At 44.4% G+C, this 72089-nt stretch overlaps 1 protein-coding gene, 1 long non-coding RNA gene and 2 pseudogenes across 8 annotated transcripts; 2 read left to right on the forward strand and 2 right to left on the reverse strand.

The window, feature by feature from the left end:
• Nucleotides 1–11305: 11305 nt before the first annotated feature.
• On the forward strand, nucleotides 11306–11873 carry LOC134479818 (serine/arginine-rich splicing factor 3-like; annotated as a pseudogene).
• A 541-nt stretch (nucleotides 11874–12414) lies between these two features.
• On the forward strand, nucleotides 12415–14050 carry Gapdh-ps101 (Glyceraldehyde-3-phosphate dehydrogenase, pseudogene 101; annotated as a pseudogene).
• Nucleotides 14051–15933: 1883 nt separating this feature from the next.
• LOC148004462 (uncharacterized) lies at nucleotides 15934–54019 on the reverse strand. 7 transcript variants are annotated; one of them, XR_015624440.1, is made up of 5 exons: nucleotides 53923–54019; nucleotides 30290–30461; nucleotides 25760–25796; nucleotides 18491–18557; nucleotides 15934–17814 (listed from the first exon to the last, which is right to left on the reverse strand). It is a non-coding gene; the product is annotated as an uncharacterized LOC148004462 (long non-coding RNA). The 7 variants fall into 7 exon arrangements; XR_015624439.1 differs by having other exon boundaries at nucleotides 18365–18557; XR_015624436.1 differs by having other exon boundaries at nucleotides 17348–17814; nucleotides 18216–18557.
• A 4899-nt stretch (nucleotides 54020–58918) lies between these two features.
• On the reverse strand, nucleotides 58919–62589 carry Olr1088 (olfactory receptor 1088). Its single transcript, NM_001432627.1, is given in 2 exon segments — nucleotides 58919–60349; nucleotides 62542–62589. Coding segments are annotated over 2 exon segments (957 nt in total). The 5' UTR covers nucleotides 62545–62589; the 3' UTR covers nucleotides 58919–59395.
• Nucleotides 62590–72089: the final 9500 nt, after the last annotated feature.

The following is a 72089-nucleotide window of genomic DNA, read 5'->3' on the forward strand; positions in this document are numbered from 1 at the left end:
TGCCCCCCAGAGCTCCCAGAGACTAAACCACCATCCCAAGAGAACAGAAGACTGGACCTACGGCTCCATCCACATATGTAGCAGAGGATGGCCCTGTCAGATATCAATGGGAGGAGAGGCCCTGTCAAGGCCCGATGCCCCAGTGTAGGGGAATGTCAGGGTGGGGAGGTGGGAGGGAGTGGGAGGGTAGGTGAGGGAGCACCCTCATAGAAGCAGGGGGTGGGATAGCAGGTTTCTGGAGGGGAAACTGGGAAATGGAATAACATTTAAAATATAAATTAAAAATGCAATTAAAAAAAGGAATAGCAACAAGAAGAGAATGTTCTGTTTGTTAAAAACCCAGGTAAGAAAAGGTTTCCAGTCTGTCTCCTTTTTCCCTTTCCTTTTTCACACGTGTGTGTGTGTGTGTGTGTGTGTGTGTGTGTGTGTGTGTGTGTGTGTGTGCACATGCATTCTGTACACAGTTGAGGTGCAGAACCATGGTCCACTGTTTTTACTCAGTGGGGTAGGTTCTCTCCGTCACACTCACCAATACAGCTGGTCTCCTCAGTGAACCTGCTCTGCTCTCCCGGTTCGGTCCTCTGAGGCTGGAATTACACGAAGTCCACCTCACCCATTTTCCTCTAGAAATTGACTTCTTTTATATGTTAAGCATTTAATTTTTTATTGCAATTTATTTATTTTGTGTAAGGTACACAGGTGGAGGTCAGAGGACAACTTGGTTCTCAGTTCCCAACATATAAGACCTGGGGATTAAACTCAGTTCTTCAAGGCTTGACAGCAGGCCCTTTTACCACCCAGCCTGCCATCTCATAGCCCCGGGCCCCTCTTACGTTAATCTTGTTGTTTTAGTTCCCACATGGCTCTGCTAAGCCTTTCTGATTTCTCAAATTGCTCGGAAAAAAGATAGCTTTTCCTTTATCTTTTTTCTTTCTTTTTTTTTTATGTCTTTTCCTTTCTTTCAGATACTGGCCAGTACTTGAACACACTTCCTCTGACACTGTGGGCCTCTTTGGTCTTTCTCTGAAGTTCTACATCTGGTGCCATGTAACTGCTTATCTACCTTATGACTGGTTGCTGACCTCTATTTCCAAACATCCCAGACTAATTCAAAAGTCAAGGCTGCCTCTCTTCCTCTTCTCCCCCCTTCCTGGCAGCCTGCCTGCCCTGTTGTTTTTCTTTTGAATTCTAATAAATCATCTTTGAGCTTCCCTCTTAAATTATTTTACTCATGAGGCCAAGAACACAAAGCAGGGACCTAAATCTCTCTGGTAGCCTGTGGCACACAGGCGAGGCTCCCCAAAATCTGGGACAAGAACTTCAAACAAGCTCCTTTCTCAGTCAACATCTGGGCGACGCCATCTAAGAAACGGTGCCCGGTACAAAGGCACATTCATAGAGGTCTATGAATAGATGGAGTAACCGCCCTCCCACACAAACAGCAGCAAGGAGCAGCCAGCATGTGGCAAAGACGACATGGATAGAAACTCCTGACCCTTCCTGCTCTCTCTACACAGAAGCGTCCCCTGTTAACCAAAGAACTGAATCTTAAATGTCTGGTATTTCTCCAGAAAAATTCTTTGATCCAAGACAAGGGTGTTGCCCTTCTAGCCATAAGCCTCCAATTCACACTTACTTGAAACTTATTCCATTTCAGAAGCTATTTCTGCTTCACTGGAGCAAAGTCACAGACCAATCCAGTTAGCCTTAACACAAGCACAACCCCTCCTCTTACACACACACACAGAGAGAGAGGGGGGGGAGAGGAGGGAGAGAGAGAGAGGCAGGGGGAGGGGGCAGATGTCAAAGAGCAAATTTTGAGAGTCAGTTCTCTCCTTCTACCTCATGAGTTCCAAGGATCAAATTCAAATCCCATCTTTCTGTGCCTGTAAAATCACGAATGAAAAGCCCTCCACAGTCCTGATCTCAGAAGCTGCAGGTGTGCACGCTTCCATTGTTCCCACAGTTTCAGAGCCTTGGGCTAATCTGGCAGTGGTCCAGTAGCAGATTCTGTCAGCATCATCTCACACTTTGCAAAGGGCTTTCCCCGTTCACTACTTTTACAGCCCTGGGTGTAGACACTGTTCCTCTGGGAGTGATACCCACGTCTTTCCTGAACAGTAGAACACATTTCTCCTCCTCTCATTTTTAATCGAATGTGCATGGCTCTTTTCTCTCCTATATTTCCGTGCGGCATACACTGTGTGCCTGGTGCACTGCGAGGTCAGGAGAGGGTGTCAGATGCCCTGAAACTAGTGACAGACAGTTTCGAGCTGCCATTCGGATGCTGGAAATTGATCGTCGGTCCTCCGGAAGAGTTCTTACTCATTCTTAACCACTGAGCTCTTAACCACTGACCCACCTCTCCAGCCCCTCTCCTACCTTAATGACCATCAAACTCACAGTTTTTAAATACATCCATCCCCAGTGCACCCTGATCCCCCTTGGCAGGTGAGTTGATCTCAGTCTGAATTGGTTTGGGGTGCATTCACAGTACGGCAAAATTGTGTCCTTAAGTGAAGTTTTAGGGAGAATCCACCATTTACCATTTTTGCCTGTGCATACGGTTAAGATCAAATGACTTGTGGGAAGGGACATGCATAGTAGCAAATAGTTGTTATATATCAATCGAAACAGACAGCCTTGGGGTAGGTGAGATGGCTCAATGGCTAAGAGCACTTTCTGCTCTTTCCAAGGACTAGGGTTTCACTCTCCACCCACATGGTGGCTTGGAACCCTGTGTGATTCCAGTTCCAGGAAATCTGACACCCTTTTCTTGTCTCTACAGACACCAGGAATTCATGAATTGCACATACAAACATGCTGGTAAAACACTCATCCACATACAATAAATAAACCTTTAAAAACAAAAACAAAAAACTACTCTCACTATTCCCCCTTAGTGACGAAGTTGTTCTCTTGAGTCTCAAACAATAATTGGGACCCATTAACGCCTTCACTTATATAACACACTTCACTTATATAACTGCTATTAAAGCTTTTTTTTTTTTTAATGACAAGGTCTCTGTCCTGGAATCCACTATATAGACCAGCTGGCCACGAACTCACAAAGATCATGTGTCCTCTGCCTTTGAGTGAAGAGGATTAAAGAATTTGAAACATATTCCAACCTGTTTTGTGGTTTGGCTTAACAAAGTTTTCTCACTACTTTTCCATGAGTTTTTATTTCGGTGCCTTGACTAAGAGGCCAAGAACCTGGAAACAAGAGGCCATAACCACTGGAAACACAGCTTGGAAAAGACCCAGAAATGAACATGACTTTCTGCCTGTGTAGTTCTGACACTTCCTTGATGTCACATACCGGACATATTGCTGTTAAGGATTTTATTGGTGTGTCCACTAGACCCTGACGCCTTGACGATCATCATGTTCACGAGCTTCAGAGAGAGAGAGACAGAGAGAGAGAGAGAGAGAGAGAGAGAGAGAGAGAGAGAGAGAGAGAACAGGATTCAAAAACGGTTCTAGAGGAAGGAAGTGGTCAACACTAATTCTGCCCTTCTGTAGCTAGTGAGATAGCCAGGCATGTAGTGCTGTTTGCTTGCATTTCTGATACTTGGAAGATTGAGACCAGAGGTTAACAAGTTCAAGGACAGCCTAGGCTGCAGAGTGAAATCAACTTAGTGTCTCAAAGAGAAAAAATAAGCACCTGTCTAGCATGTGTGAGGCCTTGTGTTCACTCCCTGTACCACCGATTGATGATGGTGGGAGTGATGATGATGATGATGATGATGATGAAGACGACAATGATTGATGAAATCAAATAAACAATGAAACAGGCAGAAAGGAATGAAGCTTCCATGTCTCCTTCAGTGGTTCAGCAATAACATGGTACCCAGATCTCCTGACTCAGGCCCTGAGGCAAGAGGTGCCTGTGGGCTTGTAGGATTGGTTGATTGGTTTGGGTATAAGAGGGTGTTGAGTTGACTTTGTTACACTGTAAAAGTGACTCTAACAAAGCACTTTACAACTAACGATGGCGTCTTTGTGTTTGTCTAAATTTCCACCTTTGAAACAGTTCCTAGGCTGGCTGGCCTCAGGTTTTCCTAGCAGGCTGAAGGACATTGTTCGGGTTTTAGAGATTTACACAATGTTGTCAGCCATGGTTACAAAGTAACAGTCTCGTCCCTAAGGGGTCACCACACAGAAGATCCTGGAAGTCAAAAGGAAACCTAGGTGAGTAGCTGCTGTGAACAGCCTGCAAGGGAACAATTGACTTTATTTATTTTCTACCCATCATGAGTAAAGGTAGTACTTTTAACACCTGGCAGCACCTTCCAGCTTGTTCGGTTTTGACTCAGTCTTTCTGTTTCTCAGGCTGGGTAACTCATAAGCACCAATTATCTCAGTGGTTCTCGGCTCTCCTAATGCTGGAAACTTTTAATACAGTTCCTCATGTTGCGGTGACCCCCAACATTAAAATTATTCTCGTGGCTACTTCACAACTGTAATTTTGCTACTTTATAAATTGTAATGCAAATATCCTATTTTCTGATGGTCTTAGGCCATTCCTGTGATACAGTAACCTGACCCCCAAAAGGGTTGCAACTCACAACACAGGTTGAGTCCCACTGAATTAATCTATCTTGTGTCAGCCTCCCTGGGACCAAAGGCACTTAACACTACCCCCAGAGACACTTTTTGCTTCTGAATATCCACTCTGCAAGTGCTCTCCCATAAAGCTGCACTCCAGCCCAGGATTCTATTGCTAAAGGAAGAGAAGAGAGGGTTCCGGTAAACAGCTGCCAGCTCCTGCCTTTTTTTCCCCCACCTTTGAAACAAGATCCCTATTTCCTTTTTATTGATGAGAAACCTTAAGGCTCAGAAAGTTTGAAAAATATATCTAATGGGACACGCCTCCTGCAAGGTTAAGCTATCGTCCAGTCCCAAGTCATCTGAGCTCTTAAATAATTTCTTTTTTTATTGTCTTATTTTTAGACAATGTCTCATTATATAACTCTGGCTGGTCTGGAACTTGCCATGTAGATCACCCTGGCCTCAGACTCACAAAGAGTCCTCTGCTCTCTGCTGCTGGAATTCAAGGCCCGAGTATCCGTACCTGATTTGTACTCTTAATGAGCATGACAAATTCATGGAGAGACAACTGTGGGTTGAACCAAAAGATTAAGAAAGAATACTGGGGGCTGGAGAGATGGCTCAGTGGTTAAGAACACTGACTGCTCTTCCAGAGGTCCTGAGCTCAATTCCCAGCAACCTCATGGTGGCTCACAACCATCTGTAATGGGATCGGATGCCCTCTTCTGTATCTGAAGACAGCAACTGTAGATATAGATATAGATATAGATGATATAGATATAGATATAGATATAGATATAGATATAGATATAGATAGAGATATAGATAGAGATAGAGATAGAGATAGAGATAGAGATAGAGATAGAGATAGAGATAGAGATAGATATAGATATAGATATAATCTTGAGAGAGAGAGATGCTGGGCTGTAGTTTATTTTAATGTATATTTTTTGTGTTTTATGAAATGAGTGCTTAACCTACATGTGTGCTGTGCACTCTATGTCTGGTGTCTGCATGTGGAGCCTCTGCAAAATCTAATTCTCTCAAGCACTGAGTCATTGCTCCATCCCAGTTCCCTTCTCAAAATCAATAAAAACAATGTCACATGTAAGTCATAATAATGCATACATAATCAATTCCTGCATGTTGCTGGGTGATAGCCCATAGACTCGATATAACGGGGAATACTTGAGGATTCATCACCAGGGACATTTTTCCCTCCGTGTTTTAGCTTCAGTGGGTTGCCTGGCTCTGGCGAGTATTAGCTCAGTTGCAACATCAGATGTCACAGTAGGTTCGTTAATGCTGTGTAGGGGGCTTCTGTTTTTCTTGAAAACTGGGTGAATCTATCCATTCACAAATTGCTCCTTTAGCAATGTTTCTGTGGATTTTCAGTTTCCCAGTTGTGTGGTCTTGGGGGTGGGTCATTGCTCTACCTTGATGCATGGAATACAAGTTCTATCAGCCTCTGTTAGGTTTATGCCTCATGCAAGAGTGGGCCAGGGCTAGATTCATGCCTTGGAAGGGTGCATTTGGTGCTGCTGCTTTAGCCTCAAGAAGATGGAAACAAAGAGGAGTGGGCGAGGAAGGTGCTTTGGTTCTGTGGTCTCCTCTGTCACTAAGCTACTATAACCACAGCCCAGGATTTTTGGAAATATTTATACGTATGTGTGAGAAAGAGAGACAGAGACAGAGACAGACAGAGACAAAGACAGAGAAAGGTCAGATGACAACTTTTAGGAACCAGTTCTTTTTTTTCTATCATATAGGCCATGGGGATCAAACTCCAGTCATCAGGATAGACTGGCTTGACCCTTACCTGCTGAGTTATTTCGTAGGCTTTTCACTCCTCGTTTTCTATCCTGGAGTTTCCTGTACAATCCAGGCTGTCCTCCAACTCACAGTAACTCTTTTTCCTCCCAGGGGCTGAGATTACAGGAGTGAGCCACCATGCCTAACACCGTAAATATTGCTTTTAGACCAGATGGAGGAGTATACAGAGTTTGTATGTCACGAGAATCTGAGAAAGCATTCCAGGCCTGGATGGACAATCTGAAGCCGGATGCAGGAAGTGGATGACTTGTTAGATGAGATCCCTTGGAAAAGTATGTCCCAGTTATGATTGTCCTAGTTAGGAAGCGGCACCTGATTATTGTTTGACACTGGGTGCAGTCATCCCAGCCATCTCACTTTGCCTGTTTGGAAAGGTGCCTTGGACCAGTTAAAGCCAAAACACCCACCCACAAGATGAAGAAATCTTCTTCATAATATTGGCTTTCAACCACAGTATAAAATTTTTAGTTTATTTTTATTATTATTATATCGATGCACAGAGCTTACACATTTATCTTGATCACTTTTTTAAAAAAATATTGTACTTACTATAGGATGTGGAGTTTACATGCCAGGGCACAGGTGTGGAGCTCAAAGTACAACTTAGGAATGTCCACTCTCCACTTCCACTCTATGGATCTTGGAGACTGAGCTCACATCATCAACCTTAGCCACAAGCACCTTTACCTGCTGATCCATCTCCCAGCCCTACGTTAACCACTTTTTATGCTTTTTTTTTTTTCTGGAGCTGAGGACCGAACCCAGGGCCTTACGCTTGCTAGGCAAGTGCTCTAGCACTGAGCTAAATCCCCAACCCCATTAACCACTTTTTAAAATATTTATTTTATTTTTAATTATATGGGGAAGGAAGGTCATGCACGTGATTTTGGGATTGGATTCACCTGGAGTGGGAGTTACAGATTATGAGCCATGAGTTCTCAGAATGGAGTCCAGATCCTCTCTGCAAGAACAGAAGTGCTCTGATGGGCTAAGCCATCTCCAGCCCCAACCTTAACTGTTTTTAAGGGATTTAAGTGCCATCTCAGTGGCATTAAGTACACTGACTCTGTTGTGCAGCCCCAAACACCATCTGTTTCTGGAACTTTCTCAGCCTGCAAAACTAAAACTGTATGCCAATTAACCATCTGACCAAAGGAAATTACAGTCTGTGAGACCCTAACAGAACCTTCATGACATTCTTCACATAAGTAGAAAAAAAATCCAATGGTTCATATAGAAACAGAAAAACCACCAGAGGAGAAGGGCCCTGATTAAAAAGATTAAAGGGATTACAATTCCAGAATTCAAGTTATACTCAGAGCTACAGTCATAAAAACAGCATGATGCTGGCCCCAAAACAGACATGATGGAACAAACAAAAGACCCGAGTTTAAGAACATGAATCTGATATCCAACAAAGACACCAAAAATGCACACCAGGGGAGAGACAGGGCCTTCAACAAACAGTACTGGGAGAAACTGGATTCCCACATGTAGAAAAGTGAAATTAGACCCAAATCTATTGAGTTCAACTCCAAATGGGTCAAGATAAAACCAGGAACACTGAAACTGCTAACACATAGACAGTCCCTTGCATGATATGGTGTGGGAAAGGAGTTTCTGACTAGGACTCCATCTGCTCACTGTTGGTCTTTATCAACTTGATGTAAACTGGTGTCATCTGGGTAGAGACAACCTCAACTGAGAAAATGTCTCTATCAGGTTGGCTATAGACAAATGTGTGGGAAATCTTCTTGATTAATAGTTGATGAGGGAAGGTCCATCCCATGGTAGGCAGGGCCATTTATAGGTATGTGGTCCTGTGTTATATAAAAGCAGATTGAGCAAGCCAGGAAGCAGTATCACTTCATGGTCTGTTCTCTAGGTCCTGCCTTGAGTTTCTTCCATGGCCTCTTTCAGTGATAGATCATAAACTGTAAAACAAAGTAGGCCTTTTCCTCTACAAGTTGAGTTTTGATCAGTGTTCTATCACAACAACAGAGAACAAGAACACTCAAGAATTCAGGCCAACAGTTGGCAAATGGGTTTACATAAAACTGAAAAGTCTGTACGGCAAAGAGAACAGTCAATCAAGTGAAAAGACAGCCTACAGAGTGTGAGAGACTTCTTGCCCGCTACACGTCTGACAGAAGATTAATGTTCCAAATACAGAAAGAACTCACAAAGCAAGTGACTCAATCAAAAGAAAAAAGGGTTCTATGAATCTAGGCAGTGTCCTCAAAAGAACAGCAGCAGCAAAAGACTAAGAAAGACCTTTAAAGGTACTGAACATCTTTAGCAATTAGGAAAATGTGTTGGGGTCCAGGAATCACCTCACAGATCACAGTAACACTGATCTCAGCCAGACAAGTAGAGTTTATTGATCATACAACCCAGGACTGATGGACCAGGGCCATGGTCTTGGTTTAGGAACTGAACGGTGACACCCAAGGTAAGGTCCTACAGGTCTTTTTAAGCATGAGATCTACAAACATCTGTGCCAAGTTACTCCACCAATCAGGATTTAGGGATAGGGGGATTTCCTTAGGAACATGTCTTTGTTGTACACTTATCCTGTTTCCATTGGTTGGGGTACTTAACTGCAACAGGGGACTTGCCTTGTCTAACATTCATGTCTTAACTTGTCTATCAGGATGAGACTTGTCTGACATTCATGTCTTAACTTGCCAACCAAGATGTCAGTAGCCCACACACATGTTTCTTTCTGACAAGTAGGATGTCAGTTCTCAGGGAAGCCTTGAAAACTTAAACTTCACTCAACCACTACTCAAAATGGAAGTCTTATTCTAAATTATTTCTTATATTGGTACAGGTTTCTCTCTTATGTTGGGGACCATCCCAGGGGCAGGTTATGCCGTAAAAGTTTATACATGGGTGCACTGGGTGGTCGGTTCAGGTCCAAGCTTACTGTGGGTGACTATACAAAACAGTTTTACTGACTTCTATCATGATGATTGGTTCCCAAGGGCACAGAACGTAACGGAATGTGTAATTAACTTGGCATCAGGTTTCCTAGTAACAGCAGAAACATATGAGAAAGTTATAATGGCAGGTTAGCCAGGTAACAGTTACCAAGGCCTCAACATTTTACCTAGGCCTCAACATTCCATCTAGGCCTTAATGTTTTATCTAGACCTCAACAAAATGCAAAGCGGGCTACTTTGAGACCTCATTTTTACCCCAGTGAGAATGTGTAAGATCAAGAAGACCACTGACAACAAATGGTGCGACACAGAAGAACAGGGACAAGTCCACCATTGGTAGAATTGCAAGTTGGAAGAACTACTGTGGAAATCAGTATGGAGAATTAAAAAAAAAAAAAAACTAAAACTAGACCACTCTGAGGCCCAAAGAACTAGATCTCCAATTGTAGAGGCATTTGCTTGGCCACGTACATTGCTTCTCTATTACAATAGGTAGAAAGTGGAAACAGCCTAGGTCACAAGGTGGTGGCACACACCTTTAATCCCATCACTTGAGAGATGGAGGCAGGCTGATTAATCTCTGAGTTCAAGTCCAGCCTGGTCTTCACAGTCAGTTCCAGGATAGCCAGGGCGATACAGAGAAACCCTATTTAGAAAGACCAAAAGGAAAATAGAAAAGAAAATATTTTCAACAAAATCATAGACCAACCTAAAAAAAATGATAACCTAAAGAAAGAGATGCCTATCAATGTAGAAGCATACAGAATAGCAAATATTCTAGTCTCCTCAGCACATAATAATCAAAATACTAAACATACAGATCAACCGTGAATGTTAAAAAGCTGCATTGGAAAAAGACCAGGTAACAAAAAGGCATACTTATTAGAATAACATCGTACTCTTCAGTGGAGATCTAAAAGCCAGAGGGCTTAGATATTCTACAGACTCTAAGAGACCCCAGTACCAGCCCTGAGTACTGTATGCAGGAAAACGTTCTATCACAATAGATGGGAAAAGTAGGATCTTCCGCAATGAAACCAAATATGAGCAGTATCTGTCCACAAATTCAGCCTTCCTATAGATGGAATTAGAAGGAAAAGTCCAGCCTAAAGACGTTCACTACACCTAAGAAAATATGGGAAATAAATAATCCCAGATTAGCAAATCAAAAAGGGGGACTCACAATAACAACAACACAACAATAAGAATCAATAATCATTGGTCATCGATAGCTCTCAACAGCAGTGGCCTCGATTCCCCCAGTAAAAGCTGGTGTAGCCACTTTAATATCTCCCAAGATAAAATTCAAATCAAAACCAATCAGAAGAGATCGGGAAGAGCACACCATACTCATCAAAGGAAAAATCCAGCAAGAGGACATTGCGATTCTTAACATCTGTTCAGTGAGAACACAGATATCCGAGTTTGTAAAAGAAGCATTTGAACAGCATAAAGCACATAGTGACCTCCCACACTCATAGCGGGAGATTTCACTACCCCACTGTCTCGATTAGACAAACAGGGTATCTGAAAGCTAAACAGAAATGCTGGAAATGATAGATGAGGTAAGAGGCTTTATGAACCAAACGAATCTAATACAGAATCTACAGAAAATTTCACCCAAACACGGAAGAATATGCCTTCTTCTCAGCACCTCACAAAACTTTCTCCCAAATTGATCACATGCTCAGACACAAAGCAAGACTCAACAGATACAAGAAACACAAGTGAAATAACTGCCTGCATCCTATCTGACCGCCATTGATTAAAGCTGGATAGCAACAATAACAGAACACTTAGAAACTCTACTGAATGAAAAATGGGTCAAGACAGAAATTAAGAAAGAAATTAAAGGCCATTTCGTGGACGCCGCAGGAGTGAGAGCATCTGTGCGAGCAGTGCCAGAGGGAAGCGGGTGGGCCTGTCGGAGCGTTAAAATTTGAGCTTGGGCCTTTTGAATCCAGGATCTCGAAATGCATTGTGATTCCTGTCCCCTTGGACTGTAAGGTTTATGTAGGTAATCTTGGAAACAATGGGAACAAGACTGAATTAGAACGGGCTTTTGGCTATTATGGACCACTCCGAAGTGTGTGGGTTGCTCAAAACCCTCCTGGCTTTGCTTTCGTCGAACTTGAGGATCCCCGAGATACTGCTGATGCTGTCCGAGCGCTAGATGGAAGAACGCTATGTGGCTGCCGTGAAAGAGTGGAACTGTCGAATGGTGAAAAGAGAAGTCGGAAGCGTGGCCCGCCACCCTCTTGGGGTCGCCGTCCTCGAGATGATTACCGCAGTAGTCCTCCGCCTCGGCGCAGATCTCCAAGAAGGAGAAGCTTTTCCCAAAGCCGAAGCAGGTCACTTTCTAGAGATAGGAGAAGAGAAAGGTCTCTGTCTCGTGAGAGAAATCACAAGCGGTCTCGATCCTTCTCTAGGGCTCGTAGCCGATCTAGGTCAAATGAAAGGAAATAGAAGACCAGTTTGCAAAAGTGGTGTACAGGAAATAACTTCATTTGACAGGAGTATGTACAGGAAATTAAAGTTTTGTTTGAGACTTCATAAGCTTGGTGCATTTTTTAAGATGTTTTAGCTGTTCGAATTCGTTTTGTCTCTTGGACACAGTGACACACAAAACGATGTAATTCTCAGTGCTTTCAAACGGATCGCATAAGGCATGTGATATCAAGAATTGTTACTTTACAGTGTCCCCTTAAGCAAGACTGAATTTTCTTTGAATTTTAGTTTTTCATAGACTGAAATAAACCTAGATCCTGCCCAGTTTTAAGTGATGTACTGATGATATCAAGCACCTAGCGGAAATGGACTGAAGCTGTAGATCCCCTAGTGGCTGAGACACGGTGTGGCACTGAGGGTGAAACAGTAAACAGCCTTTAAAAGCTGCTGTGAGGGGTTGGGGATTTAGCTCAGTGGTAGAGCGCTTGCCTAGCAAGCGCAAGGCCCTGGGTTCGGTCCCCAGCTCCGAAGAAAAGAAAAAAAAAAAACTGCTGTGAACACAGCTAACAGATAAAGGTTAGGAACCACACTCTGAAGGTTTTCACAGTAGTTCCTTCCTGGTTGCTGTATGGGGATGCAGAGCTGTCTAACGTCTTTATTTGGAAATGTAAAACTAAGATACCAGTGTCCTATCAGTGTAAGGGTACACTGTAGAGCTGAACTTCTCAGTTACTGTGCAAGATTTTTTTTCATGCTGTCGTTTGTTATATGTTTGTGAGAATCCTTGGGATTAAAGTTTTGGTTACAAATTGTTGTTTAACTTGAAAAAAAAGAAAGAAAGAAATTAAAGCCTTTCTAGAATTGGATGAAAATGAATACACAACATAACCGAACTTAAAGGATAAATGAAAACTTTGCTAAGAGGCAAGTTCATAGCACTAAGTAGCTACATTTTAAAAAAAATGGAGAGATCTTATACTAATAATGTAACAGCACAGTTGAAGTCTTTAGAACAAAACAAAGAATTCACACCCCAGATCAGTAGATGGAAAGAAAATAAACACATGGCTGAAATCAATAAGATAGAAACAACAAAGAACAGTACAAAGAAACAACAGAACACAAAGTTGTTCTGTGAGTAAATCCAGATTTCCTCAGTTTAAGCAATTTAAATACACCTGTGATGGCTTGCATATGCTTGTCCCAGGGAGTGGCACTATTAGAAGGTGTGGCCTTGTTGGAGAAAGTGCATCACTGTGGGGGTGGGCTTGGAGATCTTCCTCCCAGTCTGTTCCTGGCTTCCTTCAGATGAAGAGGTAGAACATAGGATAGCCAGTATGACTCTCCCCACGGCAAGTTCAACGGCACAGTCAAGGCTGAGAACGGGAAGCTCGTCATCAACGGGAAGCCTATTACCATCTTCCAGGAACCCGATCCCGCTAACATCAAATGGGGTGACGCTGGTGCTGAGTATGTCGTGGAGTCTACTGGCATCTTCACCACCTTGGAGAAGGCTGGGGCTCACTTGAAGGGTGGGCCAAAATGATCATCATCTCCACCCCTTCAGCCAATGCCCCCATGTTTGTGATGGGTGTGAACCACGAGAAATATGACAACTCCCTCAAGATTGTCAGCAGTGCATCCTGCACCACCAACTGCTTAGCCCCCCTGGCCAAGGACATCCATGACAACTTTGGCATCGTGGAAGGGCTCATGACCATAGTCCATGCCATCACTGCCACTCAGAAGACCGTGGATGGCCCCTCTGGAAAGCTGTGGCGTGATGGCCGTGGGGCAGCCCAGAACATCATCCCTGCATCTACTGGTGCTGCCAAAGCTGTGGGCAAGATCATCCCAGAGCTGAATGGGAAGCTCACTGGCATGGCTTTCCGTGTTCCTACCCACAATGTATCCGCTGTGGATCTGACATGCCGCCTGGAGAAACATGCCACGTATGATGACGTCAAGAAGGTGGTGAAGCAGGCGTCTGAGGGCCCACTACAGGGCATCCTGGTCTACACTGAGGACCAGGTTGTCTCCTGCGACTTCAACAGCAACTCCCACTCTTCCACCTTTGACGCTGGGACAGGCATTGCTCTCAATGATAACTTTGTGAAGCTCATTTCCTGGTATGACAATGAATACAGCTACAGCAACAGGGTGGTGGACATCATGGCCTACATGGCCTCCAAGGGGTAAGAAACCCTGGACCACCCAGTCCAGCAAGGATACTGAGAGCAAGAGAGAGGCCCTCAGTTGCTGAGGAGTCCCCATCCCAACTCGGCCCCCAACACTGAACATCTCCCTCACAATTCCATCCCAGACCCCATAATAACAGGAGGGGCCTAGGGAGCCCTCCCTACTCTCTTAAATACCATCAGTAAAGTTGATGCACTCACAAAAAAAAAAACCATAGGATAGCTGAAATAATCCACAATAATGAAAGAACTGTGAGAGATATTGATATACAACAATTTAAAGTTGTAGTATAAAACTATAGTAATAAAAACAATGTGGTTTTGTCACAAAACAGTCATATTGAATTGAAGATACAGACATAACCCCATATACCTATGAACACCTGATTTTTAACTTTTAAAAAAAAAAGGCAGAGATACACACTGGAAAAGAAAGCACGTTAAACAAATGATGCTGGCCAAACTGCATGTCTGCATGTAGAAAAATCAAAAAGATCCACACTTACCACCCTCATAAAACTCCAACTAGATCAAACACCACCGTAAGATCCGATACACTGAACCTGAGAGAAGAGAAGGTGAGGACTAGCCTGGAACTCACTGATGCAGGAAAAGACTTTCTAAACAGAACACCATTAGCACAGGCACTAAGATCAACAACTAATAAATGGACCCTCATGACATGGGAAAGCTTCGCATGACAAAGGACATCGTCATTTGGACAAAGGTAGGCATTTTTAAGAGAAAGAAAGCGCATAAATTTGGGAGGATAGAGAGGATCTGGGAAGAGTTGTGGTAGAAAAAAAGATGATCAAAATATTTTACAGAGGGATTTTCAAATACAAAATTTAAAAAACACTAAATAAAATAAAAAGCAATAAAGTGCCATGACAAAACGCATATATACTCATAACAATCGTTGACATGTAAAGTTCAAAAGTGAAAATGGGGGAGCCTGCAGAGGAAGGGGAGGAAGGATCTGAGGAACCAGAGGCGTCTGGGACACCACAAGAACACAAAATCAACTGACAGGTGTGTCTAGGTTCACAGAGATCAGGGAGCCTGCAGGGGTCTGATCTAGGTCCTCTGCATATACAGATGGTGGTGTAACTCAGTGTTCTTGTGGGATCCTAACAGTGGGACAGGGGTGGGGGCTGTCCCTGACTCTTTTGCCTACTTTGGAATCCTTTTCTTCCTACGGGATTGGCTCACTCAGCCTTGGTGTAATGGTATGTGCCTGGTCTCGTGGCAGCTTGTTATGCCTTGTTTGGTTGATGTCCCTGAGAGGCAAGGGGGTGGATCTGGGGAAGAAGAGAGGTTGGGAGAGAGACTGGGGAAGGGTAGAGCGAAAACTGTGGTCGGAATGAAATAATAAATAAATAAGTAAGTAAATAAATAAAGTGAAAATGGAAATAAATTGCTAGACTCAATTTTCAATTTGTTCATGAAGTACTGTTAAACTATGGAAAAATAAATGCTAATAACTATATAGAATATTTCAACCGAAATATGATGCAAATTGAAGGAATGTGCACCAATTTAACAAAAAGTAATGCATTGTGAAGAAGCTTCTAGTCTAACATCTAAAGTCTGTTTAGATGTTAAGAGTCAAGCAGAAGAAAGAGTGGAATCGGCTGATCTGTTTACATCTGAACATTTGACCTATGTCATCATAGCGAAAGCATTGGCTGCGTGTAATTAATTATAAGCCGGTTGTTCTCGTTGACTTTGGTTTATAAAATAAAGTCCTATGTTAATGATTTACTATGGTTCTCATTCAAGAACTTGGTATGGTAAAGCTTTGATGAAAAAGTTGTTGAATCTAAAGAATTTCAGTTTCTTCAGGACAAAAACCACAACACAAATGAAAGTGTGAACGTTGAGTGAATTGTCTTCAGAACCACACCGACGTATTGGCGCATGTGACAGTATCTGGGATCTTTTGACACCAATGATTGATAAAGGAAGGAAACCTTTACTGGAATTCAGCTTCAACATCAGGGAAATATGCAGATAGTGCAAATGCAAGAAATGTATACAAGTTTAGATTGTATAAAGCAAGTTAAATCGATCTCAGAACAATAGCACTGCATACAAAAGTTAGACACATAATGCAACATGTATGTTCCAACATGAAAATCTGATGGTTGTAAAACTAAGAACCTAATATAACTGGATGAAGAAACAGTGCTCTGTGACGTCAAATGACACAACGGAATCTAACGTGTGACTGTCCAAACGATGCAGAACCATCTTTATGTCTTATTGTTAATTTAAGATCTGTGTGAGCTATGATTCATGACGGTTTTTTCCTTCTAGAAGGCGTTTCACCTCCGATGTGATGAAGTGTGTTCCGGTCTGGCCAGAACAAAATAACGTAGCACTTGGGGGGGGGGGGGGGGCAAAGATTAGGCTTAGAATGCCTGCACCGGAAGCCAAGAGAGAGAAAACTTCCACACCCACCATGACCTTCTCCTTGGTGCTGTGTTAGACAGGAAGGAAGGAGACCCGGACACTGCAGAACACCAGCATGCTGAAGGCCAGGAACTTGGCTTCACTGAATGTGTCAGGCAGGTTCCTGAACATAAAAGCCACAGTGTAGCTCCCTTGGCCAGGGCTCCCGGGTATCCTAGGACACAATGAAAGGCACTACCCAAGCACTTGTTCCGTACAACGATGGTGTGCCTGTATTCAGACTGGACATCCATGTTAATGAAGGGAGGAGAGGGTCCCAGACATAGTCCACACAGCAGTGTGAATCATGGTACAGAGGTGAATGATGAAAGCAGGAAGCTGTGACATCAGCAGCCACCTTGCTCTTTTCCCAGTGACCTTAAAGGCCATGACTACAGTGATCATTTTGGCCAGCGCTGTAGAAAGAGCCACAGTGAACAGAAGTCCAAATGCATTCTGCTGCAGGATACAGGGCGCTGTGTTGGGATAACCAACGAAGGAGCAAGGGACAGAGGAAACAGAAGGTGAGACATCTTTACATCCCCATGAGTAGGATGTGACCCTCCCGTTATTGGCTTTGACAATGGGAGTGTCTCTTTGCTTCACAAAGATCCCCAAGACAACAGCTGTGAGTGGCGAGGAGCTCAGGGACATGGAGGCAAGTGCTTTCCCAGGAGGATCATCGTAGACCAGAGAGGTCCCGGCATTCTGTAGGCAGTGACCCATCTCTGTGTTTGCCCAGTGACTTTCTGGACCCTTCACACACTGATCCATATCCGCTGGGAAGGAACCTGATCACCTGTGTACGGCTTTTCTTCCTTATCTATTTTACCCTAAGCCACCTCCAAGCATTCGCGCTGTTCGCTGAAACGCCCCTTTTTATTTCAAATATAAATAAACCAACAATCTATCGCGGATGATTTCATTCTACTTTAAGTTAGATATAAATTAAACAGAACAATCTTTCTCTATGTCACTACTGAAATTTCTTTACATTTAGTGATAGCTGTGACTGCCTTGAGTCATCCAAGTACATCAAAGTGTATGAACATAATTTATAATTCATATTGCCTCCTTATATGTTTGCATTCCTTGTTCTAATATTTTTTATCCCTATGTATTTCATGTGTCCAGTGTTTTGGCTGCATGCAGATCTGTGTACTACCTGACAGAGAAGGCTGTCAGATCCTCTGGAACTGGTGTTGCAGAAGGGCATAAGCCTCCATGAGTATTGGGATCAAACCTGTGTCCTCTGGAAGAACAGTCGTTGCTCTTAACCCCTGAGCCACCTCTCCAGCTTGTGGGACACGGCAATCAGTAGAAGAGGAAGAATGCCCTTAAAACAGCGGTGCTCTCATATCTGTGCCAGCGTACAATGACTGCTACATGGATACAGAGATGTCTTAGTCTCTAAAGGAATATGGCATACAAGTTATATAAATCATGTTTCAGAAGACAAGACATTCCCATTTCATGATGGGTTTGTTTTACTCTCTACAAGGTTTGACAAGGAGCATATTCTATCTTAAAGTGTCCAACACTTATATGTCAGACTTTTTTTTTTTTGGTTTTGCTTACATATTGTTGTTAAAGCTACCTTTTTATTCTTCTCTTATACTATATATCCCAACTACAGTTTCCCCTCCCTCCACTCCTCCCAATTGCCCCCAAAACCTCCCTTCTAACCCAGATCCACTGTCTGTTTCCCTTCAGAAAATAGCAGGCCTCCCAAGGATATCAACCGAACATGGCATAAGAAAATATAGTAAAACTAGGGACAAACCTTCCCATCAAGGGTGGACATGGCAGTCCAGTAAGAAGAAAGGGGTCCCAAGCACAGGCAAAATGGTCAGAAACACCCCTACTCCCACTGTTAGGAGTCGCACATAAACAACAAGCTACCCGACCAATAGATATACGCGTGCAGAGGACCTGGAGCAGACCCCTGTGATTGTGTTTCAGCCTCTGTGAGCCCTGCTTAGTTCCTTCTGTGGACTGTGTTCTCAAGTCCTCCTGCAATTCTTCCTCCCCTCTTCCTCAGGGGTCCCCATGCTCCACCTAATGTCTGGCTGTATCTGTTCCCATCAGCTGCCCGAGGAAGTCTCTCTGACGACGAGGTACCAATCTGTGAGTGTAACAGAATGTCATTAGAAATCATTTCAGGGGGAAACCAGAAGAGACTGCTCTCTGCACACACATCTCGGACGCCAGAGGAAAAAGCCAAAGACCATCTGGAACCCTGGTGCACTGAAGCTCCCGGAAGGGGCGGCACAGGTCTTCCTGGTTGCTGCCGCTGCAGAGAGCCCCTGGGCAGCACCCCACGAGCGAACCTGAGCCTCGGGACCACAGGTAAGACCAACTTTTCTGCTGCAAGAAAGCTGCCTGGTGAGCTTGGGACACACGGAAGCAGAATTCCTCTAGGACCGGGCACGTTCTGTGTTTACCGGAAGTCCCACACCCACGGATCCCGGCCCGCAGCAGCTCTCTGCTCCCAGACACCGTGGGAAAGAGACCTCACTGCCTGGTCAGGTGGGCACTCCTAAGGCTGCAGAGCGGAAGAGACCACCAACACTGCTCACCCCTGCCCACATCCCTGGCCCAAGAGGAAACTGTATAAGGCCTCTGGGCTCCCGTGGGGGAGGGCCCAGGAGCGGCAGGACCCCTGCCTGAGACACCGCCGGAACCTGAAGGAAACAGACCGGATAAACAGTTCTCTGCACCCAAATCCCGTGGGAGGGAGAGCTAAACCTTCAGAGAGGCAGACAAGCCTGGGAAACCAGAAGAGACTGATCTCTGTACATACATCTCGGACGCCAGAGGAAAAAGCCAAAGACCATCTGGAACCCTGGTGCACTGAAGTTCCCGGAAGGGGCGGCACAGGTCTTCCTGGTTGCTGCCGCTGCAGAGAGCCCGTGGGCAGCACCCCACGAGCGAACTTGAGCCTCGGGACCACAGGTAAGACCAACTTTTCTGCTGCAAGAAAGCTGCCTGGTGAACTCAAGACACAGGCCCACAGGAACAGCTGAAGACCTGTAGAGAGGGAAAACTACACGCCCGAAAGCAGAACACTCTGTCCCCATAACTGGCTGAAAGAAAACAGGAAAACAGGTCTACAGCACTCCTGACACACAGGCTTATAGGACAGTCTAGCCACTGTCAGAAATAGCAGAACAAAGTAACACTAGAGATAATCTGATGGCGAGAGGCAAGCGCAGGAACCCAAGCAACAGAAACCAAGACTACTTGGCATCATCGGAGCCCAATTCTCCCACCAAAACAAACATGGAATATCCAAACACACCAGAAAAGCAAGATCTAGTTTCAAAATCATATTTGATCATGATGCTGGAGGACTTCAAGAAAGATGTGAAGAACTCCCTTAGGGAAACACAGGAAAACATTAATAAACAAGTAGAAGCCTACAGAGAGGAATCGCAAAAATCCCTGAAAGAATTCCAGGAAAATACAATCAAACAGTTGAAGGAATTAAAAATGGAAATAGAAGCAATCAAGAAAGAACACATGGAAACAACCCTGGATATAGAAAACCAAAAGAAGAGACAAGGAGCTGTAGATACAAGCTTCACCAACAGAATACAAGAGATGGAAGAGAGAATATCAGGAGCAGAAGATTCCCTAGAAATCATTGACTCAACTGTCAAAGATAATGTAAAGCGGAAAAAGCTACTGGTCCAAAATATACAGGAAATCCAGGACTCAATGAGAAGATCAAACCTAAGGATAATAGGTATAGAAGAGAGTGAAGACTCCCAGCTCAAAGGACCAGTAAATATCTTCAACAAAATCATAGAAGAAAACTTCCCTAACCTAAAAAAAGAGATACCCATAGGCATACAAGAAGCCTACAGAACTCCAAATAGATTGGACCAGAAAAGAAACACCTCCCGTCACATAATAGTCAAAACACCAAACGCACAAAATAAAGAAAGAATATTAAAAGCAGTAAGGGAAAAAGGTCAAGTAACATATAAAGGCAGACCTATCAGAATCACACCAGACTTCTCGCCAGAAACTATGAAGGCCAGAAGATCCTGGACTGATGTCATACAGACCCTAAGAGAACACAAATGCCAGCCCAGGTTACTGTATCCTGCAAAACTCTCAATTAACATAGATGGAGAAACCAAGATATTCCATGACAAAACCAAATTTACACAATATCTTTCTACAAATCCAGCACTACAAAGGAAAATAAATGGTAAAGCCCAACATAAGGAGGCAAGCTATACCCTAGAAGAAGCAAGAAACTAATCATCTTGGCAACAAAACAAAGAGAATGAAAGCACACAAACATAACCTCACATCCAAATATGAATATAACGGGAAGCAATAATCACTATTCCTTAATATCTCTCAACATCAATGGCCTCAACTCCCCAATAAAAAGACATAGATTAACAAACTGGATACGCAACGAGGACCCTGCATTCTGCTGCCTACAGGAAACACACCTCAGAGACAAAGACAGACATTACCTCAGAGTGAAAGGCTGGAAAACAATTTTCCAAGCAAATGGTCAGAAGAAGCAAGCTGGAGTAGCCATTCTAATATCAAATAAAATCAATTTTCAACTAAAAGTCATCAAAAAAGATAAGGAAGGACACTTCATATTCATCAAAGGAAAAATCCACCAAGATGAACTCTCAATCCTAAATATCTATGCCCCAAATACAAGGGCACCTACATACGTAAAAGAAACCTTACTAAAGCTCAAAACACACATTGCACCTCACACAATAATAGTGGGAGATTTCAACACCCCACTCTCATCAATGGACAGATCATGGAAACAGAAATTGAACAGAGATGTAGACAGACTAAGAGAAGTCATGAGCCAAATGGACTTAACGGATATTTATAGAACATTCTATCCTAAAGCAAAAGGATATACCTTCTTCTCAGCTCCTCATGGTACTTTCTCCAAAATTGACCATATAATTGGTCAAAAAACGGGCCTCAACAGGTACAGAAAGATAGAAATAATCCCATGCGTGCTATCAGACCACCACGGCCTAAAACTGGTCTTCAATAACAATCAAGGAAGAATGCCCACATATACTTGGAAATTGAACAATGCTCTACTCAATGATAACCTGGTCAAGGAAGAAATAAAGAAAGAAATTAAAATCTTTTTAGAATTTAATGAAAATGAAGGTACAACATACCCAAACTTATGGGACACAATGAAAGCTGTGCTAAGAGGAAAACTCATAGCGCTGAGTGCCTGCAGAAAGAAACAGGAAAGAGCATATGTCAGCAGCTTGACAGCACACCTAAAAGATCTAGAACAAAAAGAAGCAAATACACCCAGGAGGAGTAGAAGGCAGGAAATAATCAAACTCAGAGCTGAAATCAACCAAGTAGAAACAAAAAGGACCATAGAAAGAATCAACAGAACCAAAAGTTGGTTCTTTGAGAAAATCAACAAGATAGATAAACCCTTAGCCAGACTAACGAGAGGACACAGAGAGTGCGTCCAAATTAACAAAATCAGAAATGAAAAGGGAGACATAACAACAGATTCAGAGGAAATTCAAAAAATCATCAGATCTTACTATAAAAACCTATATTCAACAAAACTCGAAAATCTTCAGGAAATGGATAATTTCCTAGACAGATACCAGGTACCGAAGTTAAATCAGGAACAGATAAACCAGTTAAACAACCCCATAACTCCTAAGGAAATAGAAGCAGTCATTAAAGGTCTCCCAACCAAAAAGAGTCCAGACGGGTTTAGTGCAGAATTCTACCAAACCTTCATAGAAGACCTCATACCAATATTATCCAAACTATTCCACAAAATTGAAACAGATGGATCACTACCGAATACCTTCTACGAAGCCACAATTACTCTTATACCTAAACCACACAAAGACACAACAAAGAAAGAGAACTTCAGACCAATTTCCCTTATGAATATCGATGCAAAAATACTCAACAAAATTCTGGCAAACCGAATCCAAGAGCACATCAAAACAATCATCCACCATGACCAAGTAGGCTTCATCCCAGGCATGCAGGGATGGTTTAATATACGGAAAACCATCAACGTGATCCATTATATAAACAAACTGAAAGAACAAAACCACATGATCATTTCATTAGACGCTGAGAAAGCATTTGACAAAATTCAACACCCCTTCATGATAAAAGTCCTGGAGAGAATAGGAATTCAAGGCCCATACCTGAACATAGTAAAAGCCATATACAGCAAACCAGTTGCTAACATTAAACTAAATGGAGAGAAACTCGAAGCAATCCCACTAAAATCAGGGACTAGACAAGGCTGCCCACTCTCTCCCTACTTATTCAATATAGTTCTTGAAGTTCTAGCCAGAGCAATCAGACAACAAAAGGAGGTCAAGGGGATACAGATCGGAAAAGAAGAAGTCAAAATATCACTGTTTGCAGATGATATGATAGTGTATTTAAGTGATCCCAAAAGTTCCACCAGAGAACTACTAAAGCTGATAAACAACTTCAGCAAAGTGGCTGGGTATAAAATTAACTCAAATAAATCAGTTGCCTTCCTCTATACAAAAGAGAAACAAGCCGAGAAAGAAATTAGGGAAACGACACCCTTCATAATAGACCCAAATAATATAAAGTACCTCGGTGTGACTTTAACCAAGCAAGTAAAAGATCTGTACAATAAGAACTTCAAGACACTGAGGAAGGAAATTGAAGAAGACCTCAGAAGATGGAAAGATCTCCCATGCTCATGGATTGGCAGGATTAATATAGTAAAAATGGCCATTTTACCAAAAGCAATCTACAGATTCAATGCAATCCCCATCAAAATACCAATCCAATTCTTCAAAGAGTTAGACAGAACAATTTGCAAATTCATCTGGAATAACAAAAAACCCAGGATAGCTAAAGCTATCCTCAACAATAAAAGGACTTCAGGGGGAATCACTATCCCTGAACTCAAGCAGTATTACAGAGCAATAGTGATAAAAACTGCATGGTATTGGTACAGAGACAGACAGATAGACCAATGGAATAGAATTGAAGACCCAGAAATGAACCCACACACCTATGGTCACTTGATTTTTGACAAAGGAGCCAAAACCATCAAATGGAAAAAAGATAGCATTTTCAGCAAATGGTGCTGGTTCAACTGGAGGTCAACATGTAGAAGAATGCAGATCGATCCATGCTTATCACCCTGTACAAAGCTTAAGTCCAAGTGGATCAAGGACCTCCACATCAAACCAGACACACTCAAACTAATAGAAGAAAAACTAGGGAAGCATCTGGAACACATGGGCACTGGAAAAAATTTCCTAAACAAAACACCAATGGCTTACGCTCTAAGATCAAGAATCGACAAATGGGATCTCATAAAACTACAAAGCTTCTGTAAGGCAAAGGACACCGTGGTTAGGACAAAACGGCAACCAACAGATTGGGAAAAGATCTTTACCAATCCTACAACAGATAGAGGCCTTATATCCAAAATATACAAAGAACTCAAGAAGTTAGACCGAAGGGAAACAAATAACCCTATTAAAAAATGGGGTTCAGAGCTAAACAAAGAATTCACAGCTGAGGAATGCCGAATGGCTGAGAAACACCTAAAGAAATGTTCAACATCTTTAGTCATAAGGGAAATGCAAATCAAAACAACCCTGAGATTTCACCTCACACCAGTGAGAATGGCTAAGATCAAAAACTCAGGGGACAACAGATGCTGGCGAGGATGTGGAGGAAGAGGAACACTCCTCCATTGTTGGTGGGATTGCAGACTGGTACAACCATTCTGGAAATCAGTCTGGAGAATCCTCAGAAAATTGGACATTGAACTGCCTGAGGATCCAGCTATACCTCTCTTGGGCATATACCCAAAAGATGCCCCAACATATAAAAAAGACACGTGCTCCACTATGTTCATTGCAGCCTTATTTATAATAGCCAGAAGCTGGAAAGAACCCAGATGCCCTTCAACAGAGGAATGGATACAGAAAATGTGGTACATCTACACAATGGAATATTACTCAGCTATCAAAAACAACGACTTTATGAAATTCGTAGGCAAATGGTTGGAACTGGAAAACATCATCCTAAGTGAGCTAACCCAATCACAGAAAGACATACATGGTATGCACTCATTGATAAGTGGCTATTAGCCCAAATGCTTGAATTACCCTAGATGCCTAGAGCAAATGAAACTCAAGACGGATGATCAAAATGTCAATGCTTCACTCCTTCTTTAAATGAGGAAAAAGAATACCCTTGGCAGGGAAGAGAGAGGCAAAGATTAAAACAGAGACTGAAGGAACACCCATTCAGAGTCTGCCCCACATGTGGCCCATACATATACAGCCACCCAATTAGACAAGATGGATGAAGCAAAGAAGTGCAGACCGACAGGAGCCGGATGTAGATCGCTCCTAAGAGACACAGCCAGAATACAGCAAATACAGAGGCGAATGCCAGCAGCAAACCACTGAACTGAGAATAGGACCCCCGTTGAAGGAATCAGAGAAAGAACTGGAAGAGCTTGAAGGGGCTCGAGACCCCATATGAACAACAATGCCAAGCAACCAGAGCTTCCAGGGACTAAGCCACTACCTATACATGGACTGACCCTGGACTATGACCTCATAGGTAGCAATGCATATCCTAGTAAGAGCACCAGTGGAAGGGGAAGCCCTGGGTCCTGCTAAGACTGAACCCCCAGTGAACTAGACTGGTGGGGGGAGGGCGGCAATGGGGGGAGGGTTGGGAGGGGAACACCCATAAGGAAGGGGAGGGGGGAGGGGGATGTTTGCCCAGATACCGGGAAAGGGAATAACACTTGAAATGTATATAAGAAATACTCAAGTTAATAAAAAAAATATATAGAAAAAAAAAGGAAAAGAAATCATTTCAGGAAAACACCGTCCGACACAACTGGCCTTCCAAAGGACCCTTAAGTTTCCACTTCTCCTCCTCCTTGCAGTTATCCCGTGGTGAACTCATAGCCCAGACTTTCGATGTGTGTAACATTTGCCTTACATTTAGCATTAAAGTTAATAGAGAATCAGATCACCTTGTGGTCATCTGCCTCCCCGTCCCCCACCCCTTCCTGTCCAGTGGAAAGGAAGCATCAAAGAGGCAATGCCAAGAGAGAGAACTATGTCCTTAGGGGACATCTGGTACAGAGAAGGAAAGTGACCATGGTCACTCATGGTCACTCATGGTCCCTCATGGTCACTTTGGGCAAGGTCCCAAAGCAAATTGAAGAAAAAAGATCAAAGCAGGAAAAAGGAAAGACAGTGTCATAAAACAGAATTTTATCCCCACCACAACATTAGCTACCTTGTGACAACAGCTTCCTGTACAAATCTGAGGCCTGCTGCAGAAGAGGAAGACAGGGGCTGGAGATTTTAAAGGCACAAATCACATCTGTCTCAACTCTGGGTTTTTTGTTTGTTTGTTTGTTTTGTCTTGTTTTCTGCTGTATAAGGCATTATCATAGAGTTTTGTTTTGTTTTGTTTTCTAAGCAAGCAGAATTGAAGCAAGATGGCAGAAACTGAATGAGGATCTGGTTGATATTTTAGGGTAACAATTACACAGTAGCAGAAGGAGAACACTTTTGGGAAATGAGTCAGGTATCCCTGAGATCAGTCTCCTCTTTAGAGTGTGTCAAGAGTCAACTGCTGATGGGGCTGACCTAGGAGCATGGTCCAGGCTTCCTATGGTTAGAAATCGGGTTAGCCTGTTCTGCTGACCCCAAAGTTTTCCTTTTTCCTTTTTTAAATAATTAATTTACTCTTCTCTTATATATTACATCCCGATGGCAGTTTCCCCTCCTCCCAGACCCTCCCTTCCACCATCACCACTCACCACCCCCACCCTTCACCCCACTCCCTCGTTCTTCCATTTCCCTTCAAAAGAGAGCAGACCTCCCAGGGACATCAACCAAACATGGCTTATCAAATTGCAACAAGACTTAGCACCTCCCTCATATGAAGGCTGAGTGAGGCAATCCAGTAGGAGGAAAAGTGTCCCAAAAGGAGGCAAAAGAATCAGGGACAGCAGTATTTATCGCAGGGCTTTCAGGGTTCCCCTGGGGTTCAATAATAAAGACGTGGAGACGTCTGCATTGTATAAGGCTGTTTGCCTGTTTGCTGGGGAAGTCCATCCAGATTCCACCCGACTTCTCTACCCTGCTCCTCTTCTTCCAACATCCCTCTGCCCCAGCTCCAGCTGCTAACTCTTTATCAAAAGCCACACTCCTTTTCACACACAAACCGCTGTCAACATGGTGGGAAAGGGCCACAGCTACTCACTCTGAACCAAACAGCACCAGGCCTACTATGGAAGTCCTTAGGGCCAGACTGAGGGCAACCTGACCTTCCCCACGGTGGCTTGCTTTTTTCAGCTTGACAATCTCAGACAGCTGTCTTTGTGGACAGGTGAAGAAGGGACGAACATTTACATACAGAAAGCAGGTCTTGTGAGCTATAGAAATATATCCTGCTGGCACTTGGTGCTGCCAGCACAGCAATTAACAACCGAGAATACAGAGACGCATAGCCAGTTGATATAATATGTGCGGGGTTAGGTTACCCCAACATAGCAGTACCCATCACACACCCCTCAGCCAACCCACCACACACCCCCTCTTCCACTGTTGAGAGCCCCACAAGAACACAATCATAACATACATGTTAGACCCCTGCAGGGTCCCTGACTGTCAGTTCAGTCTCTGAGAGCCTTTATAAGCTCTGGTTAGTCTATAAGCTCTGTGTGTTTTCTTGTGGTGTCCTTGACCTCTCTGGCTCCTACAATCTTCACCCCCCTTCTTCCGAAGGATTCCTCCAGCTCTGACTGATGTGTGGTCTCTGTGTCTGTTTCCATCAGCTGCTGGATAAAGCCCTTCTGATGACAACTGGGCTAGGCTCCAGTCTATGAGTATAGCAGAGCGTCATTAGGAATCATTGCATCAACTCTGGCCTCTGGTACCCAACCCCCCAAGGAGTGTCAGATGTGGGCTCCTCTTGTGACATGGGTCTCAAGCTGGAACATCATTGGTTGGCCACTGCCACAGTTCTCTGCTGTGGGACCGTGAAAGGCAGCCTGGTTCCCGGTTGAGCTGAGGCTTGAAACCCCTGTGACCCTGAAGGGACCGTAGGCATTTCGCCTGTTCCCCGGCACCAGACCCTTGTCACACAGCCCTCCATAGATTTGTGGCCATCTAGGGGCAGTGCCTCAAGCCAGTCCACAGGTAGAGGATGTGACTACAGGTCACATAGGCTCAAGACAGATCTCCATTATAATGAGGTACCTAAAAGTCTGGAGGCTTAGCCTTAAACTTTCCTTCCCAGACACTCCTCCCTGCAAAAGGTATTTAATATCAGGCCCACCATAAGAAGTGGGGTGTGGTTTTATTCAAACACTTTCCGCCGTGACAATAAATGCCTTAAAACCACGGACTGTCTCTTTTCATTGGGATCCGCCATAGGGAGCCATGGAGATGGTCTTTGTCAATGGAGCCGCAGCCTAATCTCCCCTGAAAGGCCTCTCTGCGCTCCCAGTCATGACGGAGGCCAAAGACTCTCTCTCCACGGGACCAGCTTCCCCCTCCTTTCCCCTTTGTCCCCATTCCATTCTCAGCTCTTCCACGGCTCCCAGCAATGCCTGGATGCTTAAGAAACAGACATCCCCACCTATTTGCAGGCCTGGGGACTCCCGAGCCAGCTCTGGCTGTGTCCCCCAACCCCTCCTGAGCCTCCCCACCACCGGAGCGGCCTCCCTCGGCTTCCCTAGAGCCCGACACCCACCTGGCAACAGCGTGGGATAAGCACAGTCAAACTTTCCGCGTCCTGCCCCCCCACCTCACCTCCCAGGCAATGCTCTGTGTCAGAGCAGACGCGGGACCCATCAACCCTACACTGTGCCAACTTTACCCCAGCACATCTTGCAGGCAGGACACATTGCAGGCTGAAAGACATAATGTGTTAGAAGGCAGCTCATATTCAGAAAGATCACACTAGGCCCGCACAGCTCCACGAGAAGAGGGTTTATTGGAGGAAAGCAGAGAAGGAGGAGGAGGAGGAGGAAGAGAAGAAGAATAACAAGAGGCGAGAGGGGTGTGTGTGTGTGTGTGTGTGTGTGTGTGTGTGTGTGTGTGTGTGGTGGGGGGTCATTGCCTTTGATTTGGGCGGTGACATAATCACACGCACTACTGCGCACAGGTAAAGCAGCGGGCAGGTGAAGTGAATGGTGATAGTGTGTGGCGGTCGCCATGGCGACAGACGCGCTTGTTGCCTGTGAGTGACATCATCGCTGGAGTCAGAGGCTTTTGGCCGCTTCTAATGCCTACACAGTATACAGTGGAAACTCCCAGGCATCTACGAGGGTTGCCCTAGCTAAGACTTCTAGTAACAGGGGATATAGAGTCTGAACCAGCCATCTTCTGTAACCTCGCAAAGCTTCCAGTTTGTTTTTTAGTTGCTGGTTTGATGTTGTTGTTTGTTTCTTTTTTACATGGTAACTTAGTTTGAAACTCAGTTTGAAAAGAAACTGGTTTTAGCCATTAAAATTACAATCAAGTCTGTGGGATATGTTCTGCTGTCAGGGCTTCCTTGTCTGGCCTCAGTGGGAGAGGATACACCTAGCCTCACAGAGGCTTGATTGGCCAGGGTGGGAGGATACCCAAGAGGAGCCTCTACCCTCTCGGAGGAGAAGAGGGGAGAGAAGGATTGTGGGAGGGGATGACCAGGAGGAGGGACAGTGGATAGGATGCAAAGTGAATAAATAAAAATTTAAAAATAATTTTTTAAAAGCACAATCGGCATGTGCAGATCAACAAATTCACATCAGAGAGCAACACGCTGGAAAAAATGGAGCAAACAGGGAAACATGATAAAATTGGGAATAAATAAATATTAAAAAAATAGATTCAAAAATCTCACACTAGGGAAGGCATTCTTTGTTTGTTTCTCTGTTTTCGAGTCAGAGTTTCAAGTCAACTTGAGACCCATGTCACAAGAGGGAGCCCGTACCTGACACTCCTTGGAGGGTCAGGCATCAGGGACCAGAGTCAATAAAATGATTCCTAATGACACTCTGCTATACACATAGACTGGAGCCTCGCCCAGTTGTCATCAGAGGGCTCTGTGTAACAGCCCTGGTTGTCCCGAAACTTTGTAGACCAGGCTGGCCACGAACTCACAGAGATCTACCTGTCTCTGCCTCCCAAATGCTGGGATTAAATTTTCATGACACCACAACTGGCAGGGAACGTGTTCCTAAGGTGGAGAAATGGCCTGTATGTCTAACTCTGATGTGCTTGCTCTGGAATCTATAGTAACTAATACAGGTAACTCTTGTCACTCCATGAGAAAATCAGGAGTCACTTTCTTCAATGGCATCATCTCTTCTCACAGAAGAACAACTATACTTCTAGAATTTGCCAAAATGCTTTGTCAATCCTTCCTTCTGTAATCCTTCTCATGCAGAGCTGGCATTGAAAGTGTTAAAGTCCGAAGGCAGAGCGAAGATGGGGAAATTTCAAGTAACAAATATAGAAAGTAAACTGAATAAAACCCAAATTCTCTCTTTAGCTTTGAAAGAAATGAAGGACCCTGGGGGCTTTCAGCAGCCTTATACCCATAAGCCTCAGGTCAAGGCTGGGCCAAGTTCCATTCTCCACTCACAGGGACATTCTTGAGTAGAAAATTCTCAGAATGTACTAACCGATGCTTCCTAGCCAATAGATTTAAAGGTCAATATGCTTAGCCAATAAGTTTGAACTGTAACCTTGCTGAGGTAACCTGTGCCCCTAAAAAGTGTTAAAACTGCCTGTAATAGTCATTTGGGGTTGTCTTCTAGTCACTCACCTGGATAGACTGATTGAGGGGCGACCCCAATGTGCTGGAAAATAAACCTCTTGCTTTTGCAACGATCTGTGCCTCAGTGTGTCACTCAGCGACATCTTGAAGTAAATACCACTGACTGAGGGTTGAGTCTTACAGAAACAGGTCAACATAATGTCAGCATCCCAGGAAGTACCTAGAGATGGAAGCAAGAGAATGCATAAGGTGATATATACGGAGTGGGGATGCTTGAACCTACACTTCCCCCAGAGCACAGAAATCCTGAATTTGGAAAAGTAAAGCATGAGAAAAAGAACTTATCTAGCCATAAAGTCCATATTCTGCAACATTCTTCAGTCAGTTACTTTGTTTGGTTGTACATGTGAATAGAAAACAGACAGCAATCACCACATCTCCGTCCAGCTGTAAAGAATATATCCTGAAGAGACATCCAAATTTTCTGCAGCTAAACACAATAAAGAGCGTCTTCAAGAATCAGCGGATAAAATCCAAGAGAAGAGCATCTTAAGAGAGCGTCTGCCAAGCTGGACCCATGGAGGTGCGCCCGCAGTGTGCACCAGGAACATGCACGGCTCGTGAGAGCAATGCTGTATTTGCTGAGAGCAGAGATTGCCACTTGGATCACTGCAATCCCTCTCTGACTGGCCTCTTCACACCCATTGAGAGCCCTGGAGCACTTACTCCTGCATCTGAGGCCTCACGTGCAGATGAGAAATAAGCAGAATAAGTGAAGACCTCCTTCAGCCATGGGCATCATGATTTCATCTGGGCCCACATTGAGCAGAACCTAAGGATAATCTCCTCTGGAGGAGACTTACACACAGCTAACACCAAACTATCTATATGAAAACCATTTAGGGTGAGGCAAGCATAGTGCATCTCAAGATACCATGATAGAAGAAAGGGAAAGGGGCAGATAAAGTCAGGCCAGACATGACCATCTTAAAAGAGCGTAGCACTCTCATGTCTAAAATGGAAGACTGTCCTTTTTTTTAACTTGACCAGAGTCTACACGACTCACCACATATGCTTTCCACGGTGCATTCATGTCCGTATCCCTTATCATGCCCTTGCCTGACTCTAAACAAGTTATGCCATATTTCTTGAGAAATCAATGATCCTGCTGAATTCATCAATTGCAGGTCAATAACTTAATTTAAATGTATCAATAATGTCTCCTGTTTGCATCTGAACCTCAACTTTCTGTTAATATTGTTTTTTTTTCTTTTTTTTTCGGAGCTGGGGACCGAACCCAGGGCCTTGCGCTTGCTAGGCAAGTGCTCTACCGCTGAGCTAAATCCCCAACCCCTGTTAATATTGTTTTATCCATGGCTAGTTGTACCATTGAAATATACAAATAGAACCTCCCTACGTGTAGATAATTGAATTCACCAACTACTTACCCTGGTAGCATGATGATATTTAGAAAACCACTAGCTTAGCAATACCTTTCGGTTTCCATTGCCAAACCCTAAGCAGCCCCAAAAGCACAGGAAGGAGATATGCCAATGACTCTACTGTGTATGACTCTGTAGCCTTGAGGTGTGTTAGTACAAAGGTGCCCACAATGAACATTATACACATAGAATTTCAATCTTTGTCTAATAAGGCTTTCTTTTAATAGTGATGACTCAATATCAGTTCAGAAATTTTGCTTCATACCCAAATAAAGCAATGTGTGGAAACTGAGGGTAGTATAGATATGGGATATAAGATAACCATCAGCAATTTCTCCTCAAATTTCCTATACCCTTGATACCGCACCAAAGCAGTTCTCTTGTTTTAAAAAAAAATACATTTGTTCAAACCAGGTATCAACAAGTTATATATTGGTGGTGAATATCTGGACAATAGATAATCTAAAGAGAAAAACTACAATGCAAAGAATTTGCAGTCTAATGACTTTTACATGGAAATAAATGCTGGCTCATCACTGTTATTCTCCACCTTTTCATAGTATGGCGCTTAAATATTGTTTCTATTTATTATTTAAACAGAATGGCATAGATGAGTACATGAACTACCCCTTAATGGACTGAGGGAGCATCCTTTAAAAAACAAGGGATTTATTAACTACAATCTCTCAGCCCATTTCCTTAATCTCAAGTACATTTATTGATATCCCTTGAGTTCTATCTCCCTGAGGATCTGTTAACATTCTAAACCCTGGGCTCAGAGGTTAAGAGCACTGACTGCCCTTCCAGAGGTCCTGAGTTCTATTTCCAGCAACCACATGGTGGCTCACAACCATCTGTAATTGGATCTGATGCCCTCTTCTGGTGTGTCTGAAGAGAGCAACAGTGGACGTACCCATGATGTAATGGTCTCTAAAATTGTCCCAGTAGCTTTCAAGAGATGAGATATTCTCAATCCATCAAGAACCTTATGATGTAACTCCATGGTCAAGATTTATGGGAAAATATGACTCTTGTTTTAACAAACTCAATTTTTATCATTTTTGTTGTTATTCTAGACCAAGAATTCCAGTCTAGAGATGGCTGAGCTCATGTAAGACACACCTAAAGATTATGTGTTCCTATGCAAGTCATAATGAACTACATAATTCTTCAATATAACTGAGGTATTTCACTTCCTTTTCCTCATTTCTTGTCTAAAACTGGATACGTCAAAGTATCAGAAAGTATGCAAACTGAAAATTTTATACTTTGTTTTGCATATATGTGGTCTCACACGTATACAAAACAGAAGTCAATTTATCAGTGTAGGATGAGGAATTGACTCACTCAAAAAGGGGAGTAAAATAGTTGTAGAAGACAGATGGAGACGGGAACTTGGTAGGAGAAGGAATGGGGAGGGGAATAGGAGGGAGCTCAGGTGTGGGGAGAGACAGGGGAGATAGCCAGATGGCCGTGAGGATGAATGGAAATATGCAATGGGGATGGAAATAGGGTCATCTTGAGGACCTGCCAGATACCTGGGATAAAAAAGACTCCCAAGAATCAACAGGGGTGGCCTTAGCCGAGATTCACAGCACTGGGGATATGGAATCTGAAGAGGCCACCTCCTGTAGCCAGGCAGGAACCCCAGTGGAACGATAGGCACACCAACCCACACACAAAGCTTTCAACCCAAAATTTATCCTGCCTACAAGAAGTGCATGGATGGGGTTGGGGATTTAGCTCAGTAGTAGAACGCTTGCCCAGCAAGTGCAAGGCCATGGGTTCGGTCCCCAGCTCCGGAAAAAAAAAAAGAAGTGCATGGATGGGTGATAGATTAGGAAATGAGTAGCCAAGCAATAACCAGCCCAACTAGAACCCATCCCACAGGCAATCATCCTCTGACACTACTAATGATACTCTGTTATGCTTGTAGACAGAGGTCTAGCATGACTGTCCTCTGAGAGGTTCCACTTAGCAGCTGCATCAGACGGATGCAGAGACTCACAGCCAAACATTGGATAGCTTGGGGACTCTTATGGAAGAGTTGGGGGAAAGACTGAGGGCCCCAAAGGGAATAGGAACTCTACAGGACGACCAACAGAGACCACTAACCTGGTTGTACTTTGGGAGGGGTGTTTATGCTCTTGTTCTGGATTTTATGGTCTGTTCCTAAAGCTGGTGTCTTATGACTTAGTTTCTAGGATTTATGGTCTATTCCTGAAGCTGGTGCCTTACAGCCTTTTTTGAAATCAGGCCTGATCCTTAAATGGATACAAATGGAGTTTGGGTTGTTTTTATCAATATAAAGAACATAGACACCAGGAAACGAAATAGCCCAATTTAAAAAATGGGGCACAGAGCTAAACAGAATTCTCAACAAAGGAAATGTGAATTGCCAAGAGGCACTTAAAAGAAATACTCATCATCCTTAGTCATCACGGAAACGCTAATCAAAATGATTCTGAGATCGCACCTCATACCAATAGGAACGGCTGAGATCAAAGCTCAAGCAACAGCACATGTTGGTGAGGATGTGGAGAAAAGGGACCACTCTTCCATTGCTGGTGGGATTGCAAACTTGTACAACCACTCTGAAAATCAATCTAACAGCTTCCCAGAAAACTAGAAATAGTTCTATCTGAAGATCCAGCTATACCACTCCTTGGCATATACCCAAAAGATGTCCACTATACAACAAGAGCACGTGCTCCACTATATTCATAGGGGCCTTATTTGCAATAGTTAGAAACTGGAAACAATCCAGATGTCCCTCAAATGAAGAATGGATTCAGAAAATATAGTTAGTTTATACAGTGAGATGCTAGTCAGCTCTTAAAAGCAAGGACATCATGAATTTTGCAAGCAAATGGATAGAACTAGAAAATATCATCCTGAAAGAGGTAACCTAGACCCAAAAGGACATGAGTGGAGTCTACTCACTGATAAGTGGTTATTAGCCAGATAGTACAGAATACCCATGATACACCCCACAGACCTAATAAGTTAAACAAGAAGGAAGCCCCAAGTGCTTGAGTCACACTTAGAGGAGGAGCATGGTGATAGGAGGCAGAGAGAAATGGAAGGGCAGAATCAGGTGTGAGAAGAGACAGGAAAGTGGCTCAGAGGGCCAGGAGAATGAATGGAAATCTATAGCTGCAGGGGCAGGGTGGGAAGGGGCAGAGGAATCTCTAGGAAGTCCCAGAAACCTGGGATGGAAGAGACTTCCAGGAGTCAACGTGAGTTACCTTAGTCAAGGTGCGTAACAGTGGGGACACAGAACCTGAAGAGGCCGTCTCCTGTAGCCAGGCAGGATCCCCAACGGAGGGATAAGGACACCAGTCTGCCCACAAAATTTGCCCTGTCTAAAAGAAATTCGGGAGGTGACAGCAGATGCTGGCGAGGATGCGGAGAAATAGGAACACTCCTCCGTTGTTGGTGGGATTGCAAGCTGGTACAACCACTCTGGAAATTATAAGGCTCAAAAGTGAGTCTTAACTACAGGGGGACGCCCCCAAGTGAGACATGAGAACAGAGTTCGATGTAAACAGTGCGTCAGGATGGACCCTCAATCAGCTCCTTGTGGCAAGTGACTAGAAAGTGACCCCAAATGGCTATAACAAGCAGTTTTTATACTTTTTAGGGGTAGAGGTTACATCAGCAAGGTTACAGTTTGAACTGATTGGCTAAGCATATTGACCTTTGAATCTATTGGCTAGCAAGTATGGGCAGATTGTGATATGCATTCGAACTCTATCTAGGACCAGAGGGCCAGATGACTATCAGTCAATATGTTCTGCAGTTTTTCAAGAATGTTCCTGCTCCTCAAGAACTGTGGGTGGAGAATGGAACTTGGCCTAGCCTTGATCGGAGGCAGGAAATTGGTACTTGGCCTAATCTTGACCTGAGGTGATGGGTGTAAGGCTGACAAAAGCCCCTAGGGTCCTTCAAAACCAGTCTGGTGGCTCCTCAGAAATTTGCACATAGCACTACCTGAGGACCCAAGCTATACCACTACTGGTCATATATCCAAAAGATGCTCCAACATATGACAAGGACACATACACTACTATGTTCATAGCATCCTTATTTATAATAGCCAGAAGCTGGAAAAAAAAACCAGATGTCCTTCAATGGAGGGATGGATACAGAAAATATGGTACATTTACATAATGGAGAATTACTCCACTATTAAAAACAATGACTACATGAAATTCTTAGGCAAATGAATAGAACTAGAAAATATCATCCTGAGTGAGGTAACCCAGTCAGAAAAGAACACACTGATAAGTGAATATTAGCCCAAAAGCTTGGAATATCTAAGAAAAAATTCGCAGACCATATGAAGCTCAAGAAGAAGGAAAACCAAAATGTGGATGCTTCAGACCTTCTTAGAAGGGAGAACAAAATACTCATGGGAGGAAACACAGGGACAAAGAGTGGATCAGGGACTGAAGAAAAGGTCATCCGGAGACTGCCTCACCTGTGGATCCATCCCATATGCAGCCACCAAACCCAGTCATTATTGCTAATACCAAGAAGTGCTTGCTGACAGGAGCCTGATATGCATTTCTCCTGAGAGGCTCTGCCAGAGCCCTACTGATACAGATGAGGATGTTTGCAGCTAACCATTGGACTGAACAAGGGGACTCCAATGGAGGAGTTAGAGAAAAGACAGAAGAGCCGAAGGGGTTTGCAACCCCACAGGGAGAACAACAATATCAACTAGCCAAACACCCCAGAATTCCCAGGGACTAAACCACCAACCAAAGAGCACACATGGAGGGACCCATGACTCCAGCCGCATATGTAGCAGAGGATGCCATTGTCCAGCATCAGCAGGAGGAAAAGCCCTTGGTCCTGTGAAGGCTCATTTCCCCAGTGTAGGGGAATGCCAGAGCATTAAGGTGGGAGGGGGTGGGTGAGAGTGGGAGCATCCTCGAAGAAGCAGGGGGAGGGCGTAGGGGATATGGGATGGGGGAAGGGGATAACACTTGAAATGCAAATACATAAAATATCTAAGAAAAATAAAATTAAGAAAAAAGAAATTCAGGGACAACGAGGGAGCAGAGACTGAAGGAGTGGCCAATAAATAACCAGCCCAACTTGAAACCCATCCAATGTGCAAGCACCAATCCCTGATACTGAAGGACCGGAGGGGCTTTCGCCAGCCTACACCTGCCTCGTGTCAAGGCTAGGCCAAGTTCCATTCTCCACCCACAGTTCTTTTTTTTTTTTTCTTTTTTCTTTTTTTCGGAGCTGGGGACCGAACCCATGGCCTTGCGCTTCCTAGGCAAGCGCTCTACCACTGAGCTAAATCCCCAGCCCCTCCACCCACAGTTCTTGAAGAGCAGAGACGTTCTTGAAAAACTGCAGAACGTACTGACTGATAGTCACCTGACCCTCTGGTCCTAGATAGAGTTCGAATGCATATCACAATCTGCCCATACTTGTTAGCCAATAGATTCAAAGGTCAATATGCTTAGCCAATCAGTTTAAACTGTAACCTTGCTGATACAACCTGAGTATAAAAACTGCTTGTTATAGCCACTCGGGGTCGCCTTCTAGTCACTTGCCACAAGGGGCTGATTGAAGGTCGATTACAACACACAGGAAAATAAACCTCTTGTGTTTGCATGGAGCTCCATTTCCCTGTCTCACCTGGGGGAGTCTCCCGGTAGTTAAGACTCACTTCCGGTCTTACAGCACTAATGATACTCTGTAACGGTTGCAGACAGGAGCCCAGCTTAGTTCTCTGAGAGGCTCTACCCAACAGCTGACTGAAACAGACGCAGATACCCACAGCCAAACAATGGACGGAGGTCAGGGACTCTTATGGAAGAGCTGTGGGAAGAATTGAAGGTCCTGAAGGGGATGAGAACCCCACAAGAAAACCAACAGAGTCAACTAACCCAGACCCCTGCGAGCTCTCAAAGACTGAGCCGCCAACCAAGGAACATATACTGGCTGAAACAAGCCCCCAACACATATGTAGCAGACGTGCAGATCAGCCCCCAACAACTTGAGTGGAGGCTCTCGCTAAAGCTATAGCCTGACTGTGGTATCTGTTCCCCAGCAGAGCTGCCTTGTCTGGCCTTAGTGGGAGAGGATACAGCTAATCCTACAGAGAGTTGAAATGCTAGTGTTGGGGATTATCCAGGGGAGCCCCATCCTCTAGAGGAGAAGAAGAGGGGACTCTGTGAGGGAAGGCCTGGAGGGGGCAGCACTTGGGATATAATAAATAAATAAATAGATAGATAGATAGATTTAAATTTTAAAAAATATCCAACATCTTTAGTCATCATCAAAATGAGTATCAAACTGACTCAATCCATCTTAAACCTGTCAGAATCCTAAGATCAATAACACAAGTTAACTCCTCTATTGTTAGTGGGAATGCAGATTGAACAGCCACTATGGAAAATAGTGTGCCAATTCCTCAGAAAGATCCTCAGACAGAATCAATCTACCTCAAGATCCAGACCTCGGCATAAGACACTTCATCCTACCTCAACGACACTTGCTCAACCACGTTCAGTGCTGCTATATTCATAACAGTCAGGAACTGAACACAACCTAGATATCCTTCAACAGAAGAATGGATAAAGAAAATGTGGCATACAATGGAGTATTACTCAGTTGTTCAGGGAAAAAAAAATGCCATCATGGAATTTGCAGGCAAATGGGCGAAACTAGAAAAAAACATCCTGAGGTAATCCAGACCCTTGTGGAGAGCTCTTGGTGCCACCTTCCAGGAATTTGGCAGGAATCTGACAAAGGCCTAGGACAAGGAAGTAGGGTCAAGATGAAGACAGCTGAGAATGTGTTCTCTGTATTTTCATGGGTCTTGTTAAGACCCTGAATACAGTAGTCATGGGACCCTTGTTTATGCTTTGTTTGTTCCTTAACTACTCTGTTTATGCCTTGTTTGTTCCTTGACTACTTTGTTTATGCCTTGGGACTGACCGTATTCTTTTTATGTACCTAAAATGATAAAAAGGCAGACTGGATAAAAAAATAAACCCTCTTCAGCGTCAGCTTCAACCCAGGAAGAGTCGTGTTATAATGTTGTCTGATTGTCTTTTCTTTCTTTAATGTTCAGTCCTGCCCTTAAGACCCTGTTGACTGGCTGCCGCCACAGAGAGCCCGTGGGCAGCACCCCTCGAGCGAACTTGAGCCTCGGGACCACAGGTAAGACCAACTTGTCTGAGGCAAGAAAGCTGCCTGGTGAAATCGGGACACAGAGGCAGAATTCCTCTAGGACCGGGCACATCCTGTGTTTACCGGAAGTCCCACACCTGCGGATCCCGGCCCGCAGCAGCTCTCTGCTCCCAGACCCTGTGGGAAAGAGACCTCACCGCCTGGTCAGGTGGGCACTCCTAAGGCTGCAGAGCGGAAGAGACCACCAACACTGCCCACCCCTGCCCACATCCCTGGCCCAAGAGGAAACTGTATAAGGCCTCTGGGCTCCCGTGGGGGAGGGCCCAGGAGCGGCAGGACACCTGCCTGAGACACCGCCGGACCCTGAAGGAAACAGACCGGATAAACAGTTCTCTGCACCCAAATCCCGTGGGAGGGAGAGCTAAACCCTCAGAGAGGCAGACATGCCTGGGAAACCAGAAGAGACTGCACTCTGCATACACATCTCAGACGCCAGAGGAAAACACCAAAGGCCATCTGGAACCCTGGTGCACTGAAGCTCCCGGAAGGGGCGGCGCAGGTATTCCTGGTTGCTGCCGCCACAGAGAGCCCGTGGGCAGCACCCCGCGAGCGAACTTGAGCCTCAGGACCACAGGTAAGACCAACCTTTCTGCTGCAAGAAAGCTACCTGGTGAACTCAAGACACAGGCCCACAGGAACAGCTGAAGACCTGTAGAGAGGAAAACTACACGCCCGAAAGCAGAACACTCTGTCCCCATAACTGACTGAAAGAGAGGAAAACAGGTCTACAGCACTCCTGACACACAGGCTTATAGGACAGTCTAGCCACTGTCAGAAATAGCAGAACAAAGTAACACTAGAGATAATCTGATGGCGAGAGGCAAGCACAGGAACCCAAGCAACAGAAACCAAGACTACATGGCATCATCGGAGCCCAATTCTCCCACCAAAACAAACATGGAATATCCAAACACACCAGAAAAGCAAGATCTATTCAAAATCATATTTGATCATGATGCTGGAGGACTTCAAGAAAGACATGAAGAACTCCCTTACGGAAACACAGGAAAACATTAATAAACAAGTAGAAGCCTACAGAGAGGAATCGCAAAAATCCCTGAAAGAATCGCAAAAATCCCTGAAAGAATTCCAGGAAAACACAATCAAACAGTTGAAGGAACTAAAAATGGAAATAGAAGCAATCAAGAAAGAACACATGGAAACAACCCTGGATATAGAAAACCAAAAGAAGAGACAAGGAGCTATAGATACAAGCCTCACCAACAGAATACAAGAGATGGAAGAGAGAATCTCAGGAGCAGAAGATTCCCTAGAAATCATTGACTCAACTGTCAAAGATAATGTAAAGCGGAAAAAGCTACTGGTCCAAAACATACAGGAAATCCAGGACTCAATGAGAAGATCAAACCTAAGGATAATAGGTATAGAAGAGAGTGAAGACTCCCAGCTCAAAGGACCAGTAAATATCTTCAACAAAATCATAGAAGAAAACTTCCCTAACCTAAAAAAAGAGATACCCATAGGCATACAAGAAGCCTACAGAACTCCAAATAGATTGGACCAGAAAAGAAACACCTCCCGTCACATAATAGTCAAAACACCAAACGCACAAAATAAAGAAAGAATATTAAAAGCAGTAAGGGAAAAAGGTCAAGTAACATATAAAGGCAGACCTATCAGAATCACACCAGACTTCTCGCCAGAAACTATGAAGGCCAGAAGATCCTGGACTGATGTCATACAGACCCTAAGAGAACACAAATGCCAGCCCAGGTTACTGTATCCTGCAAAACTCTCAATTAACATAGATGGAGAAACCAAGATATTCCATGACAAAACCAAATTTACACAATGTCTTTCTACAAATCCAGCACTACAAAGGATAATAAATGGTAAAGCCCAACATAAGGAGGCAAGCTATACCCTAGAAGAAGCAAGAAACTAATCGTCTTGGCAACAAAACAAAGAGAATGAAAGCACACAAACATAACCTCACATCCAAATATGAATATAACGGGAAGCAATAATCACTATTCCTTAATATCTCTCAACATCAATGGCCTCAACTCCCCAATAAAAAGACATAGATTAACAAACTGGATACGCAACGAGGACCCTGCATTCTGCTGCCTACAGGAAACACACCTCAGAGACAAAGACAGACATTACCTCAGAGTGAAAGGCTGGAAAACAATTTTCCAAGCAAATGGTCAGAAGAAGCAAGCTGGAGTAGCCATTCTAATATCAAATAAAATCAATTTTCAACTAAAAGTCATCAAAAAAGATAAGGAAGGACACTTCATATTCATCAAAGGAAAAATCCACCAAGATGAACTCTCAATCCTAAATATCTATGCCCCAAATACAAGGGCACCTACATATGTAAAAGAAACCTTACTAAAGCTCAAAACACACATTGCACCTCACACAATAATAGTGGGAGATTTCAACACCCCACTCTCATCAATGGACAGATCATGGAAACAGAAATTAAACAGAGATGTAGACAGACTAAGAGAAGTCATGAGCCAAATGGACTTAACGGATATTTATAGAACATTCTATCCTAAAGCAAAAGGATATACCTTCTTCTCAGCTCCTCATGGTACTTTCTCCAAAACTGACCATATAATTGGTCAAAAAACGGGCCTCAACAGGTACAGAAAGATAGAAATAATCCCATGCGTGCTATCAGACCACCACGGCCTAAAACTGGTCTTCAATAACAATCAAGGAAGAATGCCCACATATACTTGGAAATTGAACAATGCTCTACTCAATGATAACCTGGTCAAGGAAGAAATAAAGAAAGAAATTAAAGACTTTTTAAAATGTAATGAAAATGAAGGTACAACATACCCAAACTTATGGGACACAATGAAAGCTGTGCTAAGAGGAAAACTCATAGCGCTGAGTGCCTGCAGAAAGAAACAGGAAAGAGCATATGTCAGCAGCTTGACAGCACACCTAAAAGATCTAGAACAAAAAGAAGCAAATACACCCAGGAGGAGTAGAAGGCAGGAAATAATCAAACTCAGAGCTGAAATCAACCAAGTAGAAACAAAAAGGACCATAGAAAGAATCAACAGAACCAAAAGTTGGTTCTTTGAGAAAATCAACAAGATAGATAAACCCTTAGCCAGACTAATGAGAGGACACAGAGAGTGCGTCCAAATTAACAAAATCAGAAATGAAAAGGGAGACATAACAACAGATTCAGAGGAAATTCAAAAAATCATCAGATCTTACTATAAAAACCTATATTCAACAAAACTTGAAAATCTTCAGGAAATGGACAATTTCCTAGACAGATACCAGGTACCGAAGTTAAATCAGGAACAGATAAACCAGTTAAACAACCCCATAACTCCTAAGGAAATAGAAGCAGTCATTAAAGGTCTCCCAACCAAAAAGAGCCCAGGTCCAGACGGGTTTAGTGCAGAATTCTACCAAACCTTCATAGAAGACCTCATACCAATATTATCCAAACTATTCCACAAAATTGAAACAGATGGATCACTACCGAATACCTTCTACGAAGCCACAATTACTCTTATACCTAAACCACACAAAGACACAACAAAGAAAGAGAACTTCAGACCAATTTCCCTTATGAATATCGATGCAAAAATACTCAACAAAATTCTGGCAAACCGAATCCAAGAGCACATCAAAACAATCATCCACCATGACCAAGTAGGCTTCATCCCAGGCATGCAGGGATGGTTTAATATACGGAAAACCATCAACGTGATCCATTATATAAACAAACTGAAAGAACAGAACCACATGATCATTTCATTAGACGCTGAGAAAGCATTTGACAAAATTCAACACCCCTTCATGATAAAAGTCCTGGAAAGAATAGGAATTCAAGGCCCATACCTGAACATAGTAAAAGCCATATACAGCAAACCAGTTGCTAACATTAAACTAAATGGAGAGAAACTTGAAGCAATCCCACTAAAATCAGGGACTAGACAAGGCTGCCCACTCTCTCCCTACTTATTCAATATAGTTCTTGAAGTTCTAGCCAGAGCAATCAGACAACAAAAGGAGGTCAAGGGGATACAGATCGGAAAAGAAGAGGTCAAAATATCACTATTTGCAGATGACATGATAGTATATTTAAGTGATCCCAAAAGTTCCACCAGAGAACTACTAAAGCTGATAAACAACTTCAGCAAAGTGGCTGGGTATAAAATTAACTCAAATAAATCAGTTGCCTTCCTCTATACAAAAGAGAAACAAGCCGAGAAAGAAATTAGGGAAACGACACCCTTCATAATAGACCCAAATAATATGAAGTACCTCGGTGTGACTTTAACCAAGCAAGTAAAAGATCTGTACAATAAGAACTTCAAGACACTGAAGAAGGAAATTGAAGAAGACCTCAGAAGATGGAAAGATCTCCCATGCTCATGGATTGGCAGGATTAATATAGTAAAAATGGCCATTTTACCAAAAGCGATCTACAGATTCAATGCAATCCCCATCAAAATACCAATCCAATTCTTCAAAGAGTTAGACAGAACAATTTGCAAATTCATCTGGAATAACAAAAAACCCAGGATAGCTAAAGCTATCCTCAACAATAAAAGGACTTCAGGGGGAATCACTATCCCTGAACTCAAGCAGTATTACAGAGCAATAGTGATAAAAACTGCATAGTATTGGTACAGAGACAGACAGATAGACCAATGGAATAGAATTGAAGACCCAGAAATGAACCCACATACTTATGGTCACTTGATTTTTGACAAAGGAGCCAAAACCATCCAATGGAAAAAAGATAGCATTTTCAGCAAATGGTGCTGGTTCAACTGGAGGTCAACATGTAGAAGAATGCAGATCGATCCATGCTTATCACCCTGTACAAAGCTTAAGTCCAAGTGGATCAAGGACCTCCACATCAAAGCAGACACACTCAAACTAATAGAAGAAAAACTAGGGAAGCATCTGGAACACAGGGGCACTGGAAAAAATTTCCTGAACAAAACACCAATGGCTTATGCTCTAAGGTCAAGAATCGACAAATGGGATCTCATAAAACTGCAAAGCTTCTGTAAGGCAAAGGACACTGTGGTTAGGACAAAACGGCAACCAACAGATTGGGAAAAGATCTTTACCAATCCTACAACAGATAGAGGCCTTATATCCAAAATATACAAAGAACTCAAGAAGTTAGACCGCAGGGAAACAAATAACCCTATTAAAAAATGGGGCTCAGAGCTAAACAAAGAATTCACAGCTGAGGAATGCCGAATGGCTGAGAAACACCTAAAGAAATGTTCAACATCTTTAGTCATAAGGGAAATGCAAATCAAAACAACCCTGAGATTTCACCTCACACCAGTGAGAATGGCTAAGATCAAGAACTCAGGGGACAGCAGATGCTGGCGAGGATGCGGAGAAAGAGGAACACTCCTCCATTGTTGGTGGGGTTGCAAACTGGTACAACCATTCTGGAAATCAGTCTGGAGGATCCTCAGAAAATTGGACATTGAACTGCCTGAGGATCCAGCTATACCTCTCTTGGGCATATACCCAAAAGATGCCCCAACATATAAAAAAGACACATGCTCCACTATGTTCATTGCAGCCTTATTTATAATAGCCAGAAGCTGGAAAGAACCCAGATGCCCTTCAACAGAGGAATGGATACAGAAAATGTGGTACATCTAAACAATGGAATATTACTCAGCTATCAAAAACAACGGCTTTATGAAATTCGTAGGCAAATGGTTGGAACTGGAAAACATCATCCTGAGTGAGCTAACCCAATCACAGAAAGACATACATGGTATGCACTCATTGATAAGTGGCTATTAGCCCAAATGCTTGAATTACCCTAGATGCCTAGAACAAATGAAACTCAAGACGGATGATCAAAACGTGAATGCTTCACTCCTTCTTTAAAAGGGGAACAAGAATACCCTTGGCAGGGAAGAGAGAGGCAAAGATTAAAACAGAGACTGAAGGAACACCCATTCAGAGCCTGCCCCACATGTGGCCCATACATATACAGCCACCCAATTAGACAAGATGGATGAAGCAAAGAAGTGCAGACCGACAGGAGCCGGATGTAGATCGCTCCTGAGAGACACAGCCAGAATACAGCAAATACAGAGGCGAATACCAGCAGCATACCACTGAACTGAGAATAGAACCCCCATTGAAGGAATCAGAGAAAGAACTGGAAGAGCTTGAAGGGGCTCGAGACCCCATATGTACAACAATGCCAAGCAACCAGAGCTTCCAGGGACTAAGCCACGAACTAAAGACTATACATGGACTGACCCTGGACTCTGACCTCATAGGTAGCAATGAATATCCTAGTAAGAGCACCAGTGGAAGGGGAAGCCCTGGGTCCTGCTAAGACTGAACCCCCAGTGAACTAGACTGGTGGGGGGAGGGCGGCAATGGGGGGAGGGTTGGGAGGGGAACACCCATAAGGAAGGGGAGGGGGGAGGGGGATGTTTGCCCAGATACCGGGAAAGGGAATAACACTCGAAATGTATATAAGAAATACTCAAGTTAATAAAAAAAAAAAAAATCAAAAAAAAAAAAAAAGACCCTGTTGACTGACTGAACTGGCTTGGTCAGACCCAGAAAAACCAACACAGCATGTGTAAGACTCAAAGTGAGTCTTAACTACCGGGAGATCCCCCCTCCCCCCAAGTGAGACAGGAGAATGGGGTTCTATGCAAATGCAAGAGTTTCTGGTGCTTCAGGGTTGACCCTCAATCAGCCCCTCATGGCGAGTGACTAGAAGGTGACCCTGAATGGCTATTACAAACAGTTTTAATACTTTTTAGGGGCACAGGTTACCTCAGCAAGGTTACAGTTCAAACTTCTTGGCTAAGCATATTAGCCTTTAAATCTATTGGCTAACAAGGATCAGTCAGTACATTCTGAGAATTTTCTACTCTAGAATGTTCCTGTGAGTGGAGAATGGAACCTGGCCTAGCCTTGCCCCGAGGTGGGTGGGTACAAAACTGGTGAAAGCCCCTAAGGTACTTTGCATGTATTCATGAATTAAGTGGATATTAGCTGTTAAGCAAAGGATAATCAGGATACAACCCAGAGAGGATAAGTAACAAGGAGACTCTAGGGAAGATCATTGAATCTCTCTGGGAAAGGGAACTAGAAAAGATTTTGCAGGTTGACAGGGGATGCATGAGGGTGGAAACAGGAATGATCAGGAGTAAAGTGGAAACTTAAGGGTTCTTTGGACAGTCAGTTGTGTTGGATGGTGTTTTGCTGGGGCAAATACATAAAGGAACTTTTAGCTGAAGTGGACACAGGTAAAAGGCTAAGGCAGACTCATGAAGGACCTTTTAGCTTCAGCAGACACAGGAAAAAGGATGTTCTGCTAAAGCAAGCATGTGAAAGACACGTGATGAAGGACTCTTTGCTAACGACATGCATGTATCTACTGGGTCTGTCTTACATTGTGTAGTTGAGCTCCATTTGTCAGGACTCCATAGAAAAACTCGCCAAAAAACTTCTGGTGGTGTGCTGCAGTTTCTTGCCACCTGCACGAACCCGGGCTGAGGCAAAACCCATGGAGGGCACATGATGTTTGGAGAGAGTATAAAAAAGACTCGAGGGCTGGAGAGAGATGGCTCAGCGGTTAAGAGCACTGACTGCTCTTCCAGAGGTCCTGAGTTCAAATCCCAGCAACCACATGGTGGTTCACAACCATCTGTAATGGGATCTGATGCCCTCTTCTGGTGTGTCTGAGGACAGCGACAGTGTACTTACATATAATAAATAAGTAAATAAATCTTTAAAAAATAAAATAAAAAGGACTCGATAGACAGTGGCTGAGGCTGAGCTTGTCTTGTTTACGGAGCTAGCTGTACAGTGCTTGTTGGTCTCATATCTTCGCTGATCTTTCCTGAGAGAAGCACAGCAGAGAACTTCTCCTGCTGTCCCTCCTGCTGCTGACCCCTGCCGAGGCTGAGGCCTGACTGCCTCTGCTAGCTAGTGCCATCTCTGCTTTTTTCCTGTTTGCTATCCCAACTCTCCCGAACTTGACGGCTAGTGTATCTGTGAAATGTTTTCAAGTAGATTGAGCTGCCGATGCTGTGAACCGAACTACCAATTTCCAGACAATGAAGATGGGAATTGCTCCAAAGAAGCCTTTCTAAACAGGTCCCGTTCCCCTGTATCCTTTCTTTTTCCAATACCTCTGGTGTGCGGTGGGCTAGAAGGGAGATTAAAGCATTTAAGTAGCATCAATAAAAGTAGACCATGAAAAAAAATTAAAGTTACACAGTGGGGATCAGGTTGGGTAGGGAGAGACAGAGGGATAAAGTATGGGGAGAGACAATTGGAATAGCAAGGGCACTTTAGGGGACAATGTAGAAAACTAGGGTTGTAGAAACTTCCTGTAATATATGAAGGAGAGCTTGGTAACAGAGAATATGTAGCTTGAACCAGCCATGTTCGGTAACAGCAAAGGTCCCAGTGGTATAGTGAAGAAACATAGGAAGCCTGCCCTCATCTCTGAGTGCCCTCATCCTGCACTCTCCTGCCTCTGCTTGGAGCCAGAGCAGTTAACATCATCTCTCCCTTTCCTGACCCTGTGGGGCCAGAGCAATGCTTCTGGCCTTTGAAGAGGCAGACAAAAGAGAGTCCAATCTGGTGCCCGAATACTGTTATCCTTTTGGGACAGCACTCTCCCAGGGCAGACGGCTCTGACCTTTGAAGGAGGCAGGAGTTGGTATCCTTGAAGTGATAAAGCCCAGTATTCTCGGGCAGCCGTGACCGCGTTATAAAAGCACGCTGGTCTCTAATATGGAAATAAGTTATTTCTTCCCAGGTCGAAAAAGTCTTTTTCCAGCTGCAGAATTCTGCCTCCCTGTCTAAACGAATGCTATCAGGCTTGAAAAACAGCACTCCTCTTTTCCCCCTACCCAATCATGTAACGCCAGGGGCCAAGAGCCCCAATTCATGTATCCTCCTATACATATCTCAAACCCCTAGGCTTGGGGGTCACTCTCCTAACCTGTGCAGCAGGTAAAACAGCAAACTAGGTTCCGGCTCACATAATAAAAACTCTCTTTGTATATTACATTGGTGTCCCTGGAATTTATGGAGGTCTCCTGGGGTTCTCGATAACTGGGCATAACAATAGGACTAGGACACCAAGGCAGCCACAGAACCTTTGACCTCTGTCAAAATCTGCCCTGCCTGCAAGATGTGCTGGGGGGAATGGTGGTTCACAATTTGTGGGAGTGGCCAACCAATGACTGCTCTAACTTGAGGCCCAAGCCATGAGAGGAAGCACAGGCCTGACACTGCTTGCATGGGCAAGAACCAAAAGTTGGATGGCTGAGAGACCTAGGGTAGAACCAAACATGACAGCCGAAAAGAAAAACAAAAAACAAGTCAATGAAATGATTCCTAATGACATTCTGCTACACTCATAGATTGGTCCCCAGCCCGATCATCACCAGAGAAGCTTCACCTACCAACCAATGGGATCACATGGAAAGATGCTACACAAACATTAGGCAGAGCTCAAAAACCCTGAAGAGGGGAGAAAGGATTGTAGGAGCCAGAGGGATAAAGGACACCAGGAGAACACATCCCACAGAATCAACTGAATAGGCTTCATAGGGGCTTACAGAGCAGCAATCGGGGATCCCAAACAGATCTGTGCTGGGTCCTCTGCATTCCTGCTGTGGTCGTTTACCTTGGTCTGTTTGTGGGACTCCTGAGAGTAGAAGCGAGTATCTCTGACTCTTCTGCCTGCTCTTGGGACCCTTTTTCTCCTACCAGAGATTGCCTTGTCCAGCCTTGACGTGAAGGTTTGTAACTAGTCTCAGTACCTCTCATTATGCTCATCTGACAGCCCTGGAAGGCCTGCTCTTTTCTGAAAGGAAACAGAGAAGCAGTGAATCTGGGAGAGAGGAGGTGGTGAGGAACAGGATGATGATTGGGAGGAGTGGAAAGACGGGAGACTGGTCAGGATGTAGTATATGAGAGAAGAATGAATGAATGTTTTTAAATGACATTATGAAATCTGCAGGCAAATGGACGTGCTCAGGTCCAAGAGTCACTGAAGGAAGACCCCAGACTCAAATAGTTTGCAATGGCAAAGAGCATTTATTCTGCAGAAACAACCAGCATTCGGGGATCAACCATTCATCAAAATGAGAGGAGCTCACAGCCTCTTTTTATGCAGGGCTAAGGGAAATTTCTGGAATGTTAGGTAATCTCTGACATGATTGGCTAAGGTTGTGGCAGTTACATTAGTACAGTTTCTGATTGGTCGATATATTAGCTTTACCATTTTTGGTCAGGCATTAAAGAAATTTCAGGAACTGTCTCAATTCAGGGCTCATTATCTCTCTCGACCAGATGACCCAGGAACTGACTCAGCTCCTGGCTTGTCCTCCCTCTCTGTCAAGTGTCAGGGTCGCTATTGACCCAGTGTCTGTGGCTCTCCTGAGGAGCCTAGCTTGCTTCTTCGGGAAATTGAGACTTAAGGTCTAACATTGGCTGCCTGTTCTAAAAGGGAACGAGTTAGGTCCTTTCAGGTGGAACAAAAAAAAAAAAAATCATCCTGAGTGAGGTAACTCAGAAAGACAAAAATATATGCAGAAATCTCCTGTTACGTCAATGATAACCAAGCTACAATACGTAGAATGACAGAAGTTAGGTTTAGAGTGAGGGACTGTGGGTCCAGATCTTATTAGCAAAGGGAAATAGGATAGGTGTGTACGGATGGGAAAACTGAAATGGGAGGGTCAAGCAGGGACGTGGGTAAAGGGGAAAAGGGGGGAGAGACAGATAAAATTAAGGACCACTTAATTAGGTAATATGGAAACCTAATAGAGTACACATACACACACACACGCACACACACACACACACACACACACACACACACACACACATATATATAAAGGCAGCCTGAATGAAATCACCAAATAATGGAGGAGACAGATTCCCAACTGGCCATCTCTTGTCACCATATAAAGCTTCCAGTACTGGGATTAGGTTATATATAATCAAGTCATTGGCCATAGTGGCCCTTTCCTCCAGCCCCAGCAAAGGGAGAAGGTGGGGAGAGGCCCTCAGAACCAGGCCAGCCATGGAGACCTGGAACAAAAGGGCCACTTCACCTGATACAACAGTGGCCCTCCCTCTCCGAGCCTATGGGCCCCTAAAGGAAGATGATAATCAGGCCATACAATATTGGCCTTTCCCTTCAGTTGACTTGTACAACTGGAAGTCCAAACACCCCCTACCCCCTTTTCAGATAACCCCAAGGGGCTTAATCTCTTTGACACAATTTTATTTACTCATCAGCCTACCTGGGATGATATCCAACCACTCATGAGTGCTCTTCATGACCCAAGAGTGAGAGAGGACGATGCAGGAAGCCAGAAAGAGTGTCCTCTCAGACACAGGGTCACCATGGATTGACCAGGTTGTCATTGACAGCGGGTTTCCTCTGACTAGACCTGGCTGGGACTTTAATAGGCAGAAGGTAAGGATCACCTGAAGGTCTACACCAGGCCCTGTTGGCAGGTCTCAAGGCAGCTGCCCAGCAGCCCACAAATTTGACCAAAGTACATGAGGTTAAACAGGGATCTGATGAGTCGCCTGCTGTCTTTCTAGAGTGGCTCATGGAGGCATTCCACCAATATACACCCTATGACCCCTGCATCGAGGAGCACAAAGCTATGTGACTATGGCTTTTACAGACCAGGCTAGTAGAGCTATCAGGAAAAAGCTTCAGAGGCTAGAGGGATTACACGATAAGTCATTGAGGGACTTAGTACAGGTTGCTGAAAAAGTCTACCATGTAGACAGAAAAGGAGCAGAGAAAAAGAAAGGAAGAAGATGAAAGGGAGATGAGAAAAGAAAAGTGACAGGAAAGGAATTTACAGAGAATTTTGGCTGCAGTAGTTGGGGAAAGCAGAGAAAAGAGACTCAAAACAAAGAGAGACAGGAAAACCCTTGAAAAGAACCAGGGTGCATATTGTGAGGAGAGGGGCCACTGGGCCCGAGAGTGCCCTAACAAACAGAAGCTGGGAGCAGGAAATCTCAGGCCTTGGGAAAAGCACCCCCAAATGGTGATGGTGTTAGCCCGGGGGAAAACAAGGTTCTGACCTCCTCCCTGAGCCCAAGGTAACCTTGAAAGTGGAGGGGAAACCCACCCAATTCTTGGTGGATACTGGAGCCCAACACTTGGCCCTCCTCCAGGCTGCAGACCAGTGTCCAGCAAAAAATCATGAATCCAAGGGGCCACTGGGACTAAACAATATTCATGAACAACCCAAAGAGTTGTGGACCATGGTCATCCTTGACTGCCCCTATTCCTTGCTCGAAAGAGATTTGCTCTCCAAGATGGGGGCTCAGATCCACTTCCTTCCCGAGGGCCCTCAATTGAGGGGGCCTGTTGGAGAACCTGTCCAAGTCCTTACTATTAGACTGGAGGATGAATACAAATTGTTTAAGACCAAAACCCAAAAGACAGAGGATGCTGCTTGGTGGCTGGCTAAAATGGCCGAGCTAGGACATGTGTGACTACAGGCCCCTGTGTATGTGGAGCTTAAGACCCAGGCTGGTCCCGTCTCAGTGCACCAGTACCCAATGTCATGGGAGGCATGAGAAGGTATTAAGCCTCACATTGACAGACCGCTACAACTGAGGGTTCTGTGCAAGTGCCGCTCTGTTTGGAACACACCCCTGTTGTCTGTAAAGAAGCCTAGTTCTCAGGACTATCAGCCTCAACCAAGGCCTTGGAGCTCAGGACTGGAAAGAGGAATAACATTTACACAGACAGCAGGTAAGCCTTTGTGACTGCGCATGTGCATGGGGCCATTTATGAACCATGGGGACTCCTGACCTCGGAAGGCAAGATCATCAAGATCAAACCAAAGATACTTGTAGGTCCTTGATAGACCAGCAAAAGTGAGTACATACAGATCATGAGCTTAAGCTGATTAAAGGGCATCCCACTAACTATTTGGACAAAAGTGGATATTGGAAGACACTAGAGGGAAAAACCACCCTACCAGAACATCAGGCCCTTGAACTGCTTACACAAATGCACAGATAAACCCCATTTTGGTAGCAGAAAACTAGAACAGGCGATTGAGGGGTTGGGCGTAGTTATTTTAAATTTAGGGAAACTAGCAGACATGATAGGTAGAAAGTGGAAGCTTGTCAGAAGCTTGCCCATCCCACTATGGTACCATCAGGGAAAAGGCTAAGGGGTAATCGTCCTGGAGTATTTGAGGAAGTTTATTTTACTGAACTCAGACCAGGAAAATATGGGCATAAGTACCTCCTAGTCTTTGTAAATACTTTTTCTGGATGCGTAGACGCCTACTCCATAGAGAGAGAAACCATACAGGTAGTCGTGAAGAAGATATTAGAGGAGACATTTGCTCGATATGCCTAACACCATCGGCTCAGGTAACGGGCCAGCCTTTGTTTCTCAGGTTAAGCCAGGATGTGGGTAAGTTTCTGAGGACAGATTGGAAACTCCATTGTGCATACCGTCGCCAAAGTCAGGGCAGGTAGAAAGGATGAATCAGACCCTGAAAGGATAACTTAACCAAATTGTCCTTAGAGACTGGTGCAGACTGGGTGGGGCTCCTTCCCATGGCATTGTTTAGGGCCAGAAATACCCCCTATCATTTCAATCTAACTCCCTTCGAGATCCTCTATGGGACTCCCCACACCCTTGACCCCCAACCCCCAGAGTGGTTTTTCAGGCTGACAAGGATCTTATGACTCGATTGCAAGCTTTCCAGATCAGTCATGAGGAATTGTAGCCTAAACTGAGTACCCTGTATGACACAGGTACCCCAGATATTCCACACAAGTGCCAAGTTGGAGACTGGGTATATGTTAAGAGGCTTCGTGCTGAAAACTTGGAAGCAACATGGAAAGGACTGTCCCTGGTGTTGTGGACCACCTGACTGCTGTCAAAGTGGATGGGTTCACGTGACTCACATAAACCAGCACCTGCAGCTGACGCCAACTGAATAGCAGACCCGAGCACCCCCTCAAGCTCAAGACCTCCCACCCTTCTGCAAGGCCAGAGAAGCCATAGGACGGCTATGGTGTATCTTCCTTCCCACGCTGAGCCTCAGCACCCCCATACAACCCTACCAAAGTGACTTGGCAAGTACTCTCAGCCATTGGGGATGTAGTTTGGTCCACTACAGAGGAACACCTGCCTTATACCTGGTGGCCGGACCTTGTCTTTGATCTCTGTAAGTTAGCAAAGGACCTGGACTCTTGGGATATCCCCACCCTAGAGACACAGAGGGAGGGATTACCTGAATGTGGGGACAAGGGACTTTCGAATCTAAACCATGCCCCAGAAGCAGCCTTGCAGGGAGGGGCTTAGGTTGCAGACACTCAAAGTTGAGGAGTATCCTGTGAGAAACCCCCAGATATGTGTGCCCCCAATATGGGAGAAGCTGGCAGCAGGCTCAGTGGGGGGAGGGGGCGACCACTTTTTCTGTGCTACCTGGGGGTGTGAAATATCCGGAAGTGTGTATTGGAGACCTGGCTCTTCATGGGATCCGATCCTAGTGAGAAGGAACCATACCAGTGTTGTGGTAAAAATTAAAAAAGGAATGTTTTCTATCAGTTCCCACGAACTCCAGGTGCTACTCTGCCACACAGTCCGCAGGTTGCCCACTCCCGGCGTCTCCCTTTTAGCAGCTCTCTCTGCGTGGTCCCCTGGGCAGTAGTTACCACACCTGACACACACACACACACACACACACACACACACACACACATATACACACGCATAACTCATGCTGTGGGCCATTCTAGCTTGGCACCACATGCTAGCCCCAGGCATTCTATAGCCCAGCATGACTTCCAGAACTGAGACAGGTTGTCTCTCTGCCCGCTGGGAACTTGGCTTACATCCCCCGTAGCCCGGTAAGATCAAAGCTCTAGGAATGTGTAGTTTAACAATTAGATTTATAGGTTAAATTCTCAACTTACAATGCATCCACAGAATAAATTCACTGGCAACTCATAAAGATAGAAACCACCCACCTAGACAAGATAAAATTGACCTAGACCACCTGGGTGGGAATCATCATCATCCTCTATCTCCATCTTCCTTCCTGGCTCCTCCTCCTCTCTCTTTCCTAGACTTTTCCCCGCCTACCCTTCCTTCTCATTCAGTGATAGGCTTCCCCTTCTCCTAGACCCGCCTTCCTGCATGATGACATCATCCTACATACAGGGGCCGGGCTCACTAAGAGCCAATGTGAGGGATATCAACAACCCTCAGGATTTAGCGACCAACCTAAGGGCTAGCCAAGTGGAAAGGGGGAGGGGTGAGGGGAGGGGGAGGAGGAGAACAGAATCAAAGTTGATTTGAATCTTGATTTAATTCCTCCCCATGGCCGACAACCCTGATCTCCACTTTACCGGGTCCCATTTTCACTTTGTTGCTTGCACTAACCTTTGGCTCTTGCACTATTAACAAGCTTATCACCCTTGTAACAGATAGAATAAGCACGGTGCAGCTGATGGTTTTAAGGCAACAAAAGGAGTCCCTAAGATTAGGAGAAGAAGTACACGAGATAGCAGAGCCTTCTTACCAAGAAAGGAGAGCTCCATGATTGGACCTCACACAAGAAAGGGCGGGTTAGGGGGTGGGGGGGTGATAAGATTCAGCAGATATGACCCAACCGTGAGATGGCTCCAGGAAAGGGTGCTAGGTCCCAAGGGAGAGTTTCATGCTCCTAGCCCCAGGATGATTTCCCAGAAATGACTCTGACAGAACACTTCTCAGAAAGAGCATAAAATGTACTGGCTGCAGGCCACCTGGGCCCTCTGGGGAGCGAAGGTACCCTCCCAGGATGATGGCCATTAATGTAATCTGCCCTATAAAAAATGTATAAAAAGTGCTTGTAAGTTAGAATCTGGATCGCCTCCAGTCTCTTGCTTGAGAGATGGCTGAAGGTCGATCCTGGCACACCAGAAAAATAAACCTCTTACTTTTGCATCGATCTGTGCCTCAGAGTCTCACTCGGGGGACATCTCGAAATAAGTACCACTGACCAAGGGTCGGGGCCTTACACCACCACGGCCTGCCACCAACTCCAAGGCAGCTATGGCCCAGCCACGAAGGAGGCTGCCAGCTCACCTTGCTCTAACTACCCCTTGGAGAGCTGCAACTCTTTGGTCTCTCCAGCCAAGCCAGAACACCTCAGATCCCCATAGATAGTGCCCAGGATGCAGACTAACATCTGTCAAACAGCACTAGAGGATGGCACTGGAGCATAGAAACTCTCCCATGCTCACGGACTAGCAGAATCAGTGTCATGAAAAGGCCCGTATTGACCAATGCCATGTACGAAATCAATACAATTCCCATCAAATTTGCAAAGATATTCTCTACAGACCAAAAGAAAATCCTAAAGTTCATATGGAAACAAGAATGAAAGACCCAAAATAAACACAGATATCCTAAGCAGAAAGACAATGTTGGAGGAATTATGATCTTAAATTATACTATAGTGCCATAGTGACAAGACAGCATGATCCTGACACAAAACAAGATGCCAAGCAATGGAACAGAACAGAGGGCTCAGAAACAAACCCACACAGATACACATGAGGCACGGATGTCCCTTGAAAAAGACTTTATTAAATAGCGCTGGGCTGGGCATAGTGGCACACATCTTTGGTCCCAGAACTCGGGAGACAGAGGCAGTAGAAACACTTGAGCTTGAGACCGGCCTGATCTACAGAGCAAGTTCCAGGATAGCCAAAACGACATAGTGAGACCCTATCGCAAAACGAAAATAAGTAAATAAAAATAAAATAAATGGCAAGAGAAATGGGTATCCTGAAGCCAAAGAATGAAACCAGAGTCATATCTGTTACTGTGCACAGTTAAAATTGCATCAAAGATCTCAAAGTGAAAGCTGAACCTCTAAGAAGGTAGCTTTAAAACTACCAGGGAAAATACTTTCAGATATAAGCGGGGACATTCTGACGAGGATGCCAGGAACACGGGACAAGATTCCAAGAATTGACAACTGGGATTGCACAAAATTAAAAAGCTTCTAGACGGCAAAGGCAACCACCACCAGAACAGAGAGACGGTCTACGTAATGGGAAATGTTTTACCAACTCTGCTTCAGATGATGGTTCATAAGTGAAATATACAAAGAACTAACTGCACGATTCAGCAGGCAGGAGGCTCAGCGGGCAGGAGTATTTGCTCCCAAGCTGGGTGGCCTGAGTGAGATTCCCTGGGATCCAAGGGATCCACAGGGTGGAAGAATAAAATCAAAAGTTGCCCTCTGGCCTCCTCAGAGCACCATGGCACGTGTACACACACACAGAGACACACAGACACACACACACACACAGACACACACACACACACTGAATAAATTTCATAGAATTTTTTTTGAAAACTTGAAACAATTAAACACCAAAAATTATATAATCCACAAATGGACATTAATGAACAGAATAGGCAATTCTCGAAAAAGATAAATTCAAATACTCAATATATATTTGAAAAAATATTCAGCGTTCTTTTTTTTTCTTTTTATTGGTTATTTTATTTATTTACATTTCAAATGCTGGTTTCCTCTTCACAAACCCCCATCCTCCCTGCTTCTGTGAGGGTGCTCCTACACCCACCTACCCACTCCTGTCTCACTGTCCTGGCATTCCCCTCTGCTGGAGCTTCGAGCCTCCACAGGACCAAGGGCCTCCCCTCCGGTTGATGCCCGACACGGCCATCCTCTGCTACCCATGCAGCTGGAGCCATGGGTCCCTCCATGTGTACTCTTTGGTTGGTGGTTTAGTCCCTGGGAGCTCTGGGGGTCTGGTTGGCAACTTTATTAACCATCTGGAAAACATAAAGTAATACTGCTTTGAAACGCCATCTTACCCTGCTCAGAACGATTCTCTCCAAGACAACCACTGACACAAATATTGGCAAGGACGTGGGAGAAAATTAGTTCTCCACACTAGCAGTGGAAACTGAGTATAGTGTAGCCACCATAGAAATCCACATACAGGTTTCACAGATGTCCCACTATGGGACATCTACCTGGGGGACGTTAGATAGACAGAACACAAAGACCCTTGTATACCCATGTTTACTGCTGCTTTATTCACAAAAGCAAGGAAATGGAACAGGACTAAATGCCCACTGACTGATGGTAAAGAAAACTGGAACACGTGTAATGGAATTTTATTCAACCGTAAGGAAAACTAAAATCGTTGCACATGCAGGAAAATGCATGGAAGTAGAAATCATCGTGTTAAGTGAAACAAGCCAGATTCAGAAAACTGACTCTGGGGCTGGAGAGGTGGCTCAGTGGTTAGGAGCACTGGCTTCTCTTCCAGAAGTCTTGGGACCCCAGCACCCACTAGGCAGCTCACAACTGTCTATGACTATACATGCAGAAGAATCAGTACAAACTCTTCTGGCCTTGCTGGGTACCGGAATACACTTACTTGGTGCACAGACATCTGTGTAAGCATAAGACTCACTCACATTTTTAAAATAATCGTTTTAAAGAAATTTTTGAGAAATACAAGTACCATATTTTTTCTTTCATGAGTGGACCCTAGATTTAAATTGATACTTGTGTGCACACAGAGGGGGTTGTACTGTGGTGAAACTAGAAATGGGACTATGAGACAGGAGAAAAAGATCTCTTATCTTTGTGCACACACGTGTGTGTGTGTGTGTGTGTGTGAGTTTATGTGTATGTATGTGTGTGAGTGTATGTGTGTGTAAGTGCGTGTGAGTGTGTGTGTGAGTGTGTGTATGTATATGTATGTGTGTGAGTGTGTGTGTGAGTGTGTGAGTGTTGTGAGTGTGTGTGAGTGTGTATATGTGTGGGTGTGTGTGAGTGTGTGTGAGTGTGTGTGTGTGTAAGTGTGTAAGTGTGCATGAGTGTGTGAGTGTGTGAGTGAGTATGTGAGTGAGTGTGAGTGTTGTGAGTGTGTGTATATGTGTGAGTGTATGTGAGTGTGAGTGCGTGTGTGTATATGTGTGAGTGTGTGAGTGTGTGTGTGCGTGTGTGTGTATATGTGCGAGTATGTGAGTGTGAGCACACACACACATTTGGGGTGTAGTAAACAGTAATGAAGTGCATCTGGCTTGAAAGCAGAAGGGCACTCTTTGGAGTAGAATGGGGACCCGCAAAATTGAGCTAAGAGGTTGGGGTGGGAGTGGGGGAGGAGGATGAATGTTGAACGAAGTTTAGTAACACATATGTATGCTATGCTACTAAGAAATCCATTATGGAAGGGGCAGATCTGGGAGAGAGGAGAAGTAGGACAGAGGGACTGGGAGGTGAGGAGGGAGGGGAAACTGGAGACAGAGTAATATTTGAGAGAAAGATAATTTTTAGTCCACTATTTTGTATGCTAATTTAACATTTTAATTTAGATGGAACTTTTCTGAGCCAGGCAGAGGTGGTGCGTGCCTTTAATCCCAGCACCCAGGAGGCCGAGGCACACAGATTTATAAATTCAAGAGCCTGGTTTACAGAGAGAGTTCCAGTCCAGCCAAGGCTATGCAGAAAAACTGTCTTGAAAAACAAACAAACTAAACTAAACTAAAAGTACTTTTTTAAAAAACTGCACTTAAATGTGTGATTCTGACCAATGGGCAGTCTTGAAGAGCCAGGGAAATTAAAAAACAAAAAACAAACAAACCCCACCCAGGGCCTTGCATGCACTGGGCATGTATTCCCACTGAGCTACACCTCTGGTCTGTGGGCCTCGCTCCTCACTCCCTCTCCGGGTTAAAACTTCTATGTAGACACTGGAGTGGGGTGGAAAATGGAAATGATATAGACATAGTTCTCATACATGAAGTTCTCAAGTAAAATTTTAAAACCAGCAGTTTTTGTTTAAACACTGCTATCTGTTGAGGGAATCACTAACAGGAAGTTGAGTGGGTAAGGGGATGAGGATTCGGGAGGAGAAAGACTATAATAAAAATCTATTGCACGAAAAAAATTAAGAAACTAAAATTTTAATAATGCTATCTTAAATGTTAATTTTTTAAAGATTTTATTTATTTATTCTATATGAGTACATTGTAGCTGTCTTCAGGCACACCAGAAGAGGGCAGTCCCATTACAGATGGTTGTGAGTCACCCTGTGGTTGCTGGGATTTGAACTCAGGACCTCTGGGAGAACAGTCAGTGCATTTAACCACTGAGCCATGTTAAAATGTTAAAGAAGAAAAAACTGCCCTCTGCCCCTCTCCAACCATGAGTTGCATCGGTGGCGCCCTCTACTGGCAGGTACTAGGCATTGCACCACATCAAGTTCAAGAACCCATGACAAAGATGAGACACTTTATTGTGGTTACATTGTCTCAGGCACTGACAAATAACAGAAGTTATTTCATAAGTCATGGGATTGCCTCCTGTTTTCCCAGTAGGGAACTAGAGTTCCATGACGAAGGTCTTGTTTTTTTAAATATATTTGCATTGATTATTACAGAAACTCATACACACAAAATTTCTTACTTAAATACTCCACAGCCCCGCGCCAGGTTTTTCCTCAGGGCTACCCTCACCTCCTTGTTCCTCAGGGTATATACCACAGGGTTCAGCAGCGGCGTCACCACTGTGTAGAACACTGCCACCAGGCGGTCCTGGGAGGGGTTTACCCCGGAGTCTGGCCGCAGGTAGATGATGGAGACACAGCCAAAATGCACGATGACCACCGTGAGATGGGCCGCGCAGGTGGAGAAGGCTTTGCGCCGGCCAGCAGCTGAAGGGATCCTCACGATGGCTGCCACGATGAAGGCGTAGGATAGGAGGATGAGGAGGAAGGAGAACAGCACGACGAGGATGCTCAGGAAGAAGATGCCGAGCGCCTTGAGCGAACTCTCAGCACAGCTTAGTTTCAGCACAGGCGCGATATCACAGAAGAAGTGCTCCACGTGGCCTGCGCCACAGAAGGGCGAGGAGAAGATCATGCAGGTCTCAATCAAGGCCACCGAGAAACCAGAACAGAAAACCAAGGCTCCCAAACACAGGCAAACCGTGGGTCTCATGATCACAGAGTAGCGCAAGGGATGGCAGATGGCCACGTACCTGTCATAACCCATCAGGGTCAGGAGGAAACAGTGGCTGCAACCCAAGCCTAGGAAGAAGAACATCTGGGCCCGACAGCCTGCGATGGAGATGACCTGGCTCTCCAGCAGGAGATGAGCCAGCATGTTGGGGATGGTGACCAGCATGTAGCAGGTCTCAGAGAGGGAGAGCACGGCCAGGAAGCGGTACATAGGTGTGTGGAGAGTGCGATCCACCTGGATGATGGTGATGATGGTGGCGTTGCCACTGAGTGTGACCAGGTAGGTGAGGAGGAACAAGATGAAGAGAGTGGGCCTCAGGTCTGGGAGGTTGGAGAATCCCACCAGGATGAACTCTGTCACCGGCCAGGTCCCATTGTCCTGCTGTTTCTCAGGAGCCTGAGAGGAGACAGGGTTACCAGAACAAGGTAGGGCTAGGCGTAGATGTAAAGTAGGAGAATCATCGCCGGTTTGCAGACAGGACAGAGGGACTCAGAAATGATCAGTTAATACCCAGCCAGCAAAGGTGTCTCCTCAACATATAAGAAGATAAGAATTATCAGGTGGTGTTGGTGCACGCCTTTAAAACCAATAGAAGCAGAGACAGGCAGACCTCTGAGGTCAAGGCCAGCTTGGTCTACTGGGTGAGTTTCAGGACAGCCAGAGCTACACAGAAGAAACCCAGTCAAGAGAGAAGAAAAAGGGAAAGAAAAAGAAAAGAGGTGCTGGAGAGGTAGCTCTAATGTGAAGAGTACTGGCTGCTCTTTGAGAGGACCTGGGTTCAACTCCCGGGACCCCCATAGCAGCTCACAGCTGTCTCTGATCCAACACTCTTACACAGACATACATGCAACACGCATGAAATAAAAACAAAAGAAAGAAAAAATACAATGTATAAATCAGGGCCTGGGGGCTGGGGATTTAGCTCAGTGGTAGAGCGCTTACCTAGGAAGCGCAAGGCCCTGGGTTCGGTCCCCAGCTCCGAAAAAAAGAACCAAAAAAAAAAAAAAAAAATCAGGGCCTGAAGAAATGGCTCAGTGGTTAAGAGGACTTCCTCCTCTTTCGGAGGATGGGGGTTTGCTTTTAGATCCAATAGTGGGTGGCACACAAACACATTAAAAATCTTTAAAAAAAAAGTCACAAAGCAAAAAAATAGTAATAATAATAATTAAACCAGTATTCCTAGGTCTCCCATCCAAGTACTAAGCAGGTCTAACCTTGCTTAGCTTCTGAGGACAAAGTGAGGCACACTCAGAGCAACATGGCCATAGATACAAGGTAAAGATCTTTAGATAGAGAAAGGAGAGAGTAAGCTTATTTAGATCTAGAAAGAGTTCCTAGATGAGAACTGGTGACTCAACAGTGTATGGAAAAAGTAATGAACCAGGGAAGGCAGACAGCCAATAAAGGTTCACCACTGGGCTGAGGAGATGCCCAGCAGGGGAAGAATGCTTGCCGTTCAAGTGTGAGGACCTGAGTCCCCAGAACATACTTGCAAGGGACATGATGACCCCTGGCAGCTGGCTGCAACCCTCTGAGCCTCATCTGTGAACTCCAAGACAACGCCCATGAACTCACGGCTGACAAATAGTGCTGAGACCAAGTTCCCAACCCCAAAACCAAGGCGAACAGGAAATCCTGCAGGCGGCTACACTACCAGTCATCTAAGACCTTTCATGAAGACTGGAAACCCAACTCAAACACAGGACTCAAGGTACCAGCATTCCAACAGCTAAAAGAACCTGGCTGAGACATGGGGTAAACTCAGGACCAGAATCGTGCTCCCACCGCTTAGACAGGAAGACAGGCGTGTCCAAGAAGTCACTTGATGGCGCCTGCAATCTTCCTCTGCTCACTTGGAGCCTATGAAGTGTGTACCCAATGGAGTTCCTGGAACAGTCCTTGCCTACAGGAGTTACCTGTGGGTGCTGAGTTCAGGGACCTGTCAGTGTCATCCCCACTGTGACAGCCAGAGTCCTAGAGTCCTTCCTGAGAAGTGTGGGGAGACAGGAAGCTAGAAATCCTGGGGAGAGGATCTGGTCCTCATTTCTTCTTCATCAGGAACACCTCTCCTGCCACTTCCAGTTCTCACTCTACAAGGTTCTCTCTCTCTTTCTCTCTCCTCTCTCTCTCTCTCTCTCTCTCTCTCTCTCTCTCTCCTCTCTCTCTCTCTCTCTCTCTCTCTCTCTCTCTCTCTCTCTCTCTCTCTCTCTCTCCTCTCTCTCTCTCTCTCTCTGCATCTGTGTGTCCATGTCTGTGAGTGCCCATGTAACTCTGGGCTGCGTGAGCGTGTAGCCCCACAGTCCCAAGCCCGCTTGTCTCTGTCTCGCCACGATCTGTGTACCAGGGTTCTGTGTCTGCAGGGTTCAGAGCGGGAAGGGGCTCCCTCCTGTTCCCTTCTGCGCACATCACAGATTCTCGTGGAGGCTGCAAACCAAACTCAAAATAAGAATTGAACGCCTTTGAGACAAGCTCCACGGAAGGAAGTCACTGTCCAGACAATCTGGAAACCGTCCCTGCCTCCATCCATTTTTAGACCTCTCCCTACGACGGGGATGGGCAGGTGGCTCTGCAATCAGAAGGTGACTCACCATGGACAGGATAGCTTCTCAGGTCCCTGTGAATGTCCCTTTCTGCCTAAGAAGGGAGGGGCTGAGGACCCACGATCTCATATTCTGGGGTCCCTGGAGCTTCTGTCCCAGAGGCTCTGCAGTCACTAACAAGCCTCCCAGGGCCAGGCTGGTCTGGTGCTATGAGTCTCTCTCTCTCTCTCTCTCTCTCTCTCTCTCTCTCTCTCTCTCTCTCTCTCTCAGAACTAGAGCCCTGAGGTCTTTTTCCCCAGCCTCAGGGTAGGGAAGGAATAATTGGAATCCTCTAGGGACAGCAGTCACAAATGCATCCTAACTCCATCAATATTCCTAATACTAGACAAGGAGTGTCACCTCAGCTGCTCAAGGCTGCTTTCCAAAGACTCTGCCTTTGAGGGGGAAAAAAGTAGATGACTTGATGTTGTAACTTGGGTTACTCAGGACTAGAGTCTCCCAGCCTCCACATATCTGTTCTTTCTAGCTAGTTTTTAGTCACTAAACATCTTAGTTAAGGTGTTGTTGTTGTTGCTGCTGTTGTTGTTGTTGTTGTTTTCTGTGAAGAGACACCATATTCATTTAATTGGGGTTAGCTTACAGTTCAAAGATTTAATCCATTATTATCACGTCAGGAAGCATGTCCTCACATAGGCAGACATGGCGCTAGAGAGGAAGGAGGTAGCTGAGACTTCTATTCTATGTCTGGATCTGCAGGCAGCAAAAAGAGAGTGACACTGGGTCTAACTTGAGCATCTGAAACCTCAACATCCACCCCCTGTGACAGGCACACTTCCTCCAACAAGGCCACACCTACTCCAGTAAGGCACACCTACTCCAGTAAGGCCACACCTACTCCAAGGCCACACCTACTCCAACAAGGCCACACCTACTCCAAAGGCCACACCTACTCCAAAGGCCACACCTACTCTAACAAAGCTAACTCTCCAATAATGCCACTCCCTGTGAGTCTCTGGCAGCCATTTTTATTCAAACCACCACATCAATGCTCTTTTCAACTTCTCCCCACCCCTCAGAACCACACTAATTAATGTTCTGACTACATAGAGCACACACCACTGCTGCCATCTCCCATCCATCCTCTGCACCAGGTTCCAGACTAGACTCTGGCTGGCCAGTACTATCTGCCCTGGCTCACCATTATCACCACAGGAAAGTTTTTGTTTTTTTTTTTTTTAAACATTTACTTATTTATTTCATGTGAGTACACTGTCACTGTCTTCAGACACACCAGAAGAGGGCATCGGAAACCATTACAGATGGTTGTGAGCCACCATGTGGTTCCTGGGATTTGAACTCAGGACCTCTGGAAGAGCAGTCAGTGCTCTTAACCCCTGAGCCATCTCTCCAGCTCCACAGTTTTAAACCATCCATGTTGGACCGGAAAGATGGCTTAGCTCACATGCTGTTCATCCAGACGACCTGAGTTTAACTCCCAGTACCCATGTTAGAACTACGGCTCCAGGAAACCCAATGTTCTGTCTCCTTCCTCTGAAATCTGGCCTCTGTTCTGCTCGAACCTGGCTCATCTTTTTGTGGATTGATTATAAGGTGAAGCTGGAAAGTGATAGTGTATTCCTGTCATCGCGACTCTCAGAGACTAAGGCAGGAGGACTACAAGTTTGAGACAAGTCTGTGCTACACAGTGAGACCGTCTCAAGGAAGTCAACAAAACAAATCGAGTAACGGGCTGGCCAGTAGTGACACACGCCTGTAATCTGGGCACTCACGAGGCAGAGGCAGTTGGGTCTCTCTGAGATGGAGGCCAGCCTGGTGGTCTTAGTTTCAGGACAGATGGGGTTACACAGAGAAACCCAGTCTCAGACAAACAAAATAATGAGAGAGAGAAAGCACACCCAATCAACCAGTGCAAACTGTTCACCTTCAGATACTCGTGCAGTTTTACATCTGGCCCTCTTCTTGCTAGAGGACAGGAGGGATGAACACGTGCTTTAGAAATGACCCTCCAGGAACTGAACCAATCCCACAGCTCCCTGTACCCAAATCCCATGGGGAAGAGAGCTGAACCCCCAGAAGTGAGGACAATTCTGAGACCTCAGGACAGACCGCCACTTCTGCCAACTTCTGCCCACCGATGCCCACTGCTGCCCACATTCCCGGTCCAAGAGGAGACTGCATAGTGCCTCTGGATACAGGAATATAGGGGCAGGAACCAGCACCTGGAACTGAACTGAACCAGTACCAAAACTCCCCACACCCAAATCCCCTGGGGAAGAGAGCTGGACCCTCAGAAGTGTGGACACTCCTGAGAACCCAGAGTTGACAAATACTCTCTGTCCATATTCCCAACCCAAGAGGAAATTGCCTAGTGCCATCTGTGCCCCCTGGGCACAAAGACCTAGGAGCAGTCAGGGGCAGGACCCTTCCGGTTCATAGCTCCAACAAGAGCTGAAAGCCAGTCACCAGGAGAGCCTACACACCTGAGAGCAGAGCTCTCTGTTCCCAGATCTGGATGAAAGAAAACAGGTCTACAGGATGGCTGACACACAGGCCTATAGGAAGGCCAAGCCACTTTCAGAAACAGCAAGACAACCCAACACCAGAGACAACCTGATGGCGAGAGGCAAGCTCAGGAACCTAAGCAACAGAAGCCAAGACTACTTGGCATCATCAGAACCCAGTCCTCCCATCATAGCAAATACTGGATATCCAAACACAACAGAAAAGCAAGATTTGGATTTAAGATCACATTTTATGATGATGATAGAGGTCTTTAAGAAGGACATAAATAGGGTTGGGGATTTAGCTCAGTGGTAGAGCACTTGCCTAGGAAGCGCAAGGCCCTGGGTTCGGTCCTCAGCTCCGAAAAAAAAAGAACCAAAAAAAAAAAAAAAGGACATAAATAACTTTCCTAAAGAATACAGGACAAAACAAGTAAACAAATAGAAGCCCTTAAAGAGGAAACACAAACATTCCTTAAAGAATCCCTTAAAGAATTACAGGAAAACACAACCAAACAGGTGAAGGAAACAGACAAAACCATCCAGTATTTAGAAATGGAAATAGAAACAATAAAGAAAGCACAAAGAGAGACAACCTGAAGATAGAAAACCTAGGGAAGAAATCAGGAGTCTGCAAGCATCACCAATAGAATACAAGAGATAGAAGAGAGAATCTCAGGAGCAGAAGATACCATAGAAAACACCGACATGACCATCAAAGATAACGTAAAATGAAAAAAACTCCTAGCACAAAACATCCAGGAAATCCAGGACACAATGAGAAGATCAAACCTAAGGATAATAGGTATAGAAGAAAATGAGGACTCCCAAGTTAAAGGGCCAGTAAATTTCTTCAACAAAATTATAGAAGAAAACTTCCCTAACCTAAAGAAAGAGATGCTGGTACAAGAAGCCCACAGAACTCCAAATAGATTAGGCCAGAAAAGAAATTCCTCCCATCACATAATAGTCAAAAGACCAAATGCACAAAACAAAGAATTTTAAAAGAAGTAAGGGGAAAAGATCAAGTAACGTATAAAGGGAGACCTATAAGAATTACACCAGACTTCTCACCAGAGACTATGAAAGCCTGGACAGATGTCATACAGACCGTGAGAGAACACAAATCTATTAACATACATGGAGAAATCAAGATATTCCATGACAAGACCAAATTTACATGCTATTTTTCTAGAAATTCAGCTCTACAAAGGATAGTAGATGGAAAACTCCAACACAAGGAGGGAAACTACACCCTAGAAAATGCAAGAAAGTAATCTCCTTGCAATGACACCAAAAGAAGAGAGCCACACAAACATAATTCCACCTCAAACAACAAAAATAAGAGGAAGCAACAATCACTATTCCTTAATATCTCTTAACATCGATGGACTCAATTCCCCAATAAAAAGACATAGACTAACAGACTGGATACATAAAGAGGATCCAGCATTTTGCTGCATACAGGAAACACACCTCAGAGACAAAGACAGACACTACCTGAGAGTAAAAGGCTGGAAAACAACTTTCCAAGCAAATGGTCCCAAGAAACAAGCTGGAGTAGCCATTCTAATATTGAATAAAATCAACTTTCAACTAAAAGTCATCAAAAAAGATAAGGAAAGACACTTCATATTCATCAAAGGAAAAATCCACCAAGATGAACTCTCAATCCTAAATATCTATGCCCCAAATACAAGGGCACCTACATACATAAAAGAAACCTTACTAAAGCTCAAAACACACATTGTACCTCACACAATAATAGTAGGAGATTTCAACACCCCACTCTCATCAATGGACAGATCATGGAAACAGAAATTAAACAGAGACATAGAGAAACTAACAGAAGTTATGAACCAAATAGACTTAACAAATATTTATAGAACATTTCATCCTAAAACAAAAGAATATACCTTCTTCTCAGCACCTCATGGTACCTTCTCCAAAACTGATCATATAATTGGTCACAAAATAGGCCTCGACAGATACAAAGAGATTGAAATAATCTCATGCATCCTCTCAGATCACCACAGACTATGACTGATCTTCAATAACAACAAAAACAACAGAAAGCCCACATATACATGGAAATGAAACAACGCTTTACTCAGTGATAACTTAGTCAAAGAAGAAATAAAGAAATAAAAGACTTTTTAGAATCTAATGAAAATGAAGGCACAACATGCCCAAACTTATGGGACACAATTAAAGCAGTGCTCAGAGGAAAAAATCATAGCTCTGAGTACCTCCAAAAAGCAACAGGAGAGAGCATACATTAGCATCTTGACAGCACACCTAAAAGCTCTAGAACAAAAAGAAATACACCCAAGAGGAGTAGAAGGCAGGAAATAATCAAACTCAGGGCTGAAATCAACCAAGTAGAAACAAAAAGGAATACACAAAGAATCAACAAAACCAGGATCTGGGTTGGGGATTTAGCTCAGTGGTAGAGCACTTGCCTAGGAAGCGCAAGGCCCTGGGTTCAGTCCCCAGCTCCGAAAAAAAAAAGAAAAAAAAAAGTTATAGATAACAAAACCAGGATCTGGTTCTTTGAGAAAATCAACAAGATAGATAAACACTTAGCCAGACTAACCAGAGGGCACAGAGAGTGTATCCAAATTAACAAAATCAGAAATGAAAAAGGAGACATAACCACAGAATCTGAGGAAATTCAAAAAATCAGCAGATTCTACTACAAAAGCCTATATCAACAAAACTGAACAATTTGGATGAAATGATTACTAATGGATTCTTGCCCATCACCTTGGTTCGCCATCTGTTGCTGTAAAAATAAAAATAAAAAAAGTAAAGTTGTCTTTTACCCCGCTGGGTCCACACCTCGGTGCCCCAAGATATCTGCTAGATATCTGGGCGGAAACACATCCCAGCCGCACACTTTCATACACTCAAACCCTCACATAAAGAACACACAACACAGTAATCTTAGATCCAATTGATAAGATATAATTGCCCACTTAAACATACAAAACCTGGTACCATCCATCCCTAGAAACATTAATAACAACCTGTAAATACACAGAGCAGAATCTTAACATCACCTGCCATGGCTTCTCACCCTCTCCTCTCTCCACAACAGTCTAAATAACATAAAACACCTTTGTGTGACTCTAACCAAGCAAGTGAAAGATCTGTTAGACAAGAACTTCAAATCTCTGAAGAAAGAAATTGAAGAAGACCTCAGAAGATGGAAAGATCTCCCATGCTCATGGATTGGCAGGATTAATATAGTAAAGATGGTCATTTTGCCAAAAGCGATCTACAGATTCAATGCAATCCCCATCAAAATTCCAACTCAATCTTCATAGAGTTAGAAAGAGCAATTTGCAAATTCATTTGGAATAACAAAAAATCCAGAAAAGCAAAAACTATACTCAACAATAAAAGGACTTCAGGGGGAATCAGTATCCCTGAACTCAAGCAGTATTACAGAGCAATAGTGATAAAAACTGTATGGTATTGGTACAGAGATAGGCAGATAGATCAGTGGAATAGAATTGAAGACCCAGAAATGAACCCACACACCTATGGTCACTTGATTTTTGACAAAGGAGCTAAAACCATCCAATTGAAAAAAGATAGTATTTTCAACAAATGGTGCTGGTTCAACTGAAGGTCAGCATTTAGAAGAATGCAGATCGATCCATGCTTATCACCCTGTACAAAGCTTAAGTCCAAGTGTATCAAGGACCTCCACACCAAACCAGATACACTCAAACTAATAGAAGAAAAGGTGGGGAAGAGTCAATCACATGGGCACTGGGGAAATTTTCCTGAAAAAAACACCCATTGGTGTTGCTCTAAGATCAAGAATCGACAAATGGGATCTCATAAAACTGCAAAGCTTCTGTAAGGCAAAGGACACTGTGGTTAGGACAAAACAGCAACCAACAGATTGGGAAAAGATCTTTACCAATCCTACATCTGATAGAAGGCTAATACCCAAAATATACAAAAAACTCAAGAAGTTAGACTCCACAGAGTCAAATAACCCTATTAAAAATGGGGTACAGAGCCAGACCAAGAATTCTCAGCTGAGGAATATCGAATGGCTGAGAAGCACCTAAAAAATGCTTGAAATCCTTAGTCATCAGGGAAATGCACATCAAAACAACCCTGAGATTCCACCTCACACCAGTCAGAATGGCTAAGACCAAAAACTGAGGTGACAACAGATGCTGGCAAGGATGTGGAGAAAGAGGCACATTCCTCCATTGTTGGTGGGATTGCAGACTGGTACAACCATTCTGGAAATCAGTCTGGAGGTTCCTCAGAAAATTGGACATTGCGCTACCTAAGGATCCAGCTATACCTCTCCTGGGCATATACCCAAAAGATGCTCCAACATACAACAAAGACACATGCTCCACTATGTTCACAGCAGCCTTATTTATAATAGCCAGAAGCTGGAAAGAACCCAGATGCCCTTCAACAGAGGAATGGATACAGAAAATGTGGTACATCTACACAATGGAGTACTATTCAGCTATCAAAAACAATGACTTCATGAAATTCATAGGCAAATGGTTGGAACTGGAAAATATCATCCTGAGTGAGGTAACCCAATCACAGAAAAACACACATGGTATGCACTCACTGATAAGCGGATATTAGCCCAAAAGCTTGAATTACCCAAGATACAATCCACAGACCACATGAAGCTCAAGAAGAAGGATGACCAAAGTGCAGATGTCTCAGTCCTTCTTAAAGGGGGGAACAAAAATATTCGTAGGATGGGATATGGAGGCAAAGTTGAGAGCAGAGACAGAGCCTGCCCCACATGTGGCCCATGTGTGTGTGTGTGTGCATGTGTGTGTGTGTGTATACATACATACATATATATATATATATATATATATATATATATATATATATATATGTCCACCAAGACTAGATAAGATTGATGAAGCTAAGAAGTGCATGCTGACCATTGAACTGAGAACAGGATCCCCCTTGGAGGAATTAGAAAAAGGACTGAAAGAGCTGAAGGGTCTTGCAACCCCATAAGAACAACAATGCCAACCAACCAGAGCTCCCAGGGACTAAACCACTGCTCAAAGACTATACATGGACTGACCCAGGGTTCCAGCTGCGTATGTAGCAGAGAATAGCTTGCTGGGCACCAAAAGAAGGAGAAGTCCTTGGTCCTGCCAAGGTTGGACCCCCAGTGTTAGGGAATGTTGGGGGGATGGGAAGGGGCGGTGGATGGGGAGGGGAACACCCGTATAGAAGAAGGTGAGGGGGAAGGCATAGGGGGCTTATGGACCAGAAACCGGGAAAGGGAATAACATTTGAAATGTAAATAAAGAAATATCCAATAAAAAAAAAAAAGGAATGGGGCTGGGGATTTAGCTCAGTGGTAGAGCGCTTACCTAGGAAACGCAAGGCCCTGGGTTCGGTCCCCAGCTCCGAAAAAAAGAACCAAAAAAAAAAAAAAAAAAAAAAAGGAATGACCCTACAGCAGGCCATCATATTCCCAGAAGATGGCCAATTACAGAGGTAGCTAGGCATTACATTTCTCTGACTTGCCTCTTCCACAACATAGTATAAGGCTCACTCTGTCGCCAACCCATGTCTTCTGCTGGATGGCGTCAACACCTAAGAGCAGAGAGGGAAGGTCAAAACATTTCAGTTTGTTTCAATCACTTCACCCGGCTGCCTCGTAGCAATTGGCAGATTTGTATAAGTTGGAACCCGGGTGTAAACCCTCAGGGAGTGACAGAACCAGATACTGCCATTCGTTTCTCCAGAAATACGTATTACTATGACTCCAACCCCTCCAGAGCTCAGAGTTCCGCTGTGTTTTTTCCGCTTTAATAGATTATTCTAACAGCTCTAGGACTCTTAGAAGGTGATCTATCTTCTCTTCCACCCAATGAGATGGGTTAACCAGATATAAAACCAAATGAACTCAGGTTTTTCACCAGGCCAATGGGCAAAGTTCCCTGACCTGATTCCTCAGGCCGGGGTGCATTGTGTTTTGGAGAGCTGGTCCCAGCACCCTGGAGGGCCAATCTCTGATGGATAAAACGGTCCATTGATATCAAGTGAGCACCTGCCCCTAGTGCCCTGAGAAACCCCGCACTGTGGGGAGAATGGAGGGGAAAATGCTGTCTCATTTCCTATCCAGAACATTGGAAATGTTGTAAAAGATAACCAAGGAATGAGACATCCAAAGTGAGAGCCAGAAACAATTTATCAGTCATCAGTCCCAAAATGGAGCCCTGGGTTCAGTTAAACAGACTTTTTATATCCTTTTGACCTCTTATCCCTCCAATTAGTGACATCTATGTTGATTGGCTGAAGCAAGTTGCCTTGACGTTAAACTTCTCCGTGAGCAGAGATTTTTCTCCAAGCACCGGAACTGAACCAGAATCGGGGTGGGGAGACTTGGGTTTCACAAGAGATGTGGGGCAAAGCCTTGGCCCTCAAAGATGCTGACCAGTCTGGTGCAGATACTTTTGTCTTTCCGGCCACCTACCACACGATCACTTAGACTGAACTTTGGCTGGTCACATGACCACCACATTTGCCTTCGCTTGGCCAGGACGGAGGGCTTGGCCAGTTTTGACTTTTGTCATCTCCTCCTGATGGCTTTCGCACCACAGCCTCTCCTGCCTGTCTCTCACTGGGCTCAGCAAAGCCGCTAAAGCCCCAGACCTACCCCACGAACCCACTGAGTCTCTTTCATAACCATCCTAGAAGCACGGTCCTGTGCAGCCCGGTGAGCTGAGCACCCCACGCCACCTCTCTCATGCTCAGTTCCCTCGGCGATGCCTGCGGTTCTCCATCTTCATCCCTGCACATCCAGAGGGGCCTCAGACAGTGGTAACCATGGTCTCTCAGATTTTCTGTAAGCCGGCCATCAGGACCGGTCTCCTTCATGCTGCCTCAGGTCGTGCAGCCTCTGTCTTGAGGAAGGAGTCGTTCCGCGATTTTTCTGTTTGCATAGCACTCAGACCACTTCCATCCACCTCTGTATCCTCACAAGCCAGGATGTGATTGCCCCTTTCATTCTTGTTTAAAGTCTTTCTCCCCCTCTCTGCTCCCTGT

Source organism: Rattus norvegicus, chromosome 7 (genome assembly GCF_021556685.1).
Source record: "Rattus norvegicus strain SHRSP/BbbUtx chromosome 7, alternate assembly SHRSP_T2T, whole genome shotgun sequence".
Classification (NCBI taxonomy): Eukaryota; Metazoa; Chordata; class Mammalia; order Rodentia; family Muridae; genus Rattus; species Rattus norvegicus.